Source organism: Zophobas morio, unplaced genomic scaffold (genome assembly GCF_036711695.1).
Source record: "Zophobas morio isolate AGI-343-1 ecotype UQ-CSIRO unplaced genomic scaffold, CSIRO_AGI_Zmor_V1 ptg000016l, whole genome shotgun sequence".
NCBI lineage: Eukaryota > Metazoa > Arthropoda > Insecta > Coleoptera > Tenebrionidae > Zophobas > Zophobas morio.
Window position 1 is genome coordinate 7244873 of NW_026972121.1, and position 62947 is coordinate 7307819.

Consider the following 62947-nt stretch of genomic DNA (forward strand, 5'->3'; position numbering starts at 1 on the left):
GAAATGGGCCGATTTGAACACCGCTACCAGCCAGGCCTGTAGCCGCCAGACCACGGACCCCGCCGCATTATCATTCAAAACGGGGATCAATGGTAATAATAAAAACCGTTTGCGTAGCTGAACATATTTTTATCTGGCGCTCTCAGTCTATAGAGAATAAACTTTCTGTAGGAACAATAAAACTGCGCTGCTATTTATTCTACAGGTCTGAGTTTCGAAAATTTTAGAATGTTTGCCAAGGCGATTTAAAAAAGGCGGCATGTGACAAAATTCTCAATAAATTAATTCTTGAAGATTTAAAAATTAGCGTATTTTTGTGAGACAGACATCGAGGCATCCGACACTTATTATGCACTAAACTACTAAAGTATTCGGAACTCAATCACCAGTCTGACATATGGCATATGGCAGAGTTTGGCGAAAAAAAATCAAAACGATATAAAAGAAGATACCTGTTCTTGCCACTTTTTGACAATTAATTGCCGGAAAACAAAAGATCCAAATGACATGAAATTTTGCATGGTTGCCTCTAATGAACGCATCTTTCTTATTCAGTGATCAAATTACCAAAATCTTTATCAGAAATACCAGATACCGAGAATATATTGAACGCCTCTCATACGATTGATGAGAAAGTACCAAGGCTTACGTCTGCATATAATAGTATCGGATTCACCCTCCGACAGAATTTTTTCTTACAAAGTGAGAACTGTCGCGAATTCATTAAATCCTAGATGTGGTATTATAAACAATAGGCTTAAAGAACAACAACATGTAAAACGTGGGTAATAAGAGTCATTCGCCCGTAAAAAAAGGTTCCTAAATATTTTAAAGCGGAAGAAGTGTTGTATAGGAATCACTTTAAAAGTTATATTAAGTGGTTACCAGCTGTTATGGTTGGCCAAAGGAGCCCAGTTGTATATATAATTAGTAGTTAGAACAGCACATGTAAATCAGTTACGTTATCCTAGTAAACACAGCACAATATACTAAAATAAATACATTAAAATACCGACAAAAATTAATACAGCTTTTAAGAGGCCATGAGGCGGAGACAATCTAGAGATAGTTTTACCACGTAAGTTACCTAGAAAATCTAAACGTACAAGAAAGGCGCCTGATAGGTTTAAGTTTACCCATTTAGGTTAAGTGTTATATTAGTTAGGTGATGTTAGTCTGTAGGTTAGTGTTAGCGTGATGAGTGTGTGTGTTTATAATAAAAAACGGGACAGTATTCGGCTGACCGGGATATCGACGCGCCACGTAGCGGAAAGAATGTGAACCCTCCAGAGGGAGATAGCTCTGACTCGTGCGCGTTGTTTATTTTGTGTTTAATGCTTTTTAGTTGTGTTTAATAGTGTTTAGTTGTGTTTAGTGTTGTTTTTTATTGTGCGATTCATTGTTGTTTAGAGTGTTTTAAGACAATTTCCCCTTCGTTTCGTGTTGCTTGTGTTCTTTTGTACTTATTATTAGTTTTAGTTGTAAATATGTTGATTTCGATCAGTAACATATACAATTACATACAAGACAATTCGTGTGTTGATCGAAAAACGCGGCCCCTTGAACAAGGAGAAGCACTGTATGTGGCTGGCTTAATCGGCAATTGCACTTTTGAGGGACAAAACATCGAATCACGGTGCATAGCCTCAAAAATTAGTGCAGCACCTCACGAAATTCAAATTCAATTTGCAGATTATTCAGGTAATGTGACATTCTGAAAATATGTTAATATAGACCTAATAATGGATTGTTTTATCAGATTACAGACAGTGGAACTGTGTCTGTAACTGCAAAGTAGGAGCAGGAGGGAAATGTAAGCACATAGTTGCCACCCTACTGTATGTTTACAAGTAAGCTGCACTGTTTCTTGTTGAAATCATAAACATTTCATTATAATTTTAAAGCTCAGTTGCACCGATGTTCCCCAGGCATGGGGCAAACGGAAGCGGGAAGAACTAGTAGAAGTTGTTCCTGTGGAACAATTTTGCCATGTTAAGTCATCGGAGCATTTCAAATCTGATATGGCAGGAATTATTCCAGAAGATTTCGTACAAAAGTGCTTTGAAGGTAGACATCAAATTATATAAATTGATTTCATATTATCATTTATTTTTTTTTAATAGTTCTCCCGAATTCTGGAGCTGCCATGTTGTTCAAGGGGACTATTAATCCTGAAGATAGGTCTAGGTTGTATCAAATAATTGTTATAAATGGCATCATCAAGCCTTAGCAATTGTTAATGATATAAACACATCTTTATTTAAAAGTTTTTGCTGCTGCTGTTTTTTTTTTTTTTTCTTTTGCAGGGATGATCTCTTCAGTGCAATTTGCGACAATTCTTATCGGAGCGAATTGACTGAGGTAATATACCAGGTTAATATAGATACTCCCTTACGGAGGTGTTGTGTAGTCACCTACAACAAATTGTATCCATGCGACGGATTTATTTGAAATTTGTAAAGACACATTTAAAAGCAAAGCCACATGGATGCAAGAACGACAGTATAGAATAACCGGTTTGTTTTCATAATTTTTGTGAGCTTATTTAACATGATGTTACAGGTTCAAGATGTTACACCTTATTTACATACAGTCAGGATGACTGGCATACCAAAGCAGTGAAATATTTTTAACCCAAATCATTTAAGGGAACCTATGCCACAAGATATGGCAACAACCAAGAAGATTTTGCCCGGCAAGCATATATGACCAATCTCCCAAGTGCCGAAACTGTAGTCCAGTGTGGGCTGATTGTGTGCCAAAAGAATCCATGGTTGGCCTGTTCTCCTGATGGCATTGTGTTTCGGGATAAACGACCAAGCCAATTTGTAACTGAAAATTTTTATGAAAACTTGTTTTTATAGGTGCAAAAAAAACCATCACTGAATGTCTTCCATCATTGGAGTACATGGAATTTTCAGAGGGGGTAGGTTGGAAATTGAAGAGACGGCATGGGTATATGGACCAAATACAATTGTCCTTGGCAATTTTAAATTTACTCGGTTGCGATTTCATCATTTATTCAAGTTTTGATAGATCTTTTTATCTGCTAAATATAGATCGGGACGAAATATTTTGCAATGATCTCTTGAAAAAATTGAAAAGCGTTTTTTTCCAAAATATGTTGCATGTATTGAGTGAACCACTTTAAAAAAAATAATAAAAAACTTATCAAAAATCAAAATGTTATTTTTCTAATATAGAATACATAATTACAAGAAAAACTTAGAATTTATCAACAGATAAAATTGGACTTGACAAATTTGTTAAAGCTATTATCACAATAACAATACTGTTAATATTTCTTAATAATTTAAATGGCAATATATTTCGACAAATTTTAATTTTTTTTATTCGCTGGATAGCTCGTTCTACGTGCACTCTCGCTCTGGCTATTTCTGCAGTCCTTAATGCTTCCGCCTTTGTTAGTTGTTTTTTCTTTTTTAAAAACGGTGGACGTATCAGTTGTATTCCTTTGTTAGCACATTCTTTATCGATTAAAAACCCTTTATCTACCATAATCCCATCACCTGGAGAAAATTTTGAAATCATATTTTCCTTGTTGAATATGGCTTTGTCTGACGCCCTACCACCGTAAGGTTTACTTAAATATGTTATAGTTCCTGAAGGAGCTACACCAATTAAAAATTTTACTGTATGACTACCTTTGTAAAATGAGTATGTTCTGATTCTGCATTTTAGACATTTACATTTTTCTATTTCTAATTCAGTACAATCGAGTACAATTCTAGTATTAGAATAATTTTGAAAACAAATCGGCATGCTCCTTTTTATTTCTTGTTGGCTAGGAAATCTAATTACACTTTTTAAACAAAAAGCCAAATTAGTTATTATGCGCTGAAAATATGTTTGAGCTGTTGTATGGCTAACATTAAAGAATACGCTTAAAGAAGTAAATGGTACATCTAATTTCAATCTCATTAATGATAGAAGTATCAATTTTTTTATATTTAGTTTTGATTTGATTTTCATGTGTTGCGCTAAAGTTGACGTTAATAAATTAAGAAAAGTCAAGATTCGAAGTTTGTAATCAGTATTTATTATGTCTGATACATCAAATTGATTGAATTCCTCGTACGTATTTACTTGTACACCTTTATTTGCATATTCTTTAACATTAGTAGGAGCATTACTGTGACCCCAAGATGTTAAAACTTCCGCAACGTCCATTTCATCTTGATCATGTGTTCTAGGAAAATAAGCTGAAAATGATTTAAATATCATGAACAGATACATACATAGAAATAATATTCATTGTTTCGACAGACCCCTCATGATCTCGAAATTCGTTTTGTTGCTGTTGCATACTTTTAATTTCTTTATTCCTACAGAGGGGATGTGCTGACTAGTAATTACCTGTTCGCCAGCATTATTATTTTATACTCACTTTTTACGATTTGCAGATCTTTGTTGCCTCTGAAAAATCAAATTTTCATTGATTTCTCTGTCATGCATTCTTTTTGGAAGATTTGCCGAAGGCACTGCATTTGGTTTTAGTCTCTGTAGTTTACATTGATAACCTAAGAATATATTTTAAATAATTAAATAACCAGACCAAATATAGAGGTTATGTTATTCTTACGTCTATTTAAAAAATAGTCTTCATCACGAAAATGTTTGCTACAGACTACCATATGTTGGCTAACTTCTTTTCCTATTTTTAAGGCATTAATCCACTTTTGTCGCAATAACTTGTTTAACGTTGGGAATTTGTGGAACGAAATATTGCTAGAGTAATACGTCGTGCACATGGGCACGCAGCAGTATTTATTACTTTTGTATCGGCGTTTAGGGCCCATTTTACACAGAAATAAATAATATACACCAATAAAACAACTCAATTTTAAGCCACAAACACTATTTTTCACAACGTACACATATGACACTCAAACGTTTATCTCCTTCTCGGTCTCCACTGTTGTTGTTGTGTCGCGCGCCACCTATATTTCGTTTGCAAGCCGAATTGTGTACGTATGAAGTGGCCTTAACCAGTTTGACTGGAGTGTGGATGAGGTGGCGCATGCGTACGAGGAGATCGAGAGGGGAAGGAGCAGCCATATTGTGATGTGTAGATAAATATGTGTAGAAATAGGTGTAATAAAAGTGAAATAGGAAAGTATGCATATTAGAACGCACACCCAGACATAACACTGGTTTCCTTCTCTGGCGGTTCGGCTGAGGATCTGTATTCCTTCCTAAAGGGTGTCGGGGAACTAGCGGCCGCTCGCGGAGTGAGCGAGCGTGATCTTTTCGCAACGCCGTGGACCTGTTCTCGGGTGCAGCTTTGGTGTGGTATCGCTCGATCCGGGAGCGAGTCAGCGATTGGGCAACGTTAGAGGCCGGCTGACTATCATAATGTATTGTGGGGGCAACTCAGGAAGCGCTTTCAACGGAAAGACGAATCATCCGTGCTATATTTGACGTCTATGTAGGCAATAAATGGCTCCCTGTCTACTCTCACGGAATTTGTGCTGGCAACCAAAGAGCCTAAAGAAAAAAAGAGTGACTGCAATAAGCGCTGTGTTAGAACTCCCAAGCTAGGTTGAATAATCAGAGCCGCCTGTATACTATAAATGTCATGAAGAAAAGAAACGATGAAGATATAGTAGATACTGTGAAGACAACGATCTGTGAAGCGGTGGGGACATGCAACGTGAGCCCGTCCTTTGCGCAAGTAGGCTGTCAAAGTAGAAGTGCAAAAAGACCCCATAGTAAAAAACAAAAAAAGAATAAGGTGTTAGTCTTTCCAAACGGTAACAACACTAATTTAAAATCATCAGACGACACGAAAAAAGAGTTAACTAATACGGTGGACCCTAAAAACTGGAATATTAAACCTGATAGTTATCAAACTAAAAAATAGCGGAATACTAAAATGAATCAAGTCAAAAGAAGTAGAAAAATTACTAGATGAGAAAGTTCTAAATAACCCTAAAATAAAGGTAAGGAAGCCGAAACCAATTTAGCCCAAAGTAGTTATTTATAATAATGTAGATGAGCAAATTGCGAGCGAGGAAATACTGAACCTAATCGAAGAAGGATTTGAGGAACAAGATCTTCCAACCTATTGGTGCAATTTTATCAGAAAGATAGGCCCTAGAAGGGCAAAGTGGACCAACTGGAAACTAGAGCTTCACCTTAAGGTTTGGAAAAGACTGGTGAGTGAAGGCAGAGTTTATTTAGGGTGGGAATCTTTTAAAGTAGAAGAGCATGTAAAAATTTTGAGGTGTTTTAAGTGCCAACGTTTTGGGCACGTGTCAAGTAAATGAAAAGTTCCACTGAGGCTTGTGCTTACTGCACATCATCGGAGCATAATTAGATGGACTGCCCCCATAAGTTAGACCCTACCAAACATTTATGTGAAAATTGTATCCATGCAAAATTTAGAGTCAGAAACCACGCAGCGAGTGACATAAACTGCCCGATATATAAGAAGAAACTGGCAGAATATCTTGATAGTACTGACTATGGAGACGAAAATTAAGATTTTACAATTAAATACGCATGGCGATAAGACGGCTACGGCCGAAGCGATTGGCATGGTTACAGACCAAAACTTTGACATAGCATTAATAACTGAACTCTACTGATATAAAACGAGAAATAACTCGTTTACTATCCCATCTATCGGAAACCGATCGGTAATTCCAGACACAAGAATTTTCAAGCTGCTTTCTCGTGAAAAATTCAAATATTGAACTCTCGGCGATTTCAATTCAAAGACATGCTTTCCAAACACTGATATTATTGTTATCCGTATACAGTCCCCCCAATAGGGAGGCCCTGATAAAAACGATAAGGAATCTACAGGAAATCCTGGATAAAGTGGGAGTCAAAACAAGGCGAACTCCTGGTGCGATATCTCCCTGTTGCTTTTTTGGTCAGTGAAGTACCCACTAAGCATAACAATTCTTCATATTGTTCAACAGTCAACCTTATATAATTGAAAAACATATATTGTTTTATATATTTATGGTGGGTTCATAGCTCTCCGGTCGTACGTTTCCGTTCATCCCTTGGCCAATCAGAAATCGAGATTCATTGAGCCGAGGGCGGTAAGGTAACATTCTATCCAGTACCGGAAATGTTGAGGGAAGATCAACTTTCCCGTCATTTTTACGTATAATTTCTCCGTCGACAGGTTTGAAAAAGTCAGGTTATTTGGAAAATCAAATTTTGAGGTTAAGTTTTAAAACATAAACATGGTATAATACGTAACTGTGTAGCCAAATAAAGTGGCCTGAATGTACAGTAAATGGTATTATTATACTTGCATGCCCAAAATCACGTGTTTTTTGGGTACTTTAACTGTCGAGCTTTCTACTGCACATTCAAAGAAAATATATTAAATTATTAAACGGAATTACTTAATACATACGGTGAGGAACTGGCAGTTGAGTCTGAAGAAGTGGTCATGGAGGTTGATGGGCATTTTAGGGACCTCCAAGAAATTCAACTGCGCTGGCGTAGTTTGTGGGATCGCTTTGTAAAGGAATTCCAATCCTCAATGGCCAAGCGTTCTGGGGATGAGGGTGGAACACCACCCCCTAAGTGGCGGTATTACACATTGTTGTTATTTTTGAGGGATGTTATAAAACCCATAAAAACAATAACAAATGTTCCCTCGAATCAACCTGAGCCCAGTCCTTCAACCAGCACAAGTTTCCGTGCTTCTACCAGCCCAAGTACCAGTGCTTCAATCAGCACGACAACTAGTACTAGTTCCACAACAAACACAAAAAGGAAGCGTCTTGAAAGACAGACTCAAGCTAGTTCGGCGGCCTTAATAGTTGAGGCACTGAACGAAACCAGCCATATACCAGATGCATGTGATGCCTTGTGCACACGTTTCACAGCAGAGTTGTAAGGGTTGCCATCAAGGGCAAGATTATAATTGGAGATCCAGATTCTCCAATTGTTATATGAAAAAGAGGAGGAATGTGGATTGCACGATTAGAATTTTTATTTTCCATTTTTTATTATAAATACATACAATACACAACAAGCATAACTATCATTAATTTCTCTTCCATTGCCATGGTACAGCTCCTTCAGAAACAAAATACTCCTTAAAAAACGTCTTTATATTTTATAACATACAAGCCTCCATGTTGTACTGGTAATTTCTCCCATTCTTTCGCTATTAGAGCATGTTCTGTAACTCCTGGCACAATTTGGTTTAAGTATTTTAAATACGAGCTGTCAAAGTAAACGTCAAGTGCGCATGTAGTTATCAACAACATTTCGTAGTGAATAAGTAACATAAATTCCCAGAAACTTACTATTTGTCATTTCAAAATGAGAACTCCGAAGAATCAAGAATTAGCCAAAAGAATGTGCCACTGCTTCGAAAATTGTGCTGTACAGTAAGCATTCATTTTATTTATTGTAGAGTAAGCGTTAAGTTACGAAATACTAATATAGCATAAGTCAGCAACTAACATAGGATAGGAAGTGATAATTTATGAGGGGTCTCCAATGTACATCGGTAGTGAATAAATGGGTTAAGAAGGGTTGAGTGTGTATTCTTCAAATGGTCCCATCAAATTAAAACAACATCTATTACATGGCGACCCACAATTTATTACAGTGCAAAAAAAATTAAAAAAGCCGTCGTCAGGCACTTTGCACAAGAAGGAGTTGCTAAAAGAACTATCTATAATATTTTATTCCGCTATGAAGTACGTAATATAGCAGTTTATAAAACTGGGGGGCGACCAGGGGGTCTACTCTCGACTTGGGTGACATTTGTCACTGATGAGAAAACTCATCATTTCCAAAGTCACTCATTTTCTTAATTGTACTCTCAACAACCAGTGAGATGACAAAATGCACTGACGCTTTTTCTCACCGAAACGATATGGCAACTGCGCAACAACTGTCAAATTAGTTTGACAAGTTCTCATTTATGAAGTTTAAATACCCAAGTATAAAATCAAAAATGAAAGTGAGTGAAGACCTAAAAAGCTGTTTAATAGAGTTTATGCAGCGTAATGCAAAATTGCTTTCGGGAAAATTTTCCTCTCTGGATTCACAAAAGTGGACGCACGGAATTTATGGATGAAATTGGCAGAGGAATTAAACATCTTGCCGGGTCCAGGACGTAACTGGAAATCTTCGCGAAAGCTATGAATAACAATTAAACAAAATATTGAAATATTTTATTTCTATTTTAGACGTCTCAGGATCTGCGCATGCGGACGAAACAAAAAGCTGCAAGAAATTTAAAAGAAACAAAAAAAAACTGGGGGCGGTACCGCAGATATCCAACCATTAAATTGTATGGAAAAAGAAAAACACTGAGTTTTTGCTGAAAAGATTACTATCAGTGTTATCACTTTCCAGCTTCGGCAACCAGTTTCACAATGTACCTGTTCGGGTTGTCATCTATACATTTGGCTATTTAACTAGCCATCATGAACTTGTCATTTTTGGTAACTTCAATATGCTGGACATAAAGTGGCCCTTATGTTTATCTGTAACTCCGAACCGGTCTGCCCAATAATTAGTGGATATGTTAAATGATTTCCATCTATCGCAATTGATACTAAAACCCACCACATTCAAAATCAACCAGCGTCCCTCACTTCTTGATCTTGCTTTGTCTTATAACCCGACTTGCTCACGAACCTGGAGCATATCAATCCGATTGGTAAGTCGGATCACGAAACAATTATGGCAAGTTTGCAGCTCAGCCTTCCGAGTAGTAGTAAAACTACCACAATTGTGCATATTAACACCGATTACAATAATCTAGAAATAGATATTCAAGTCGCGTTTGGTTGAGCTTCATTCCTTGCATTCCACCACGAAAGAATTTATGAGATCCAAGAAAAAGCCCTGGATCAATCATCGGCTAATCCAGATGATTCATAAAAAGAAAGTACCGTGGAAAAACTTCAGGCGAAGCCGACTACACAGCTCACAGGATTTACTTGAAGATGCTCGCATTCAAGATCAAAGACGCGAAAAGCGCATTCGAAATCGTTACAAAGCGTTACTAATTGTATGTCCTATGTTTTATTTTATGTTTACCACCTTGGAAACCAATGAAACCTTTCGGCACATCTGGACTCGCTCTGTTGGTAAGATATTTTTTAACAATTTTTATCCACAAAGGCTCAATGATGACAAATCGTGTTGACGTAGCATTCTTGGTATGTGGCGTGGTGGGAGAATAATGGTGTGGCGGATAGTTGTCGGAAATGCACATCTGTGCGCGCATGACGTCACGCTAGGAGCATAACAGGAAGCAACCGTCTACGGCAGTAGCGAAGAATTTGCTAATGTATGCATTTCATGTGCGATTGTGAAGTATTTCAGAATTTGCTTTGAAAGTTTTAATGAAAATATTTTATTTATTGAAGTTGTTATTTTTATATAGTGTTTGTTAAATTCACAATGCCCGCTTGTGCCGTCTATGGTTGTAAAAATTACTCTAGGAAAACTAAAGGGACTAATATTAAATATTACGGATTTCCCAAAAACGAAGTTTTCGCCAAAATATGGTTGAATGCTTGTAAAAGGGAAGATGAGTTAAATCTGACACATGGTAAGAATATTCCTACACTAAGATAAATAAAAATAACAACAGCAAATAAATTTTAGCTTGTATATGTTCTATTCACTTTGATGAGGACTGCTTTGTAATACCTTTGCAACAGCAGCTTTTAAATTACACTCCTATAAATTGTAGAAATTTAAAGACAAATGCTGTTCCGAACCAAAATTTGCCCAATTGCTCTAAAGCTGTCAAAAGATCGCTGGAGGTTGATAAAAGGGCTGAGAGACTTGCCAAAAGACATCGTCGGGATGAAATAAATAATCTTTTAAATCAAACAGCACTAGGGAAAGGACAAGATGAAGTTTGTGACATAAACAATCATCCTACTGGGCAATCAATAAAGTAAATATCCTTTAATTTTTTGTGTAGCTAATATTTGATCCACTTTTTTTATGAATAGCTCTCAAGACGAAGTTGAAGGTCTGAAGAGAATCATTGAAAATCTAAAAAAGGAGAACAAAAATTGGGAAAAAAAATATATTGAAGTATTAGAGGAAAAAACGTCACTGGAAGAAAAAATTAATAAACTGGAGAAAGCTCAACCCAAAAAAATTCAAAGAAAAATTGAAACGTTGCTGAGCAAGTGTTTTACACCTGGACAAATAAAATTACTTGCTAGTCCAAATGCGAAAAAAATTCATTGGTGTTCTGATGATATTGCATCGGCAATCTCTCTAAGAAGTATAAGTCCTAAAGGTTACCGCTTTTTACGAGCCAATAATTATCCTTTACCAGGATTTACAACTTTAAGGGATTGGGCTAAATGTTTGAACTTGGACCAAGGGATTTTAGCTGATATTATTCGACTAATAAAAAGCAAGTCAGTAGGAATGACAGAACTACCAAGACTGACAGTCCTAACATTTGATGAAATCTACATATCTAATAAAATTTGTATTGATAGAACTATGCAACAGAAACTTGGTTCACACAGATCCTGTCAAACAGTTATGGCTAGGGGTTTGGTTGGTCAATGGAAGCAACCAATTTATTACCAGTTTGACCAAAACATGACAAAAAATATTTTGTTTGAAATAATAGCTGCACTTTATTCTGCGGGATTTATTGTCGTTGCAATTACTAGTGACATGGGTACAGGTAATATGGGTCTTTGGTCTCAACTCAATATTGGTTATGATAAACGGTGTTCATTCAATCATCCAAGTGACGATTCTTTGCAAATATTTGTGTTTGCGGATGCACCCCATTTACTAAAACTTCTTAGAAATCATCTAGTAGATCAGGGATTCTTCTTTCCTAATGGAAAAGTAGTTAACAAGACATGCTTTGAAGAACTCATTTCAGTTTCCCAATCGGAACTTACTATAGCATATAAGATAAGCCCATACCATCTAGATTTGAAAGGAACGGAAAGGCAGAAAGTTCGGCCCGCTGCTCAATTGTTATCTAATCAGGTATCCAAAGCTATTCAGTGGTGTGGCCAGAACAATATTCTTAAGAACACCAGTTGGGAGGAAACCTCTACATTTACAAAATTAGTAAACGATTGGTTCGATTTATTTAATTCAAGATTAAAGTTTGGAGTGCATCCTGGAACTAATGCTTTTGGCACGGATTTGGAAAATCAAACTTTATTACTGGACAACGTTACAAGTTCTATTAAATCGATGAGAGTTGGAAAACATAAAAATTTTATTCCGTTTCAAAAAGGAATTTTATTGAATAACGCTGCATTAGTGCAACTATACAAATATTTACACTCCAAATATATGATCGAGTATATATTAACATATCGTTTGAATCAAGATATACTTGAAAACTTCTTTTCCTATATTAGAGGAATGGGAGGATCAAATGATCATCCAACTCCATTAGACATAAAATATAGGTTAAGATGGTATATTTTAGGCAAGCACTCGGCTTCAGTTTTCACTGAAAACAGAAATGTCGAAGAAAATACTCGTGAAAGCTGCCTGATTAAACCAATGAGTGCGGATAATGACGTTTGCTTTTCTCAGTCTGTGTTAAGAACTTTTTTGAAAAACATACCAGATGTTAATGAAACGTGTGAAGAAGAAAATACAATTTTACGTGCATTTGACAACTCTCAAATAGATGTGACTTCTGTTGATCAGAGAAATGACTCTAATTCAAAAATTTTGTCTTCTAATAACATTATTAGCTATGAAGGCTTAAAATATGTAGCAGGTTATATTGCACATAGGTTTAGGGATAAATATCAGAATTTGGGAGTTCAAACTCAACATTTATTCTTTGATCACACTGCACCGGATTGGCTGCAATTTATTTCAAAAGGGCATTTAATGTATCCAAGTTCTGATCTTCTTAAAGCAGCAACAACGATGGAAACTGAATTTCATATTTTCCATGGAGATTCCCTGAATAACGAAACTTTAATATTTAACAAATTAGCCAACAAAACAATTGAAAAAATACCAGATATAAATATTCCATATGAAGTCATTCTCTGTCTAGCTCGAACTAGAACTTACATACGACTGAAAGAGTTAAACAGAAAAGTCCATTTTATAAATAATCAGCGAAAATTAAACCGAAAAATGTCTAAATTTACAAACGCAAAAAAATAATGTAAAATGACTTTATGTTTAACATTTTAATAAGAACATTTTTACATAATAGTTGCCAGAATTTTTAATTTGTACCTTACTTTGTTTTAATGTATATATTTTTATGGGTATCTTATAATGTAACCATATATTAATATAAAATAGAAAAACAATAAATTTTACATTTAGTAGTTACAGTCATTCTACTTCACACAGTTTTATTCGCTTTTATGTAAGTTGTCAAATTTACATATCCATCTAATTGCGACTGCTCAGTTTGCAATGGATTAACACGGTCGTTTCAAGCAGGTCTTTTGTATCTTGTGATCAGCAAATGACAAAAAACAGTACATATTGTAGTCTATTAAAGTTATAAAATAAAGGATTTGCAGTAAAATATTGATATACGTTCTTTTTCATATTTTAAACAGGTACGCACCGTGGTTGCTTATGATTGTTTCTGCAGGGTTGCTCCGAATCTGACGTCACACGGCCGAGAAAGACAGAGCTAGTCATGCGCACCACCACAACATTATACTCACACCACGGTATGTGGTATATTTGTTGATAAAAAATCAAAAAATTCATCAATCATAATTTCTTCTTTCGAAAATACACACGATTTTTTCAGTTTGTATGCTGCATTTTGACGCTTTAAGAAAGAAATCAATTTGAAATATTTTGTAATATCAATGTTTTCCATTAATGAAATTATAGAGCGTAACATCGAATAAAACTGACCATACCTGACTTCTGTGTTTTTGATTGATTCTGAAACTAGACTAACAACACATTTTCTGAGATCCCAGCGACCTGCTTTTTTGAACACCAGTCTTTGTACTCTTCATCTAAACACTTTTGGCTTTTCCGGCAATAACTTTTCTTCCAGATTTTGCACCTCGTCCCTTAGTTCTGAAGGCGTTTAATCTCGATCACGTTTTTTCTGCATTATTAAGAAAATTTGTGAAATACTACTGTCATTAAATTGTTTAAATGTGAAACAACAGTAGCGTTACTTTACCAGCGAATGATATAAATTTTTGTGAACTTAACATTTTGCGTCAAAAATTGAAGGTTCATAATAAATTAATGTGCCGTCAGCTCGCGGAAAGTTGCTTAATTAGCTTTAGGATTATGTCAATTAATATATGTATTAGGGTAGGAAACACCAGTTAAGGACTCAGATGTTCTTTTTAAGTAGAATAAATCATTGTTTTCTTTACTGGCTGGTAGCGCGTTCTATTTAAGCCAGACAAGTTTCTAGTTCTGTATCAAGAGTTTGAGTCAAGCGAGCCGCCGTTGGGTCCACATCGAAGAAACCAGAGTCAAACAACAGCAGCGTTCCAGTTGCGAGTTTCCGCTAGCGTCGTTGTGATACTCTTGGTTTTCAGCGCAGTATCACAATCAATCTAGATCACCAGTCGGTCACGCCGTCTCCTAGAGCAAATGGGCAATGAGAAAAACAGCTGTCGAGCCACATCCGTAAGGTAGGGTTCAGCAGGTTTCACGACCACCATGGCGAGACAAGCAAGCAGAACCGTTGAATTATTTCAGGAGTCAATGAAAGAATTAGAGGAGCCTTTAGTGCGCTCGGTGAGGTCGATGCTTTCGACCATCGTCCTGCCGGTGCAGCAGAACGCCACGGAGGTGAAACCTCGTAAAAAAGCAAAGAAGGGAAAAAACCCAAACGACTGGTGGAAAGGCGCCTAAAAGGGCACCGAGTCACCTGTCGCCGAAGCCATCGAGATCCCAGTGACCTCATCGGCAGAGGAGAGAAAAACTCCAGAAATGGAGATTGTAATCGTCGAGGGCTAACGACGTCCTATCACGCCTGCCGTCCGGCTCTGAGGACGACAGAGACGGCTTCATCAAGGTCGCGAGACGCAAGTCTTGCAAACGGCCGAAGCCCGCGACGTCTGATTCGGAGTCGATGACAGACGACGACGTCAGCGGAAAGGAAGCGCGGCCGAACGCGAAAACGGAAGAAAAACTGTGAACCCCTCCACTAAAACGGAGTAGCAGTTTTCGGGACAAGAATACACAGAATAACGCGGACGTACCCCAAGGTTCGCTGCTTTCGCCACTCCTGTTCGCGATCTTCATAATCTCACGCTTCATAATCAACCCATGCCCAAACTCAAATCTATTAGATACCCCGGTGTTACCGTTTCCCAACCTTGCTCTTTACTCGCTGACCTTGAACTCACCCTTAAAAAGTTTCGCAACCGAGCCAATCTCCTACACCTAATCCGCGGCCGCATCCGTAGCTGCAACACAAAAGCTCTACTACACACCTACAAATCCTTCATCCGCCCTGTTATAGAATACCGAGCCCCTCTCTATGCTTCCCTCTCCCGACGAGCTCTTAACAGAATCTAAGCATGCGAACGAAAAATCCTGAATATTTAAATTAGACTATAAATACCCCTCCACGCATGTCCACCCTATCGCTAAAACTCCCTCTATCAGTTCGAGACTAACACAACTTCAACAAAAATATATCCACCGCACGCTAAACTCCACTAACACAATAGCGATTCAAACCCTTCATACTTCTCACAAATACCCAAGCTGTCGATAACCGTCCACTTAACCGCATCCCCAAAAACCCAAAACTAAGTATAAACACCTCCCAACAGCCAACTATACCGGAATCTACGCGAAGCCCGTTTGATAAATCCCCCCCCCCCCCCCCACATCCATATCTATAGTTTAATTTTAATTCTAATTTTAAGTCAAATACGTTTGTAATATTAATATAATTATTAGTTTTTAAAAATGTATTGTAAATATCTTAAGAACTCTATAACTTGTGCTGAAATGGCCCTAAGCCTCAGCTGCACCCTGAAAGGTAACATTGTAAATAGCCTAATTACACCCTGTAAACCTAAAATCATCGACCCGACAGGATGTCTGTCAGCACCCGATCCAAGTCGCGCCGCCACACAGTGACCATTGAGTCGAAATCGCCGCCCAAACCCCAGAACACTCCTCCCCTGCTCCCACAGTAACCACCGAAGCCACCATGACCTCGACATCCTCCTCCTCCTCGTCAGCCTCCATTCCAGCGGTGAAACTCAAAAATATCCCGCAAAATTCGCCCAGAAAAAAACCATTTACCTCATCACCCAGCTCAACATCCGAGGGATTCACACCCTCGTTGTAAACCCCAACAAGAGCGACCTTCTCCTCATCCCCATCAAAAATTGAAGGCAGCCACCGACAGCAACATTGAACTAATCCCTCTAAACCACCCCAAAATGCCCCGACACCCCTCCGAGAAAAAAACACTTGTCTTCACTATTGTGATCAAATCTGTCCATCTAGGCAATAATGAGCACGACATTAGGACCAAACTAGACCGCCCCAACCTTCCCTTTAACCTAATTTGCCGTATCAAGTCCAAAAAAAAACCAATTTACGTCCCTTGTTAAACCAAAGAATCACTCCTTTCCAGAGCCGACCAGCCGACCTGCCACCCAAGAGGCCATCGAGGTAATCATCCTCGCGGACGAAGTCGAGGCAGATTCCCAACGATGTAGATAGACGAGTTCCACCCAGGACACGAAGAAACCATACGAGCCATCAAGCAACAAATTTTTAGGGCGACCAGACACAGATTCTTATGTCCTTGTAAAATTTAACAAAAATGTATTTTATATTGGAAAGGTCTTAGAAGTGTTCAAGGATGAAAAGGAATTTGAAATTAGCTTTTTACGAAGAGGTGAAAAAAACATAAATTTTTTTGTGTTTCCCAATCGTCCGGACATATCTTCCATAACGGATGATGACATAAAATATGTTTTACCAACACCAAGAAGTGTCGGTGCTACCAAAAGACAGAATCGATTTCTGGATTTTAGCATCAGTTTTGATAATCTAGATGTTCGTTGAAATAAAATTATTTTTTACTTTTATTTTTTAAGAATTGTTAAATTTATCAAAATAAACAAATATATTACTGTTCAGTTTGTTGTGTAATTTCAATAAACTATTGTCTCAGAGAGGCCCAGGTAATGGGTCACTTTGATACAAAATGAGGATTTTTTTTAAAAATCAGAGATTTTTATTTTAATAACTCAGGCTCAAAGTTGTTTCATAAATGAAGACGATATGAGTCGCCATAAGCACTGCAGGTAACAGACACTTACAGTATTGATTAAAATTTTGTTTACGACAACAAGATTGAAAATCGTCTCAAAGTGGCCCATCCTCTCCTACTAAGTGCAAAAAAAATCCGAACACCTTGAAAACGTCGATATTTTTAAATGAAATTTTATACACGAATTGGTTATTGTATAAGTAAGAAATGATGAACATATGAAGACAATTTGAAGAACTTGTACGTCTTTTTAATTGTTGTTACCCTGATTTGAGGTCTAGCAAGCTGGGGCTGTTCAGTCAAATTTTGACGTTTTTCGCTATTCGCTTTCGACAATTCAAATTCCTTAAACAGCCATTAACATGCCCCCAGTGCGAAAACGTCTTCAGTATTCACAATTAAGTAATTTTGATAGGGGTCGAATAGTAGGCATGCGTGAAGCAGGATTGTCCTTTAGAGAAATTGCACTTCGTGTTAACAGAACTGTGTCTACAGTGACGGAATGTTGGCAGGCGTGGAGTCAAGACGGTAGAGGACACAGAGCTGAAGGATCCGGGCGACCAAGAGCTACCACTGAGCGCCAAGACCGTCGTCTGCGTTTGTTAGTGTTAATGAGTTGATGTTGATGAGAATGAAATTTTAAGAGTGTTAATTTTATATTCAATTATCTTTAAAAAAAAAGGAACAGTTGCCATGTAATAAGAAAATTAGATAAATAAAAATGATTAAAAAAGTCAATTTCCAATTTTCTCAAGCAAAGAAGTAAAAGTAAAACCCGAAATCACAACAGTTAGCTCTAAAAGACCGAAAGTCTACAACACATGGCCTCCTAGATCTCCTGACCTCTCGCCCATTGAGCATGTATGGGATATGATGGGCCGACGTTTAAACTCATCTTCAACGACCACCAAAAACTTTAAACGACCTGAAGCGTGAAGTACAAGTTGCTTGGGATGGATTAAATCAGGATGACATTGATCGACTCATTAGGTCCATGCCAAAGCATGTAAACGAATGCCTCAATAACAGGGCGCTCCAACCATTACTAGCTTAGGTGTTGACCATTTACTAGTAGTAAGTAGTAAACTGTAAACCCAAAAGATTTTCGAAAAATTATTATTCTATCCAGGTGTGCGTATTTTTTTTTGCACTTAGTATATTTTCACTTCATTCAAAATAAATCTTTACTTGTAATTGTTAGTTCGTTGAGGGTGGAAGTGCACTAAAATATGTATAACAAATTTCTAATTACACTAGTTATTCTCCTAACTACTTTGAAAATAAGCAGAAGCGAAAATGCAGTTGTCACACAAACTAAAGTGCAGGTTTTAAATTACACTTGTCCACTTGCTGAAGCCAAATTTCTATTGTATGAAGTCTATAAAAGCAGAGTGGTTTTACATGAATACCCAGCGTTTTATTTTGAAGGAGAAAAGTTTGCTCTATGGGGATGCTGTGAGCCAGAACCCCGCATACTACTGGGATAATATGTTAAAAGGAAATGTACATTTTACATGGCAAGGTGGTTATGAAGTTGCCAAGTGGGAACACCTGGTGCAACTTTATGAACTCGATGTAGATATAAAAGAGTACAATGGCCAAAGTGACCGAAACAAGAATGACTACCGGATACTGAATCGTTTGACATATACCCAGAGAAAATAAAAAAAATGAAGGTGGCAAATGCTGCAAGTACTTTCACAAAAAGTCTTGGCAACAGTGCGTATGTTTTCAACACATGGTAAGCATGAATACAGCAACTTCTCAGTAAATAAAATTTAATACGAATTTTTCTTTTGTATATTAATAGGTAATGGTTCGCTTCCAATGGAGGCTGTAGGAATTGCCAATTTTTTACTGTTTGTGGACCGCTTTTTTGATAGCGTCAGTGGTTTAGTAATTCAACCGAAGAGGGGGAAAATGTGGAGATGTGCTGTTCAACGAAACCCGCCTCATGAAAAATGTCATCGGGGGGATACACAACTTCGTTATTAGTGGCCAATATGTATGGTAGTGAGAACATTAAGCCATTACTAATTGGAAAGAGTGCAAAACCTCGTTGTTTTCGAGGGATCGACTGGCTTCCTGTGGATTATAAATCAAATTCAAAAGCCTGGATGACCAGTGCAATGTTTGAGGAATGGTTTATAACATTGGATAGAAAATTTATTAGAGCAGCAAAAAGAAAGGTGCTAATATTTATTGACAATTTTCCATCACATCCTCCAGATTTGAAAACCGATTTAACATCAATTGAACTTAAATTTTTCCCTCCAAATATAAGATCAAAACTACAACTACTTGACTAGGGAATTATAAAAAATTTAAAATCATTATCGACGAACAATTTTAATGGAAATTATAAACGTCATGGAAAGAGATAAACAAATACCAAAATTGAACTTGCTAGATTGTGTTACTGAAATATCCAAGTCTTGGCAACTAGATGTGAAGAAACAAACAAAAAAAAATCAAAGATGTGAGCTTAGAAATCATAGGAAAAGGGCAGCCGCATTTTACCGAATTAGTAAATGAAACCCTGCCGTTATCTCGTACTTTCTGTTTCGATCTTCAACAGGTTCAGCCTTTATCACGAACATTATGCACAACAAATCAGTCAACTTGAGAATTACAGAATTCATATGGGCATATTATTATTATTGACCAGTTCTGAAAGTGTGCAGAAGAAATGCAAATGGCAATAAGTCCTCTTTTAATTCTTGATTCAAAATTTCACAGAAAAAATGTCGATTCGGCGGCTATACGCAGACCTTCATACAGACAATTACGCATTCTACCATTTTTCCCAGTATTGAGTAAATTGCAGATTGAGTTATGCTCCAAATGAGCCATCAGGATTTCCTTTGATAATTTTTTTTTAATCATGGAGTACATATAAACAGAGCCCAGGCAAACAATAATTGTAATGCTCATCAGAATATAATACAGCAGCTATTGTTACTACTGCTCCCATAAAGGAGTATTCCAACAAGCCGGGAAAATTAGTAAATTATTTTCCACATTTTTTCTTCTTTTTGCACACATTGTCCATCACGATGATGAAATAGATGACCAACTGGAAACGAAAGGTAGAGTCAATACAATTGCCAATCTTTGCCATGACAAGAATAAGCATATACAGCTTAAATGAAATCATCCTAAAAAATATAGAAACTATATGATAATAAGCTGTAAAATCTTCAATCACTTTTTAGTTAGTGTAGTATTACAAACTATATTTTTTAGGTTCAAAGCCAGTTGAAAATTTGTGATAAGACTGATAAGAAGATATGTGACTTTATGCGGAGGAAATAACCTGCATATAGAACGTAAATTAGTTAAGAGATAGCTTTGGAAAACTTCTGATAGAATGCAACAGAAAAGTCGGTTCTTGAGGTTTTATTCATAGTTTCAACAGCTTAATAAATTTGCATAGAGAATGAATTGCAGCAAAATAATATACACATATTAAGAACTCGTTTCCACAAGTCAGCGACCGTCCGACTCTCTCAAGATCGAACAAGCTCCTTACAAATTATGTCAGGATCACTTAGAAGTATTTTTGCAACAATTAGGCAACGACGTAGTCACAACAATAATTCATCCCCTACCAATTCAAAACTGTCTGTAAAAAATGGTGATTGTCGGTTTTTTGGTAGCAGTGGTGCAAGAGTATCTGATAACGATGTGTCAGTGCAAAACATTTGGTAATCTCTCGCCCTATAAAGAACATCATTCGAAAAATAATTATTTAATTAATAACAATCATGAAAACAATCTTGTACTTTTAAGGACTGTGGAAAGTAATCTAAATATAGTTACATTTCAGTTTAATTTTCCATCCAATATTATACAAAATTAGTGTTTTTGCGAACCTCATTGTAGATACAGGTGCAGAAATTTCACTAATAAAACGTAGTAAAATTCGATCTAGTTGTCAAATACAGAGTTATAACATCAAAGAACTTAGAGGTATCAGCAACAACTCAGTTTTTACTACGGGAACATGCATTTTCTCTATAGAAAAAAACAATAATCTGAAAATCATGAGTTTCATATCATTCCTGATACTTTTTCAATTAAAAATGACGAAATTTTGGGCAACGGTTTTATTAAAATAAATAAAACATTGATTAACTTTATCTCAAACATCTTATCAATTGATGGGAATGCATCCTTCTCACACTAATTTAGTCATTGTACCAAAAAATTCGGAAGTTTTCACAATAGTAAAAAATAATCTTCAATTTGGTGATGGCATGTACAAAAATATTAACTCGCAAGACAATAATAATAGTGTAGTGATTAGTTCATGCATTACTACATCAAAAAATTACAGATGTTTAGTGTCTATTTTAAATATGTCCGACAAGGATGTAATCATGGAACAACCAACAATTTATCTCACGTTAATCAGTCCATAAAATATTTTTTGTCTAAATATTAACAGTAATTTGCAACACACGTCAAACCCAGTTAACAGCACTGACATACATAGCATCGTTCTTTCAAAATTGAGAATGTCAACGTAGAACAGCTAGTCAGAGAAAAAAGTTTTTAAAATCACAGCGGAAGTGGCATTACATGAAATGATTAGAGCAGGCAAAGAGGAACATGGATTAGCCATTGAAGCTGGTGAAATTGGCAGTGATGGAATTCCATTAATAACCGTATTTGTTAGTGGGGCTTGGAGTAAAAGATAGTACAAGTCAAATTATAACGCATTATCGGGTATTGGTTGCATTACTCCGGGGCTACAACAAGAAAAATTGTATACAAACATTGGAGTGAGAAACAAGTTCTGTTCAGTTTGTAACAAATTTAAAATAAAGTAATAACACTTCATAAATGTTTTAAAAATTCAGAGGGTATATCGACAGCCATAGAAGCTAAACATAATTTTAGGCCTATTCAAAAATATTGTGAAGACATACAATCTGAAATACGTTAAAATTATTGGAGACGGTGATAGCAGTGTTTATAAGAAAGTAAGAGATACGACCCCAACTGTTTTATTCACAAGATAGAATGCCGTAACCACGTATTACAAAATTTTTGTGATAATAAGAGAGGTTTCAAAATTGCCTAGTACAGATATACATATTATATGTAACTTCTTGAACAAAATATTTTGAAATTTATATTAGAGGATCATTCTAAATGTGGAAATTATTTTTGTAAACAAAGTGGACGAGGAAGTTCGTCAGTTTTGTCTAATGTATTTTCAAATTCTACGTTGTATGAAAAATTTTATGCCGCTTTGAACAGTCACAAATTTGTCATTTAGTTTCTTTCTTGATGTGGACAACAATGCCGCAGAGGCTTATAATGCCATAATTAATAAATTTATTAGTGGTAACAGAATCACCTTTTCACTAAAAGATTAATATCGGGGAAAATGTTATGCAGCTGCAATTATAGTGGCAATACAAACAGAACATATGTTTTAGAATTGATGAAAAAATGTATGAGATGCATAAAAAAGAAACGTACTTTAAAAGGAAAACAGCGCACACAAAATGCATTTCTGATTATGGACATGTATCTAACGAAGCAACTGAAATACCTGATATGTCACAAACGCAGTTAGAAACAGCGCAAAAATAAGCGCTTTACTATTATTTCATACTGTGTGAAATTCCAATACCTTAAACCACCTATATACCAAAAATCCCAATAAACAACGAACAGCTGATCTGAAACCAAAAATGGCAAAGCAAAATCACACGACTAAACAGAAGCAAAGTCAACAAATAGAGACACCCCAAATTAAGAAAGCAGACACGGATGATTCTCAGAACGAAAGTAGAATGAAATGCGAAAACACAAACAAAATCATCACAGAAGGTACCTCAAGTTGTTGGAACGAACACCCAGTTCCCCTCGATAAAGGTAGCCCCAAAGAAAGCCTTCTTATATTTTTCGAGATTAGCCCCTGGAACCACAGCTGCAGAAGTCTGTGGACTACTTAAACCAAAATTCTCCGAGACAACATGTCAAGAACTTGATAGTAAACATCCTGAATTGGATGCATATGTAGATTTTGTATACTTTCAGGTATTGAACTCAGGTTACCAATCGAGAAAAGAAAAAAAAGAAGGAAAAATACTTTTAGGTACATGTATCTGTATTAGTATTATATTAGGGCACAAGTTTGTTAGTAAAGTTTAGTTTATTGTTAATTTAATATCTGTTTGAAATTTTTTTATGTAAATAAAGTTCCCTTTCCATTTATACATCAGCTATATTTTACCCCTACTTCCTGTTAAGGGATGTCAGTATCACTTGCAATAATACATGGTCTGAAAATGTAAGTACTCTACTTCAATTTAGTTTCATTTTATAGAAAAACAAATTAAAATGCAAGTGCGATTAAAATTCAGTTATCAATTAAACTATTGCAAATCTATCGTTTACGCTACTTTACAATAGTACATAAATTTTATATAATAACTCAAATTACATTCGACTATATATTTTATATGGCATCACTATATGACAAAATGTTGTCAAGATAACTTTATATTTTCCCGCCACAGCCAAAAAGAGCCCATTTCAAAATGGAGTCAGACGTTCAAGTTAAAAAAAAAATTGAATTAGAATAACAGAGACAGAAGAATGTTACCTCTGCAATCACCAGCGAGATAGAGAAAGAGAGTTTACTTATTGTATAAATAGATATACTGTGGTAATATAGTAGGGCAATTTAATTCGAAAATTACAAAAATTTATAAGAGGTAAAAAAATAAATTATGCGAAAGGAAGATCCTATCAATCACGACGCTATTTTGCTGCAATTAGTCATAATACGAAAAGACATCACCATCTTATTCATAAAAATCTCGTAGATAAAAGTCCGACAAAAATCAAAAGTACATTTAAATTAAAAAGATTAACAAAACCCAACCGGCAGTTAGAGTATAAAAAAAATTACTTCTATACCACAAATAAAAAAAAATTATGAAAGATCCTGACTGGCGTATTCTGCCAACAACCCGACATGGATATAGATTTATTCGAGAAAGAAAAAGAAGTGTTTCTGTTCTGTCGATCCCTCCACAATGTAATTGCTGTGGTGATGGAAGCAGATGAAGAGAATGGCAATTACACACTTGGAACAAAGGATGGAATATTACAACAATTATATGTGCGATCTCAATTTGAGCCCTGTTTAAATTTGGATTTTCTGCATATTATTGATATTCCAACTGTACCAATTTCCCTTAGAAAAGCAGCTATAATAGGCATCTTGCACGTTTTTGAGTAAAGCCCGAAAATAATTCAGCAAAACTCATAAAACAAGGGTATTGTTGTAAAAAGTGCATGTGATTATTCATAGTATAGCAATAAATTATTAAAAATTAATATTGAAATCACGCGCACGTTTGGGCGTGTGACGTCATAAGACATACATCGTTGCCAAGTCGATGATGTTTCCCTATTAATATAGGGACTTTTTGTGGTCGGCTGTACTGTCAAGTACTACTTAACCTAACAATGATTATTTATCCGTATGAACGCCTTCCTAGCGAGATTACAAAATCGGTACCTGAAGACTGGGGCATCGCCTGCAGCGACACAAGATGGATGAAAAAAGAAATCTTTTATGAATACATAGGAAACATTTTTTATCCATATTAAAACAAAACAATATTCAGTTTCCTGTGATTTTATACGTAGACGGCCACACAACGCATCTTGACAGAAAGTTAAGTGAGTTGTGTACCACATTAGAAATAATATTAATTTCCCTATACCCCAATGCGACACGACTACTTCAACCTGCTGACGTTTCGGCATTTAAGCCTTTAAAAGATGGATGGAAAAGAGGACTATTAAATTGGAGAAGAGATCATCCAACAGAAGAATTAACAAAAATTCATTTTGCTTCTTTATTAAAAAGTGTCATCGATGCTTCTGTTCGACCAGGGATTGTAATCAACGGCTTTAGAAGTTGTGGCCTTTATCCGTTTAATCCGAATGCCGTTGATTATACCAAGTGCCTTGGGAAAAAAAGACGACTAATGTAGATCATCAAACCGAAGATGTTGAAATTCCAGTTTTATTAGATTACCAAAAGTTTAAACACACCGTTGGACAGGAAAGAATTGCAATTTTTGAGAAAGCAAATTCTAATCTGACAGGTCACTACAACGATGACTTTATTGTCATTTATCAACTGTGGAAAGAATATCAAATGACGAATCAAAGGACTCAAGTGAACGAGGAAGAAAATACAACCTTACCTAAACCATCAGAAGTAGAATCAGAATTGGTTAGTGAAAAGGAAGCAGACAACGCAATTTTGTTTGACTTACTAAATTTACCAATTGATTTCAATCTAACTGCAAATGAAGAAGCTCTTAACGTGGATTTAAAGGTCTATGCAAATAAACCCGAAGAACAAGTTACCTCAAATGAATTCAGTTCAACTAGCGTACGCCCAAGCATTTTATCTACTGCTGATGAAAACTGGAACTACCTTCAATCTGTACAACTTCGTTTCTGCGACCGACACTAAAAACAAAGAAGAAATAAATTGTACCAGCAAAGTGCAAGATACAGTTCAGCATAATAAAATGGAGAGTATTCTAAAGGTCAGTTTACATTATGGGATTTTTCTTAGGATTTCCTTAAGAAAGTTCTTATGATAATTCCTAAGCAAAAATTCAGTTGTTTACACTATGTGATTTTTCTTAAGAAAACACTCCCAAGCGAAATCCTAAGCAATTTCTTAACCATTCATAGGCCGTCCCAAGGAATACGACGATACACATTTCTTGAGAATTGCTTGGGAATTTTGACCAGAAACTTTTAAATTTGGCGCTATAATATAGTAATTTTCACCGGTTTGCGATATATATTTGAGGTTACCTACACCGGTTCGTCAACATTGTCAGCTGATTCGTTATTTGTTCGCTGTGTTCATTCGTTTATCTACATCACGTTGTTTGTTTGCTCGGTTTGTTCTTAAATTTATTTTAAAAGAAGTTATTATATTGGCATAATGGAAAATCAGGTAAAACCATTGTAAAATATGTAGGTATATATAATTTATAATACATATGTACATTTTAGGTGGAATGGTCGCGTGCTATGACTGAAAAATTAATAGCGATGTATGAACAGAATCCTTGCCTGTACAATACAAAGCATAAATTTTACAGCAATAAACATGCTAGACACGACGCCCTGTGTAAAATTTGGGAGGAACTAAAGGATTTGTGTCCACAACTGACAGTGGAGGAAGTAAAAAAAAAAATTATAAAGGTGCGCTCACAGTTCACCCATGAACAAGCGAAAATCAATAAAAAAAAATGGGGAAGTCTGGCGACAGCGCTGATAAAATGGAAGACTTCGACAATTGTAAGGCGTAGTGGTATGAACCCCTGCTGTTCCTAGGAAAATTTATTAAGGGACGCAAAGGAAAGAGCACTTTAGACAGTGATAAAGGGAAGAGCATTTTGGACAGTGATAAGGTAACTTCTCTTCAATAACATAATGATATATAAAGTAAAATTTCTGTGTTGTAGTACTCCCAGGCTAGCAGCACCAGCACGAAGTCTGATGAAATCTTTGAAAGTGAACCTCTGTCACCAGTCCAAAGTCCACCACTAAAAAAAAAGAAAATTGAGGTGCCTCCGATTGATGAGGCAATAGAGAAAACGCTTCAAGCTATTAATAGCTTCGATAGCAAGCCTCACGAGGATCAGCATTCAGCATATGGCAAGTTTGTTGCTAATTCTCTTCGGGAAATTGAGGACGAAGAACTATTAAATGAAGCAACCCATGAGATAAATGAAATTTTATATCAAATTAAGAAACAGTTTATTGCACGGCGAAGGGCTGGTATTATTATGGAAACACAGTTCCCGTAAAAAAGTAGTTTGTATTTTATAAATATAATTACAATAAAACTGACAAAAATTAAATTTTTTAATTGCTTCCCATTGCCATGGTACAAAGCCAATCTCATTGAAATATCTAGCAAATTATTTTCTATTGTAGTAGAAAATCTATTGATTGGAGTAATCATAATATTATAACGACACTTAAAAGTTAAATTTTTTTATTGCTTCCCATTGCCATGAAACGAATCCTGTTTCATTAAAATAAGTGGTAAATTTCTTGCGTATTTCAATTGCTTCATTTGCAGGTTTTTTTGACACTTTTTCAAGGTCAGTCATAAATATATTGTTTCTCCATTCACCCTCATTTATTGTCACTGTATTTGTGTCTTCTACATCTATTCCTGTCATACATCTTTTACCTTCTTTTGCTTTTATGTAGTTGTGCAAAGCACAGCATGCCAAGACAACACCCTGAACTTTTTCCACACTTAAATTAATATCTTTTTGCAGAACTTGAAACCTATTGGCTAAAATACCAAAAGCATTTTCAACTACTCTTCGAGCACGACTTAATCTATAGTTAAATATTTTTTCATTTGCATTTGATCTCTGTCCTGAAGGCTTCATTATTCTCTTTGAAAGCCTAAATGCATCATCAGACACAATAACATAATATGGTACTTTAATGTCACTGTTAGGCAAATAGTCATCATCTGGAAAATTTAATGTATTATTTTCTATAGCAGGACACAAAGTGCTGTTGTTATAGACTCCTCCGTCACTGATGCGTCCATTGCATCCAACATCGACGTAAATAAAATTGTATTCAGCATCAACAAGAGCCAACAAGACTATGCTGTGAAAGCCCTTGTAGTTAAAGTAAAATGAGCCGTCTTTCTTTGTAGCACTTCATAGATCGCATTTAATGTCTCTGGAATAAATAGTGACAGAGAGGGCACAGAAATTCTAAATGCATAATGTAAACTTTTAAAACTCTCCCCAGTAGCAAGGTATCTGAGAGTAACTAATAACCGAGTCCGAGGTGCTATACATTCTCTGAAACTAGTATTAGTTTTATGTATCTTTGGCCCAACTTTTAATAACAGGTTCTCAAAAGTAATTGTTGACATCCGAGTAAAATTTTTAAAACTTGCTTTGTCTTCTATAGCTAGTTCGTTAAACACCAAATTGGATAATCCACGTCCAATATTGCGTCTTTCTAGCCACTTTCGAGTCCATAACCTTCGTTGGCGTTTTTTGGTGGTATTATTCCTTTTGTACAACAATAACGTAAGCAAATGCAACAAATAATATTGCACGCGTTGTAATGATCGACTTGTCTCCATTGTAGCACCTACAAGATTATAGTAATAAATAAAACTAATGATTGTGTTGTTGTAAACGAGATATACTTACATACATGTACTTTATGTGTTCTCAGGTACAGTTGTCACGTTGTCACCTCTTTATAGGTTAGAAAATTTTAGATTTAAGGTTAAATGTCAAAACCAACCCTAACAAAAATCACAAGTAATTTCACAACAATGTAAACCCCAAAACTCGAATATTGCTCATAGTGTTCATTCCTAAGCAATCACAAGAAAATCATAATGAATTTGCTGAAGCAAGCTCCTAAGAAAAATCCCATAATGTAAACTGACCTTAACACAGTCATTCGAAGAAAACTTATTCTGGCCGAAAACTCCAGAAAGGAAAAACAAAAGAAATGTGGAACGAATGCCTTACGTTTTAACTTCAACTGGTTGGAAAAACTTAAAAGATAAGAAGGAACAAGAAAAGGGATCTAAAATAGAAGAAAAAAACAACAGGAAACGTGCTAGAGAACTTAAAAAAGCGCTTAAAGATGATGTTCAAAACAAGAAGAAAAACAAACTAGAAACAAAAGTAAAAAAACAAGTGCAAAAACTAAACAACCGCGAAAAAACCAGAACATTGAAACAAATATTTCTGACAGACAAGAGAAAATCATCGTAGAAACAAAAACAATCAACGAAGAGAAGAAGTTTGAAAAACCTAAAGTTAATATCATATCATGGGTTTCAATTCCTCAGCAAATTAATCTTGTCGAAATATCTCCAGTTGAGCGATGCAAAAAGCACCTGTTTTTAGTCAAAAACCTCAATTTTGCTGATAAAATTAGCGTTTATAGAGATGGTGTCAAATGTAGAACTTGTACGAGAACGTTTCATGTAAACTGCTTAAAGAAAAAAGATCCAGGTCTAGATTTAATGTTGGACTATTTGTGTAACACTTGTTTAATAAAAAGCAATAAATTATTTGTATTATTATTTTTCCAAATTACGTAATTAGTGATTTTATGTGTGCCTACAGTGTCATTATTTCTGATATGTTTTCAAAAATACGGTGCCAATAACTGTAAAAAAGTGTGCCAATAACTGTAGTAATCTGGCCAATAACCGTACATATTCAAAGATTTATGTTCACAAATAAAAATAGTGTTAATTGCTCAAAGTATGACAAAACGGCTATATGCGTTTGAACGAAGCAAGTTTCAGCTACTTGTTAATACCTATAAGTTCTAAGAAATTTGTTCGTATAAAAAAATATGGCTAATAATTCACCCACAAATCCTTAAAGGGCCAATAACTGTACCGCTTACCCTAATTTACATATTGAATGTGAAACGAGTTTTTCAGTTGGAGGCTGATATTGGCGGTGGAAAATTCAAGGAAGTCGCAAACGAATGAAGACAGATGCTGTACCAACGTTAAACAAAAGAAGTAAATTGAGTAGAGTAATCAAGAAAACCTTCCTGATGAGCCCCTCTCTCAACTTAGAAATATATACAAATAGCAACGTATTGATTATACCCAAAAAAATATTACAGTGATATGAGCATCAATGTAAAACCAGCCACAGAACACAAAGCGACTCAGTGTCATTCAGGAAATAAAAACAATCGTGGTACCAGTACACTTCTTAAAGAATTTTGCACTTGAAGCTGTTCGCCTGCATTTAAAGAAAAAGTCAGAGATAAAATTACAGTACAAACTTCGATAAACAGTGATTCAGAAACAATGTCTCTAGTATCAACAGCACTGAATAGCTCCACTTCTGAAGATTAAGTGCCACCATCATCTGTGATCCCATCAGACACCGATGACCATGAAGTGCATATGCAGGCACTGACCAGTTTTATACTTAGGTTTGGGCAAAGACTGCTCTTTTATGATAAATATTATGCAGCAATTGATTAATTGCCCTGTAAATCATATTTATATAGTATTAAAAAGAATAAGGACAAACAGGACTTTTGCAGGGTTGATTGATGATTTTGGAATGTCAGAAAGCCACCTCAGTAGAATTTTTTCTCGTAGTTTGCCGCTTGTGTACACACTTATGAAGACGCTAATAAGTACCCATGAACTGGAGAAGGTAAAATTGCTTTTACCTATTCCATTTCGCTCTCGGTATTCCAAAGTGCACTTTATTGTAGACTGTCTGGAAATTGAAAGTGCAATATTATTAAGTATCTGATTGCTTTAACACCCAATGGTGTTGTAAATTTTATCTCAGAGGATTATGGTGGTAGAAGCACGGATGCTTTTCTTGTGGAGCAGTCTGCTTTTTTGGAAAAATTAATACCAAACACAGCAGTAATGGCACACTGGGGCTTCAAAAATATTGAGTATTTGCTCATTCAAAGACGTTGTGTTCTTGTTCGACCTCCATCTGTGGCAACAGGAGCGAAAAGCACCAAAGAGGAAGTCACAGAAACGAAAAGAATTCCTAGCCTGCGAATTCACGTAGAACGGGTCATCAGAAGATTACGAGTACAAAATGCTTATCCCCCATTCTTGCATAAATTCAAATTTAATATCATATTTAGATATCATTGTAACGATTGTTTGTGGTTTGATTAATTTACAGTCTGCACTAATTGAAGGTGCATTTGTGATGGATAATTAAAAAATAAAACAATTAAAAATATTATTGTTACGTTATATAATAGAAATACACGTAAGCATAAAAAGAAAAAAGAAAAAATCAAAAATTGAGGAAGTTTTAACCGAAATTCGGGAAGCAACAATAAAAAATGAGAAACTAATGGAAGAAGACAGAGCACAGTTTAAAAAATTTTTAGATACACAACAACAAATGCTGACAATGTTTTCAGAAAGCATAACTTCAGCAATTAGAGAATTAACAAAACGCCGAAGAAATAGTAGCAGTGATGAAGACTGATATATTTGCTAAAACTTTTTTCTTACATTCAGATAGTATTATTATAATTGTGATAATTTTAGTTGTTTTTTTTTGTGTGCAATTGACTGTTATTTGCTTTATTTTTTTTACAATCTGTAGTTGCTAAGTAGAAGTAATTGTTATCAGATGTAATCGTTTTATAGTTTTGTGAAGAGTAAATTTGTGTTTGGTCAGTATTTTATTACAGTTTTATTTGTGTACCTGTTATAAGTGTAATACTCTGAATGTTGTTTTTTTTTTCATTAGTATAATTAAGTTAGTTTTCAATCTATAGTTTTTATGAAGTATAGGTAATCGTTACCATATAATATATACTTTTTACCGTTTGTACTTAAATAGCCATTAGTAATCACTGTAATCAGGAATAATTAACTGTTTGTAGCATTGCAGTATTATGTAAAATTTTATTTGAATAAAAGTTGTCTAATGCCCGTTTGCACCAGTTCTGGTTAAATGTGGCCGTTTGCTAACCACCGTTAAAGTTAACCATAGGGCTAAACAAGACTTGCTTTGCACCGCGCGTTACAAGACCCAATGTTAACTAACCAAAGGTTAATACACGCGTTGTTTGGCAACGTCGCAAATTTGAGGGTATTTGATGATAGCCGTTGGTAGCATTGGTGTGCGCACATGGTTTTGTGTACCAAACAGAGACTTTAATTAAAGTCGCTGGTACCAAAGAGGTTAGAGACAGCTGAATCTGCTGTTTACTCTTCGTTCAGTGAGTACATTTTAGCGCATCAAACGAAAGCGACTCTTGATTACTTATTACCTTGTTACTAGTGATGTAAGTATTGTTGCTTTAATTGCAGTCAGTTTTTTAAGTTATGGAAGGCAGAGGAAAAAAAAGGATGCGTGCACCAAACTTTTCCATTGACGAAAAGTTGCGAATTTTATACGTTATAGAAAAGTATAAGGATGTGGTTGAGAACAAAAAAACCGACGCTCTAACGTGGCAAGAAAAAAATGCAGCGTGGACTAAAATTACTGCTGAGGTAAACTCAAATGGTAGTGTACCTCGCACAGTGGAAAATATTAAAGGTTTCTTTGAAAACCAAAAAAGAAGTACTAATAAAAAAGCTGCAGTTGAAAAAAGGCAGTTGAGGCGAACCGGGGGAGGCAGCACAACTGCTATTGTAGATGATCCCACATTTGGGATCACTATGGAAATTTTAAATAAAAAAAATATTTATGGATTACAAAACCTTTATGATGGAGATGGCGACGATTTAGATCCTGGCAATTCAAAAGTAAGAATAAAGTTATTTATGTGGTGGTGTACAATAAATATATAAAAATATACATATTGTAGGTTGATGAACAAACATTCCAAGGCGCAGCAAGTACTTGCGAAGAATACGAAGATACTTTACAGGGGCCCTCTATTAATTCAAAGGTAACGTTATAAAGCAAATATTGCAAAAATGTAAATGTTTACATTTTATACTTTTAGGTTGAAAACTCGACAGATTGGGGCAATTCATGCCCAGCCCAGTTGCAGGCTCCAATGAATCCCAAACTGGCGGCACTCATTGACAGGCAAACACAAAAACAAATTGAAGTCCCTGCAACTCCGTCAACGTCAACTTCATTTACTAATAAAAAAGTAAGTTGTAGTTTTTCTTTTATTAAAATTTAACAATTATGCACATTACAGCAAGAAAATACATCACACTCAAGGAGAAGACCATCTTTGCACTCTTCAACAAATGTGGCCAGAAAATATGAAGAAGTGGCAGAAAAGAAAAAAACATTATATGATATTCAAATTTCCATTTTTCGAAAATTTCAAGAGCAGCAGGAGGAAATGGCTCGTAACTATCAGCATGATTTAGAAGAGAGAAGAAAACATGACGAAAAGATTCGTTCTCTACAAATTCAAAAAGAAGTGTTGGACATTGAAATAAAAAAGGCCCAATTAATAGCTCTACGGAAAGGGATAGAAAATGAATAACATTATTAGTGTTATTAATATTGTATTTTATAAGTATTAATGCTAACTATAAATTAATTCATAAATTTCCAAAATAATTTTGAATCAGAAAATCCCTCGTTCCATCCACATGCCTTCGGTTCCTAATATCCCCAGGTGCAACTATTTGCCCATCCTGGATTAGCCTTTCTAGCTGCTCTTCATTAACCAATTCAGGAAGAGGTGGAGGCACATTATCATTGTGGCGGAGTACCAAATTATGTAAGACACTTGCAGCTACAATGATAATTAAACATGTGTCAACTTTTAGCCTACACCCATAAGCTAGTATAGGGAATCTTCTCTTTAAAACGCCAAAACATCTTTCGATAACATTCCTAGTCCTAATGTGGCTTTCATTATATAACTGCTCTGGAGGTGTTCTCGGATTTAATAGGGGTGTCACTAAATACTTCCCATTTGCATAGCCACTGTGACCTAAAAATGTTATAAATAAATTTGAAGGTAAAAAAGTAATAGGTCTTATATTTTACCAAGAAGTAGACAATTAGGATATACATTGTCCTCAAAATCATCTTTAATACGGCTATGGTTAAAAATATTAGAATCATGGGCAGACCCTGGCCATCGAGCAACAACATTCATTATTTTCAAATTGGCATCACAAATCACTTGAGTGTTGATAGAAAAGTACTGTTTTCTATTGCGATATATTTCTCCATCAACTCCACCTAAAATTTACAAATAACTGAAAATTTCAATAAAATATATGAAAAACATTACCGGGAGATTGAATTTTTACGTGGGTACAATCAATGGCCCCTACAACTTTTGGAAATCCGCTAATAGAAAAAAAGTTCCGTTGATTTTCACTCATTTCGTCATTTGTACTAGGAAATTTTATATGTTGTCGATACAATCTTGCAATTGCTTCGGAAACTCTTTTCACAATTCGTGACACTGTCGACAAATGCATCCCCATAAAATCAGCTATGTTCTGAAGGTGTCCTCCTGTCGAAAACACTCGCAAACACGTCAAAATCTGATTCATGGGCGAAACAGCATTATTCCTAAAAGCAAATTCGATTGTTGTTTTGGTAACAAATATTTTTACATAGGTAATATTCTTACATATCAGATGGGAATTCCAATTCACGTTCAATCGATATTAATAGATCGAGAACACACGCTCTGGACAGTCGAAATCGACGACGAAAAGCTGCATCGTCCAGAGTATCAAAGTGGTTATGACGCGTATAAAGTTGTCGAGGCAAACCATTGAAGATGAAGTCGAGTACTTCAACATCCTCCACATCCTCCTCATCCTCATTAATTCTTATTTCAATTTCCATCATTTTTCTTTTTTTCTACACAACGATATGGCTCACACACCAAAGACGCCACTTGCCACACTTGTAAGATATATTTAATGAGAGCTGCACAGCTGATCACGCGCCGCCATCTTTACAAATAGTGTCTGTTAACTTAACCACCGCTTAACCACCACCCAATCTGCCGATTAAATTTGGTCGTCGTTAGTTCGAGTTAACTTACGGTTAGTACGCGGTGCAACGAAATTAACAAAATAACGGCCGGTTAAATTTTAACCAGAACTGGTGCAAACGGCCATAAATGTTACAGTTATAAGTAATATGTTCTTAACAGAGATCTACACTTTTCATAGACGGGAACAAGAGTGGTGTGTCTGTCGTAACGGGAAATTCTCCGCTAAATACACTCGTAAAAAGTCGCGCATATCGTGTCCATCGACATCCTCATATCTAGTATGGCAATGTCTCTCAGGTTGAGGAAATATTCTCTGGCCTTCTTGCACATTTTGAAGCCATTACTTCCAAAACTGTCCATGAAAAGTTTCTACGTCCACTGTCTAGTCGATATTAAAATGTTTAGTTGCAACTACACTTGCTACAATGGTAACTATACTGAAGTTTGTGGTGCCATCTATCAGAGGTGATGTAGAACCTGCTTTTCTAGTGGTACATATTACTCACCCGGCGAATTATTGCCAAAGTTGATAATGGTGATCACATAGTACGATTTGGCGCGAAGTCGACACGAGTAGAGTACGTAACTTCGTGTCGAAAATACCGTAAACAGCATACTCAGGTAAATATCATGATATTTTGTGAGCTCCTCAACGTCTACGCTTTTCAAGGTATAAGTTGAGCGATCATTTATTATACTTAAAAAAATATTAACCTCAAAAAAATAGCGTCAACACTTGGCTCTTCAAATTTTTGCTGAGGGGCAAGTGCGAACAAAATTAACTGAAAAATTTGGGGAAGTGTAAACCTATAAATAAAATTTACTTGTCGAAAATGGTCCCAACATACGTGCGAAAAACTCAGCGAAGTACTCAATACACTAAAGACGACTTGGCTAATGCCTTACTTGAGGTACAGAATAATAACATGAGTTTACATAGGGCACATCGTTTTTATAATATCCCCAAAGCTACATTATATACACATGTCCACAGTTAAGAGGTAACTATTATGAAAATCTGCAAAGTGAGATTGAATATGAAGCACATTTTGATATGCCAAAAATTTTGAGTGTAGACAAATATGTGTTGCTAAAATTCAGAGCGAAAAGGACTACTAAATTTTATGCTGAAAAACTGATTGGTCAGGAAGAAGAAGAATGGAAAGTTTCTTTCTTAAGGAAAACCAGGAATAACAAATGTATTTGGCCTAAGATTGAAGATATATCCGTTATTGAAGACCAAGACATAGAATTGTTATTGCCAGAACCAAAAATTGATCACTGGGGTCAATTATCCTTTGATATCACGTTTGATGTATAATGTAGAATAAAGTTTTTGTAAGATTTTCGGATAAAGTTTATAACTTTTTACTCATTAAAGATATTTTTCAAACAATTGGTTTACTAAATGTTAAAAATACCTCAGAATTTACACTTAACCTTCAAATCCACACTTTAGGCACGTATGAGTATTTCACATACGGATTTACACTTGCCTTACATGCGGGCCAAGAGTAAATGTTGACACGAAAATTTTTTTTTTTTTGTGATATAACGACAAACAATAGGACAATTCTAGATAAATATATCAAGAATAAGTTACATACCGAGTAGTATTTTAATATTACTAATACTTTTCATATTATGAATTTTTTAATTCATCTCTTCAAAAAAGCGTTCACACTTACCTGAGTCTACCTTAATTGATTTTATGAAAAATAAATAATGTGTTTTCAGGCAAGTCAGATAACATCTGGAACACCGTTATGTTATAGCTATATTTGATTTTTGGTAATTAATTTAAAATAAATTCTCTTAGGGAAAATTATATTGGTAAAAACTCGAACGAGCTGACCTTGTCGAAATGAGAAACTACATCGACTACTTTGATAAAAATAATCTAGACGGCAGCATTAGACCAAGGAAAGCACGTTTTGTAAGCTTCTTCAGAAATAAAGAGGATAAAATAAAGGAATGGGGGTTAACCATTGATACGTTTCTAACAACTTTGCCAGGGTTGTTTGACAAACTAAATCGATCAGCTCACCCAGTTTTTAAATCGGCAGAGGAGTTTATATTTTAATAAAGGAATTTTGGAGCGCAATGAAATAAAATTGCTGGGCCTAATATGGGACATACCACCCGAAAATTGTTGCTATGGCAGTGTTTATAAATAAGTGACAATTATTTTAGAAAAGTAAATTAACTCGTAAGTACTTTCAGATATTTTTTGAATCTTTTATAAATTATACATTAACGTACACCAGAAATGAGTCAACCAGCGAGTCCGTGCCGTGCCGTCCAGGCGTCCAGCCGCAAGAACGATGAGGACGGAATTACAGTGACAATCACAAAAACGGTACCTAATAAAAATAAATCGTATCTATTTCAATTCTGACTCATCAATCATTGCAGGAATTCACGGGACTGAAACTTATACAGCAAAATAGTGTTAGTAACAACACCCTAAGGAAAGATAACCATCAGATAGAACTATTCTGCTTGACGTATTTTCGTAACAATAAAATATGTATCACTTATTTTACAATTTAATTATGAAAATGGACGCAAAAATAATAGTTTGACTAAAATGTACATTTGTTCGACATAATTAATCATACCTTATTCTTCAGAAAAATGATTGAACAAAGAAAGAATGCGGAACGGAAAAAACACGGCGGCGAAAAGGCAGGACCAGTGACTATGGAGCAACGTGATGTTGAAGGCTCTAGAGGGAGGGGGAGCAATCGTGGAAGAGGATACAGAGGACGGAGAAGGTGGAGAGGAAAAGGAAATAGCTGGAGTGAAGGATGTAGAGACATATATGGGAACAGCGAAGGTTACAGAGGGAGAAATAGAGCCAGAAGTGGCTATAGGGGCAGAGTAGAAACGAAATGAGAGTGTACGGTAACAAAGTTAACGTTAGCGTGCACAATCATTATTGAAGTCTTTTAATTTGTTTGTGTTTTTTTATATTTTACTTTTGTTTTTTTGTGTTTTGTTTGTTTTGCTATTTTGAATTAATAAATATGTTTAAATTAAATAGATTTTTTATAGTCATAATTAAAGAACAAACAATTATTTTACCTATTGTTTATTAAAAGAATAAGATGGGTTTTCTCCAGTAAGTGTTAAACGATATCTCTTTTTAACCTCGTTGGAAGTTAAATTACTTTTGGTTTTAAATTAATAAGGCTTATTTTTGTCTTTATCTTTTTATTTTGGATTAATGCAATGCAGACTAGCAATAAAATAGCTTATTAATTAAAAAAATGTACGCAAAATTGTTACATCACAGAACAATAATGGAACCTTAGATTTTCTAAAACAGTAATAATTGTTATGCCATCATTGAGAACTTTAAAGAATTCTAATAAACGCAAGGACTGACGATTACAGAAGTAATTAATGTGGAAATACTGTGTCAAAGATTGCAAAAAATAAATTACTTTGTCATGATTACCATACTTAAAAATATATTAAAATACTCAGTTAATTACTGCTAACTGATACTGATAATGTAAACTACGAGAAACTAAGACGTAAATAATATGGTAGGTATAAAATATAGGATTCTCCTACCCTACCCATATTATATTTTAATTTTAAAACTACAATTCCAAGTAAAAAATATCCATCAGGATAAAACATGAAAAGATCGCTACTGGTTACACTGCATGTATTTTTTATGTTTGGGTTCCAGTTTTATCTCGAATTGAAATCTCCGACTTTTATTTTTTAAATAAAAAAATCCAATGTATCATCCAGTGTACACATATTTCTACTTCGTAGTTAACAGATATTTATAAAAATAATAAACATCATCAAACACAGCTGAATATTATCGAGATTTCTTTGTGAGAAAAGCTCGGATGTTAGATCTGATTACATTTGAAGATAAATCGGCATGTGTGGAAAATGCCAAACATTATTTTAAAAATTCCACAATTAAGCAAGACTTACTTTATATTAAATCCAACTTCAAAATTTTTGTGAATAGCATTACACAACTTGAAACATGTGGTCTTCCATTAACCAAATCCATGGAAATTTTGGAAAATATTAAAAATCAATTAAGAAAGTCAAAAGGAATTGTAGCCACACAGGCTCACAAAAAACTTGTTAAAAGCTTAGAAAAAAATCCTGGATATAATACTCTGAAAGATGTCGGTCATTTATTCATTGGAGGTCAGATTTTTTTAAGCCAAAATACGTTATAGCTTTGGCTCAAAAAGAAAAATACGTTTTTCTGTTTTTATTTTTTATTAAAAAAACGAAAGCCTTTAATGCAACATAAAAACTATTTCCATGAAGATTTTCGTATTATGAACAAGTAGATATGTCGCACAAGTCTTCAAGTGCTATAGTAACGATGATATTGGAAGTGGCCTTTTGCCATATTTCGGCAGATTTTAATGACTGTAAGGAGGACCCTTAAAGGATACAACTCGTGGCGTCGACATTAAAGAAGCTATTGATGGTGCACTGAAAGTTCGGAATGTCCCGATAAATAAATTAGTAAGTGTGGCTACTGATGGAGCACCCGCAATGACCGGTAAAAATGTCGGATTAATTGCTCTTCTAACAAAAGATGAAGTAATACCCCCTTTTATTCCGGTCCATTGTATTGTCCATAGAGAACATCTTGTTGCAAAATATTTCAATTTTAAACATATTTTTAAAACTGTACTAAAAATTGTAAATTTTATTCGAACTAATGCAAAAAATCACCGCCAATTTGTAAATTTTATTAACGAAATTGATGTGGAAGAACAACCAAGTGACTTATCTTTGTACTGTATTGTTCGATGGTTATCAACATACAGTGTTTTAAATAAATTTGTGGCATTGTTGGAACCGATTTCTGAATTTTTGAAAACTAAAAACCAATCATATACACAATTACAAGATGACGAATGGGTTAAAGATTTGATATTTTTCACCGACACAATAGAACATTTACAAAGCTTGAACATTTCATTTCATTTCATTACAAGGAAAAAACAAAAACATTTCTGAATTCGTTCAAAATATTTTTGCTTTTCAAAAAAAATTACAATTTTTCCAAAAAGATGTAACAAGTAAAACTTTCAACCATTTCCCCCGCTTCAAAGAAGCTGTTTCTAAATCAGCTATTCGCCTCGAAGTAACACTGAATTATGGAATGAAACTAAGTAATCTGTTTCATGATTTTAACCATCGCTTTTCTGCTGAATCCTTTTGAAGTTGACGTTATTAACAAGGGTTTTCCACTTTCGAAAAACATATTAAAGGAAACAGCTGCTGGAGAGCTGGAGTTAATAGATCTGCAAGAAGATGAAGGCGTTAAAATATTTCATAAAACCACGAAATTGCAATGAAATACGGCCATTTAAGCTTGCCGAATATTATCGATTTTTGGATCTACTTATGATATTGAAGCGTTATACTCGACTATGAAATTTACTAAGTCAAAATATCGGTCAAGATTAACGAATCAGCATCTAAAAGAGTTAATCAGAAGTGCAATCACCAATTACCAACCAAACTTAAAGAATTAGTTGCTAATGTACAAATTCACAAAACCTCAACTAGCTATGATGAATAAATAAATGTGCATGAATAAAAACATTAATTATGTATAATTGTTTATCCTCCTTCCCCCTTTTCCATATAAATTGTGGCTCTCACAAATTTCATCCAAAAAATAATGGCTCTTTTTGTAAGAAGTCTGGCCATCGGTGTTATATGTATTTGTGTTTCAGAAGGAATTTTTATTTTCATTCAATATTTTTGCTTTGAAATGGAATATGATTTTCGTTATACATATGTATTAGTTATAGGGCATAGCAAGATATTAAGACTGTTATTTGCAGAATTTATAGTTTATTTTTTGTTAAAAAAAGAATTTTATTTTAATTTTGCTGAGTAGCTATAAGCAAAGAAACTTATCTTGGAATTTACGTGTTTTTTTTTTTTGTTTATTTGTAGATAATATTTTTATGTTATTAGTTACAATTTAGAACTTATGTTTAGTTTTCGTTACGAAGAAATTTGATTTTCATTTTATTGTTGCTCAGTGGTTTGGGGCGACATAATTTTTGCCAAGAGATAACTCTACACCCTACACCGCCTCGATGGTTCTTGCTGGACAGTAAATTACATTATTATGTGCTTTTTATTCTTTAGCGTAGTAATATTTTTTACTGGCAAAGTAGAGTTAATTCAATATGAGTAAATACGACTTTGGTTAGATTCATGGATTTTTAAATGCATGCTGGACGGAAGTTTTGCGTTTTTTTCCACCTTTTGAAGCAGTTGCATTGTATTTTAAATCCGATTTTTTTTTCTAATTAGCCTCCCATAAACAAAATGTCACGAACCGCCACTGAAACTGTTTCAGAAATGTCAAAAAAATATGGGTGTTGCATTAAAAAAAAAGTAGGCCGCCGTCTGTCAAACCAAGGACGATAAAAAAAAGGAAAAATGTAATGAATTCCCCATGTTTTTCCAAAGCAAATTTCAGAAAAAAAAACTTTTCAAATAACAAAGTTATTCGACCGTTCCGGGACTTTATACCAAGCCTGCATATTTATTGCTGTAAATATTTGTATTAGTTTTATTAATTAACAAAGCGAAATATACACTAACGATATTGCCTACAATGAATTACTAGTAATCATATGCTTTAAATTCTGGATTCTGAGTAGAGTACAAAAATATTATAGTTTCCCGTAAACCTATTATTTACTGAACATAAATTATGTACGGCGAAAAGTGGCCTTGCGAGTATTTAGATGATTACGGTGTCAATAACTTATCTCGTTCTGGTGAAATTTTAAGATTTGTCAAAATTATCATCTTAAACTTAAAAACTTACCAAACTGGAGGACAAAAACAACAAAGAACACGTGATCAGAATTTTCCAAGGTAAACTGGACCAGCTGTATTAAAACCCCGACTTTAAACGGTTTTAGTTACACACATAATGAGAACCAAACAAGAAGAGTCCCGAAAACACTTAAAAATTAAGTCAATCCACGTTTTCCATTTCTAACACCCGTTTTCAACACAGTCCACGACGCCATCACAGCCAACAATCCCGACATTAACGGACATCAGAACGCCACAACAAATTCTATTTAGTCATGATGCGCATGCGCTTGCACAATGTTGCCAAATGTTTTTATTAGGATTTCGTCATCACCTTTCGGTGTACGTCGTTAAAATTCGGTAAATTTAATTTTGTTTTCAAGGTTGAAGACCTTTTAAATAATATTAAATAAAAAATTAGTCTAAACAGTTTAGACAGTACTTCCCTCGCTTTCAGAACCGTGTCTTTATGTCTATCTATACTGCGTACGGTGAGAGATTGAGTGACAGAGAAGTCACTAAATCTACGCGAAGAAAAGTGTACCATCCGCGCGAAAATTTGAAATTTCAAAATCATTGTAATCTTAAGTGCTACAAAACATAAGTTTTCTATTACTCGAGAATTTTTGTGGTGTCCGTTAATAACAAAGAACGATGACTATTATCATTATACCAATGTCTTCTCCTGAAAATTGTTTCAACATTCATCTGTAGGGTACGTGTCCACTGGAGAGCAACTCTCACGAGAGTTCTGGTTTTGATTTTATACCATCTTTGGTCTTTAAGTTGTCATTTCAAATTTCAGAGGTCTATTATTGCAATTAATTGAGTTATTACCAAAAAAATTTACGTAAAACAGACTTATCGGAGATCATTGTCGCACTACGAAAGACGCTCGTATTGTGAGAGTCGCTTTACGTGCTGATTTTGAAATTATTTCTCGCAAGCGCCCTCTCAAGTGGACACGTACCTTTAAAGATGCACTGGAGATGAGAGTCAAAAAAGTGGCCTAACCTTAGTAATGGAACTTTCAGTAGTTTTACATTTGTAACAGAGACAATGACAGCCAGCTGTGAGTAACAGCGTAGGAATTTCAGTGTATTTTATAGTGTTAGGTTACTGCCAACTTACATGTCAACTGTCAAGAAATCCCAATCTCTCACCGGAACCACAATATCATAGATTCTTCTCATTCGAGTTCTGTGACGGGATATTTCAATAAATTCGCTTTCACTCTGGCAGTTACGGCTCGTTCGTAATTTGATCAATAATAACTTGACTGATTCATTAATTTTTTTGAGTCAGCCTGTATAAGCAGATCTAAAAAATATGAATAAATTACAAGTATAGTCTGATCATATTTTGCACATTTTCGAAAGGATTTATTCGACAAAATTTTGAGATGACGTAATCAATTTTTTGGGGTTGATAAACAGATACATTTTGATTAAAATGTTTGCATGCTTACAATAACTTCAAAACGTGTACAAGGTTTAAAAATATTCAGTTTTGCAAATCTTGATTTAATGAATAAAATCAATTGAGTCAGTCATTAATTTTTTTGTGGCTCCCCGTATATGCAAATTTAAAAAATGAGTCACAGTTCATTTTCTTTTTAAACAGATGCGTATGTACTTTTTGTCTGCCACCACCGCTTATTCCGGCCAAGCAACATCTGTACGTGCTTAATGGCCGAATTCTTTGCGGGAGTTTTATTTCAGATTCCTGTAGAACCTTTTTTCTACATTCATGTATGTATCATACTTTAGTTCATCCAATGCGTTGGTGTTGGTTGATGTATCATATTATGTAAAAATAATAATAGAATATTATGAATGCATTGTTAAGCCACAGTATACCATATAGTAAGTACAGCTTTTGAAACGCCCATAAGAAATGCACATAATGGACAAGAACAACAGTAACCAACCGTTGGGTAAGGACATGCCCTTAAATTTTGGTTTGAAAGTGCAGTGGCAAACATTTTTACTAAATAAAATTTCCCAACATCCTACGTAAATTTTATAAAGTAACTTCGATACTTATGGTGCATTAACATGCTTGGGATGACTAGATTTGTGGAAAACAAACAAATCTCACTCAATTTAATGAAGTATTTTGAATTATCCAACGTAACAAATGTGGCTGTTACGCCCCTGGATTCTTCCCCTGTAATTTCGGATGAACATCATCCGCCATGATAAAACATCAGAAGATTTTAGACTTCAATACTTACTTAATAAAGATCCAGGTGTCAATAATAAACAATTCAAATGAATTATGGTCGTATATTCGGAAAGCAGTGCCGAAACTAGCTATAGGCCAAGTAGGCCCTTGCCTAGGGGCGCCAACGACAAGGGGCGCCAAATTCGTCCAAAAATTATGTTGTATAGTTTTGGAAATTTCATTGTACCCTATAAAATTTTATTGGCAATAACGAGACGGACAGTAGTACAATAGCAAGAGATATTTACAACTTAAGTTCTCGGGTGCCGGTAATCCCCAGATGATGGAAACCAGAATAATCGAGGTCCTAGCAGGGACCATCGTTACTTTTGAACGGAAATGACCATTATCTTATGAGTATAACTACCTGCCAAATGTTCTCAGACAAATTCCAGTGAACTGGTGTGAGCCATAAATATTTCTTACCATTGTACTACTGTCCGTCTACTTAGCGTCAATAAAATTATATAGGGTAGAATGAAATTTCCAAAACTATACTAAGAATTATGTCATATTAATTTTTATTTTTTTTTTTTTTGAATCGAAGCTCAGAAACATGTAACCGGTGCGACAGGTTTTTGAATGTTAATTTTATTTTGAACTTACATAATATTTATAGATTTTAGATTTATACATATTATATATCTACATGTATAATCTCGATTTTTTTTTTCTTTTTTTATATTTTATCATAGTATCTGTTTTGCATACTTAAAAAATATAAATAAAACTGTTCTGTAAAATTGGGGGGGGGGGGGGGGGGGGGGGGGTGTTTCGCCTATACCTAAATATTCTTTGGTTTCGGCACTGTCGGAAAGAGAAGAATACTACAAGACTTCCAGCTAATATGAAATTTAAAGGGTCTGAATTAAATGATTCTCAACTAATAGTGAATATTTTTGCTCAATATTTTTGTGGGAACTTTGCGGATGGTGAACAAAGGTATCAAAATATCGGTGTAAATCAAAATAATTGTAACATTGATATTTCATTAATATCCGAGAATGAAATATTTGTGGTTATTAAGAAATTAAAAAATTATTACTTTCCGGGGCTGATCAAATTCCAACATTTTTGATTAAAGACTGCGAACGTATCCAGTAAGCCTTAGCTTAACAATTCATAACTATCTTTAGCTTAATTTATAAGGATTATCATAAAAAATAAAGAAAATTCGCACAATCAGATTTCATAATTTGTCTAAAAAAGCTGAATCTATCTGAGTGTAGTCTATAAGGGCGATGGAAGTATTTTTATCCTCTTTTAGAATTTGTAGGTAATAAAAAATTGGGTTTACTTTCAAATACAAAAATACTAAATGAAATATATACTCTTTTTTTTCATTTTACACTAGAAGCTTATCAGCATTTTTTGCCCATTGTATTTCTTCACATTTTTTTTAACATAAGGTATAAATTTTAGGTAATGGACAGTATTTATGTATATGCTAGATAAAGGTGCGTTTACTTTATCTACAGATAAGGGAATACTTTTTTTAATTATATGGTACTAAAATGACCCAATATTTTCGATCTTATAAATACGGTAGGTAACACAGTACAACTATAGCATTTTTGTTACTCACCTGTGTACATAACATTTTTTGAGATATGAGTAGTTTTTACCTTGTGTTTTTAACATGTAAGTAACATTAATTTTTGTGTATTTTAGGCGAAACAGAGTTCTATCTAGGCATGTTTGCAGCGTCTTTCTTATTTAAAGTACTTTTTATGATTTTAGTATAAACTTTAAGGTCCCCAGTTTTTCTAGTTTCACTCTCTAAGAACAAATCATAAGTAATAATAGTAATTTTAATGAGGACCATAAATGCAAAAAAAAACACATACTTAAAAGGAATGCAGATAAAGTTTAAAAATCTGACTATAAAATCAAGAATTAGAAATGTTAAGAATTGAACAAAATTCGAGTTTAATTTGTCAACCACCTGCTCAGAAAATAATAGTTCCTTTAGAGATAGTGGCGAAAAGTGGTAAGTTCGATATTTTTCTACAGTCTCTTGTAAACAATAAATTTAATGTTTCCACTTTACTTGAATAAACGCCGTCGGACGCTGTGTTTTTCTAAATTTAGGGGAAAAAAAGCTAATAAAATATTGCTGAATAAATCATATCTTAAATGTGCAAAATATGATGAGTCTATCCGGCCCGCGAAAATTTGCTTCTTTCCAATATATGTGACATTGCTTCAAAACTGAGATAGTTCCTGCACGGAGTATGATATTGTTACGATGATCGGTAATTAAAACGGCGTCTGCCATCGAGACTTCCTGCAAAACGCTTCTAGGCTTTTCTTTATTCGAACGCCGCCGTCACCGATGATGAATGAGTCGCCTGTCATCTCCGCACATACTAGAAAAGCTATCGGCGTTACACCGGGGCGGCGTTTGAGTATGCATTGTAAAAACATATTACCACCAAGATTTAATAAAATGAAGTACTTTGTTGTATACGCCCTACGATTTACTAGCTTGAGGTCATTTCGTCATAAGTCGTAGATTATTTAAAATCTAAACAAGGAAGAGCCATAAGAATAACTACAGTTTTAAATTTTCGTGAGTCATCATTAACAATATAGTAATAATAATACACAAACACAAGAAATGTAAGCATTTTATTTACTGTGAATTTATAAGTTTCAATTCTGGAGATTTATATTGCATTTTAAACTTAAGCGTTTGGGATGTTTAGTGTAAATATATTGTTATTATTAATATTATTATTAGAGAAAAAAACTAATTATTTCTCACTCTTAGGTATTTTTTTGTTAAACAAAATGACGGTGGCCGAACCAGTAGTAAAAACCCCTCTGACAGGTAAGAATAATAGTAAGAACAACTTTGCATTTGATATCTGATTGAAAACGAATATGTAAGTTATTAGTTTTTATTGTTTTTCAGAAAACCCAATAGATTGGAATTATTGGAACCAATGTAAGTTAACAATTAATACAGGACCATTGTACATTCATATCATAATTTACAAAATGGCTTGTAAAGTTCACAACCTATTCATAATTTTTGTCTTATTTTAATTTGATGCTGGTCTCAAATTTTGTATAATCCTAATCAGTGTAGTGTTTATCCACTGTTATATCGGGCGATCAACATTACTTATGATCAAGTAATCTTTGGAAAGGATTTAACATGTCAGTAGGTATTTAAACCACACTAATAAATGTCCAAAAGTGACATATACCGGGTGTCCCAGCGTTGCTGTTGCCCTCAAATATTTCAATTATTTTAAAACATAAAAATTTTAACATAGGCATGTTCAAGATATGCAATGCAATCTATTAAATGAGTTTATTGGCATCGTATTAGTTTCAGTTTAATCGAAAATGACTTTTTTTTCTGAATCTAAAAGAATATAATTTGTAGTGTTATAAACGAGAAAATTTTTTCTCTTTTCAGTGATATATGACTCGGTATAACAGTATTTATCGAGAAGCTTTAAAACGCTTGTGAATTTAAAAAAAAAATGCAACGTTTCCTCTTGTTTTCGTGTTCTGGCTTGTTCCTTCTGGATTAAAATAAATAAACATTGTTGTGTCAAAAAATGGAAAACGAAAGATTCATTAATGCCAAAAAGTTAGATATGATACTTATTTACGGAGAGTGTAGGCGAGATAGAAGACAATCCAAAACATTGTGCTAAGAAAGATTTTGTACATACCAAATTCAATTTTTTATATTCTAAAATAATTGAGATATTTGAGTGGAACGGGTACGCCGGGACACCCGGTATAAAAGCAAAAATGTGGGACACTTTTAAATAAGATATTTTTAATGAAAAAAATGTGTCGCCATTATCTTCCAATAATAAAGGCCCCACTATTTTTCGTTGAGTAGTTATTTTTTGAGGATTAATCTAGCCACACAAACAAAATCAGGTTTCGTTGCCGGAAAGTCGACTTCATATAATTCTTGTACACACTTTACCTGCTCGATAAAGAAATATAGTTGTATTTTTAGCTAACTGGCCTGAAACTTATTGCAAAAATGGGAAAAGACAAGCGCCTATATGGATCACGGACAAGAAGACTACGCCTGTAAGCTACAACGATCTACAGTTTGATGATAAATTTTATGCTAGTTATCCAGCAAAAATTGTGAATGACGATTATACAGGTGTATTATACCTATGTTAAAAATGACAAACTATTAACGTGTTTGATTTGAAGTTGGAATTCTATTGGACGATATGTCGGTGAAGCCACAGATATCTCAAGGGGGATTAAAAGACAACTACACATTTCTTCAGTTTCAGTTTCGTTGGCCTTCTGAACATGTTGTAAATTTTAGAAGGTTAGTTTAAATTTCAGTTGTACTGAGAAACGAACGAAACAAATTTTCTTAAAGATATCCTCTGGAACTTGCTATGATCTTTTATAATTCAAAATACGGAAGCGTCGGAGATGCCATTCCTCATGAAGATGGGTTTATTATTCTTGTTTCATTTTACGGGGTTTGTACATAGTTCCAAACCTAACAATTGGTAATAATTGGATTATTTAAATTTTTTTAGTTATCATTGCATAAGCATAATCCCATTTTTAATAATTTGATTAGAAGTATCCCCCAAATTGAAAATAAAACACAGCACCCCGTTTCTTTGGAAAGGAAAATAACTCTTTCTCATTATCTACCTAGACATACAAAAAGGTTCTACCGCTATCATGGATCTGTCACAAAACCATACTGCGACGAAATTGTAAGTTTCCTGGTGTTTCCACGGCCTTCATTCATTTCAATTTACCAGGTAATAGGTAACGGTATGAATAAGAATCAGTAGTAAATTTAGTTTTTCGTAGTATTTTTCACTGATAAACATTAGGGACCAACAAAATCGTCGAGTTTATTTTAACAACAGAGAGCTACAACCCCGATACGGCAGAGAAGTTTACAAGAAAACCTAAAAGTTTGCACAAATTAGAAAAGTTTTATTTTGCAACCTCATCTGCAACAAGGCAAATGGTAGCACAGTATTAAGTTGATTGTTTTTGCACGGTCACACAGTTAAAATAAAGTTTTTGCATTCACAAAGAATGAGTTTTTCAGTCCCTTCCCCGTTTTGTTCATGGCTTAGGAAACACAATGTTATTATTTTCTGCTACCCGAAATTCTTGTCTAAGTTTTCTATTCGCCAACACCGAGATTAAAATTATTTATTGAGGAACTAACGGTTAAGATAATGTTCGGCATATGTTTTCTGCACCAGAAATACGACACATTACTAAGCAAATTATACCCAATTTGTTTTCACCTTTTGGACTTTTTCAACATGCTGCAACTGGTAAATTGTCTAACATTTCACTAACAACTGGTAAATTAATGACCACAAAATAATAATATTCAATAATAATTAATACTATAAAAAGCAAACGTTTGAAACTGTAATATACGGGGTGCAGAAAAATTTCTTGGTTGTTAGAAACGGTTTTCTTCCCATTTTTCAAGCATAATTTGAATAAAAGAATTTGCCGATGATATTTTTTATTTTTTTTATACTTTCTGTTTATCCAGTAATATATCCTTTACTTTGTTGAACAAAAAACTACTTGAGAAATATTAATAACAAAGATGCAGTACGAAGTAGTAATATTAATTTATTATTTGCCTTACAGGCTTAATAATATTCCCAGTAGGGGTACAAATTAACTTACTCTACCTCAGAAAAATCAGTAACAATAAAATAAATACAATAAAATAAAAATTCGCGTGTTATATAATAAATATTCTATTCTTTCTGCTTGTCCACCCCTTGCCATAGTTCCCTTATCTTCCATACTTCTTTCATCCAGTCCAGTCCTCTTCCATCCTCATTTAGCACTTCTTCCCTACTTTCCTCCGATTCTCTCAATCCTTCACATCCTTCCAGCATATGCTCTATTGTTTCTCCCTCTCTCCAACATATCCTACACCTTCTGTCAGTTTCATCCATCCAGAAATTATTCTCTTTCTCTTCATTGCCACACCTAAATCTCGCCATCATTCTTTTCTCCTTTATACTCTCTCTCTCTGTGTGTACTTTGGTACTTCATCCTTTACTATTTTTCTATAGTCTGCATTATATCTAGACTCCGATATTCTCGATCTACGTTCTTGCTTATCTATATCCTTATCTCTTACACTCAGTTCTTCTTTCATACTCCTTCCCATTTCTCTCATTCTCTCTATTTCTTCACATGCATATCCCTTTCCTTCATAATACTTGTGGGAAAGCAGAGAAAAATGTTGTGCCTCGGTGGGATTCGAACCCACGTCTCCAAGCAATCCGGGCTGGTATGCTAACCGCTACACCACAAGACAACTTATCTTTACTCTGCTTTACCCGCGTGTTATTGTGCCGCCACATACTTGTCCCTTTCGTTCCAAACACGTTTTCCCCCTTCCTTTCTTATTTCTTTCCAACATTATTGCAATATCTAGCAGTCACCTCTCTCACTGAACTTCTCTTCAAATCCAACCGACCGTTTACCCGCTTCCACTCCCATTTTCTCCCTTTTTATTTCTTCTCTCACTATATACCCCGGCGTATGCTTTTTCAAACCCAATGTCCATTTTAAGTATTTTTCTTGCACTCTCTCTATTTCTTCACATTCCCTCCATCCCCAAATCTCAGCTCCGTACATAAATACACTTTTGATCAAACTATCAAACATCATCGTTCGTCTCTTATAATCATGTCCAAAGTTTCTCTCTCCTATTCCCCATACTATTCCTACCACTTTGTTCGCTTTTTGGACGATTTCTTGAATATGCGCTCTATCTGAGTTATTGCTCTTTAATGTATATCCTAAGTACTGGAATTCTTTCACCTGTTCAATCTTCTTCCCTCTCCATGCCCACTCTTCCTTCTCCTTTCTTACTTTCTTCCCAAACACCACCATTTTTGTTTTTTCCACATTCACTTCCAATTACTTTTTTTTACATACTTCTCCAAACTTTTAATCATTGCTTTCATTTCTCCTCTTTTCTTTGCCACAATCATCAAATCATCTGCGTACGCCAACGACCACACTTTCTCTTTGCCAACTACCACCCCTCCTGTCTGTGCTTTTTTGAACATTTCATCTATATCTCCTAGATAAGCTGCAAACAATGCGGGGCTGAGTGGGCATCCTTGTCTCACTCCTCTATTTGTATAAAAACTCCCACACTCTATTCCATTCAGTCTCACCGTATTTACTGTTTCTTCATATATTTCTTCCATTTTCGTTACCAAGTATGCATCTACTCCCTTTCTCCTCAAATACTCCCACATTTTCTCTCTATTCACGCTATCAAACGCTGCTTTGAAATCTATGAACAATACGTACATTCGTCCACCCTCTTTCCTTATTTCTCTTTCCAGTAAATGCCGCAGGATGTACACATTGTCCATAGTACCTCTTCCTTTCCTAAACCGTGCCTGACCATCTGGTAACATACCCCTTGCTTCCATCTCCTTTCGTAACCTCTCATCGAGTGTCATTGCATATATCTTGTAAGCCGTATTGAGCAAGGTAATCCCTCGGTAGTTCTTCACATCACTTTTTTGTCCCTTTTTAAATAATGGGATTATTATGCCTTCTCTGCACTGCCGAGGAAACCCTTTTCCCTTCCAAACTCCATTTACCACTTCCCATATCTTTTCTTTCACTCCTTCTGTCCCGAACATCCACGCTTCGTTCTGGATTCCATCCCCTCCTGGTGCCTTTCCTCTTTTCAGTCTTCCAATCTGTCTTTCTATTTCATCTTTTGTTAATTGCGAACCTCTCCACAATTTCTTCCGTCGTTGTGATTCCTTTAGTTATTTTGCAGCATTTTTCCTCACAACCTCCCAATAATTCCATGAAGTGTGTTTTCCATTCATGTATTTTGATTTTCCCGCTGATTTCAGTCTTCCTTCTCGGTTCCTTGTTTATATATCTCCATACTTGCTCTTCTGTTTTCAGGGACTTTATTGTCTTCTCTTCTTCTTCTCGTTTTTCTCTTTTTCTTTCTTCCCATTTTCTCCTATAATTCTCTCTTGCTTTTAGGTACTCTTCTTTCCTTCCCTTGTTATTCTTCCATTTTCTTAATTTTTCCCTTATTTTTCTCTTCAACTCACTACATTCTCCGTTCCATCCATTATCCCTCCCTTGCCATATGTATATCTTTCTTTTTTCCGTAACTTCTACAATTAGGTTGCTCAGTTCCACCATCATAGCTTCTATATCTTCTTTTACTTCGAATTTCTTTTTTTCTAGTCTACTTCTGTATCTCTGAATTCCCTCTTCATCCCATATTCTTTTTTCTAATTCTTTTCTTTCGTGTCTTCTCTCTTGTTTTGCGTACTCTTGCTCTTTTCATTTGATTTTTATTTCTAGAGGCATGTGTTCTGATTCTACCCTTTCCCCCACTTTGAAACTCTCTATTTCTTCCTACGCCGCTTCGTTGACAATCCCATAATCTATAATTGATTCTCCCCTCGCCCCTACGTACGTTCATTCTCCTTCTTCATCTCCTTCCTTGTTTCCATTCAAAATTTCCCATCCCATTTCTTCTATTATCTGCCACAATATTTTCCTTTCTTTGTTATTTGCTTTATCTTTTGATCCTCTTTTCTCTCCCTTTTCTTTATCTATTATTCTTGTCATCTCCTTTTTATTTCCGAGACTGGTGCCATATTTACATTATCTATGTTATAAGTAAAGTCAAGAAATAAATTCAGTTTATCGAAAGAAATTTTGTAACATTTATCAAAATTAATACCCATATCATTAGAACAACACCACTGAAAAATATTACCCAAATCCCTTTGTAACAACAAGCAGTCATCTAAATTCTTAATTACTTTGTATACCTTTAAATCATCCGCGAAAAGAAGTATTTCTGAAAATTTAACAGCATAAAATATCATTTATAAACAATAAGAATAAAAGTGGACCACAATGCGAGCCTTGTGGCAAACCTGAACAAACTACAACCGGATCAGAGTCAGAATTTCCTATTTTAACGAACTGTTTCCTATTGTTAATAAAACTTTCAATCCATTTAAGGAATCTGGACCCAAAATTCATTATCTTTAATATATATAACAAAATATTGTGATTCACTCTATCAAACGCCTTGGATAAATCTTCATAGATGGAGTCAACCTGACATCCTTTTTCAAAAGCATTGACAATGTAATCTTGATATAATATTAAATTGGTTGTAGTGGATCTTCCTTGACAAAATCCGTGTTGCCGAGTATGAATAATATGCTTGCACGATAATTTTAGCTGGTTAGATATAAGTTTGTCTAAAAGCTTGGGAATAACCGACTGAATACATAGGTACCCCTCTATAGTTTGTGATGAGTTCTCTGTTTCCAGATTTAAAAATAGAAACCAAAAAACTTTCTTTCCAGATGCTCGGAACCATCCCAGAAGAAAGGGATAAATTGTACAAAAGATGTATTGGTATAGAAATACTAAATATACAAGAAACCAGAAATCTTGTTGAAATTCCATCAGGTCCTACATTATTGGTAGGCTTTAAACTAAGAATAGCATCGAATATTTCACTTAACGAAAACATTCTTAAGTTAAAATCTGTTAAGCAGTTAACTTGTATATTAGAATAATCAACACTGATTTGCGAATTCCTATAAACTGTTTTAAAATAGTCAGCGAATAAATTCGATGCACTCATTGAATCAACTGATGTTTCACTGTTATATTTCATAGTATTTGGAAGACCGTTCATGTTATTTTTCTCTTTCCAGAATTTCCAAAAAGAGTTACAGTTAGATTTGATTTCAGTTTCCATTTTTGATAAATATAAATTGTTACATTCTGTTGTTTTTAATTTACATAACCTCCTGAGTCTAGAAAATTCGTCATATATATTTAGATCACCACTTATCTTATAAAGTTTATGCAGTCTTTTTTTAGAATAAATAAGGTTTCTCAGTTCATTAGAAAACCATTTGGGAAAACACGATGTCTTAAAGTATTTGACAGGAATCCACTTGCGCATAGATTCATTTATAATCCGTCCGAAAACAGTTCTTGCCAATTAATTTGTAAAAGAAAAGAGTTTGTGGCATCATAGTCACCGTTAGAGAAATCGTAATACGCTTCATTTACTTTCATGTTCGAATAAGGTGCATTGCATAATAATACTTGAAAATCAAATATAGGGTGATGGATGGAATCACTGATTAAAGTTTCACTTGCATATTGTATCTGTGTTTCTAAATTATTCGAGAAAACGAGGTCCAAAAATGCATTTCTGCTATTGGATATTTTGTTAATCTGGTACATATTTAAATAAGAAAAGCAGTTAGCAATGGCCAGAACTTTAGGACAGCTGTTTGACGGTTCCGCAATTAATGTATCTTCAACAATATTCCACCGTGCATCTGGAAGGTTGAAATCGCCACAGATAGAGGCAGAGGAATCTTTGTATTTTTGATATTTATCAATGATTAAATCACAAAATTGTTCATACAACTGTTCAGATCACGGAGGAATGTACACGGCCCCAAAAATAATGTTCTTTGACCCGTTTAAAGAGGTTGCAACAAATACTGTATCAAACACACTACTTACAGATATCACTTGAAAAGATTTAATCCTTTTATGAACTAGTATCATAACTCCACCGCCTCTAAACTTATTTAAAAGATGACAATTTCTGTCTGTTCTGAAGATTGAATAATTATCTAGGCATAATTCTGAATCTTTGAAATCATCATTTAACCACGTTTCAATTAAAATAATTATGTCGTAATTACAAGATCAAATATTTAAATATAACTCTAATAATTTAGTTCGTAAACCGCCAACATTTTGAAAGTAGACATTAATTATATTGTTTGAATTTGTTAGTTTTTTCTAGATGAGACGATTTTACTATTTTAGGTATACCCTTAATATATTTTATTATATATTTTATTATATAATTAGATATATTTGATACATACACTGCCTTTCAAAAAAATTGCAACAAAGAGTAGACTGTGAAAATATGTTCACCAGGTACTCTTCGGCACCCACTGCCCCTACGACGTGCTCTCAACCCCTCATTTACCACGCCCTTCATATTCGTAAAATTGTCGCAGCATTTCGACCAATTCTTCTTGCAATTTCACGGTACGACAAACCAGTCTCTCGCATACCCACAATTCTGCCTCTGTCAAAGGCGCCATTTAATAGTAAAAAACAAAATTAAAAAAGTAAATTAGAAATTTTTATAAACCAATTTAATGCGTCTTTGTTTTATATTGGCAAAGTGGTCAATTACTTGATTATAGAACTTTTGATCTTCCGTTAAGTTTGTAAGCACTTCTTTTTCTATTGCTAAAACGAATAATTTGGATAATCGATTTTGACTAATGGAGTTTCTAGTAAAATTTGTAATTCGCTTTAAAGCTGAAAAACTGCGTTCAACATATGCTGATGTGGATGGTATATGATTAAAATTAAAGAAGAAATAATTTCGGAGGCTTCCACATTTTCGTAAGTAGCAAGTAGCATCATCAGGAGCAAGGTTGAGAAATTAGGAAGATGGCAAAAGAGCACGGTAACTCAATATGTCAATCGTACCAGAGGACCAGAGGCAAAACTTTTTCTGAAGTTTTTTTGAATTTATTGTCTACATCATATCCAAAAATTAAACAATACCAACAAAATAGTTTGTTTTTTGACTTGCTCCCGGTCAGCTATTCATAATTTTCATACCATGCTGTATTAATTATTAATTATTAATAGTTAAAGTTTCGCCAGTGGTACGGTACGTGCAGGAGGAGTCGGACAAGACAATTGTCGACAAAGTCCTGGCAATGGTTTCTCCAGAGTTTACTCAGGCATATGCAGATAACAACCTATTGATGTGGGATAGAGATTCGACGGTGCCCGATGGTACTGCATCTCAGTCGCCCACCATGCCTGAATCTCCAGAAGTAGATCGACGACTTCCACCTGCAAATTCACCGCCAGTTAGCATGCCTACAACACCCACTACGTATGCTCATACCAATACCACGCGGCAGGGGTCCTCTAATTCCATCCTGGCTTTATTCCGGGAGATTGCATCCAAACAGCCGCGGAATTCATCTTTATCGGGATGGATTTCTCGCCTTTTAAAATCACCAATGGAGGATTGGAGTGAGGTGGCCGAGGAGATGATATCTATCATTTTTCCACTTGAAGAGCGAGCTACGAAGAGACGATCTACAAAAAACATATCAACAGACTCGAATAAACATCTTAATCGTAGTCAGAGAAAGACGGGTGAATATAAAAAATTTCAAGATCTTTACCTTAAAAATAAACGCCTTCTGTCAACAAAATCGTGTCCGGTGAGCCTATAGATGTTCCGGCAGAGTGGCCTTCAATGCAATCCGTTATGTCTGTTCACGGGGAGGTCTTTAAGTCAGCGTCACCACCATTTGACGATATTTCGGGACCGTATTATCTAGATGTGTGGTATGTACGCAAGTATTGTACTAGAGGTGCTGCGCATGCGATAGGCTTGAATTGCAATGTTCGGCTTCTCAACGCTCTCTCATCCTCCAACCATCCAGCTGTAACACATGTAATTGCAACCTTATATATAATAATAACCAAGGTGCGTATCATTACCAAACATACCATGGCGACGAGGATAAACTGAAGATAAGGTCAAAGTAGATGTGAAGAAAAAAAGTCGTGTAGAAGTGAAGAAAAAGTCGTAAGTACTATCTCCAGAAAAACACGTGGTTAACCAATAAAAGCCATGACGGGAGAGACGAAGAATATTGGGTCAATGGAAAGGTATGACGCATCTATGGATTTTACTATTTATAATGAACTCTTCGAGCAATATTGTGATGCAAACGCTATCGAACCAACAAAAAAAGTGGCAGTGCTGATTAGTTATCTCTCAATGGAAACGTACAAAACGATACGGGACAGGTGCTTTCCGGACATGCCAAAAGACAAAAGCTACGAGGATTTGGTACAGTTGCTCAAGGAACAGTATAGTATCCCGATAAATGTGTTCAGGGAAAGGATAACATTCTACAAGGCAACGCAAAACACCGATGAAACATGTTTAGATTGGTACACGAGGTTAAAAAGATTATCAATAAATTGCGCTTTCAAGTCACTGCAGGAAGTATTAGTGGACAGATTTATATCTGGTATGAGACAAGGAGCGGTGTTAGATCGTCTAGTGGAAGAAGACGCGACCAAGAAGATTGAAGACCTTGTGAAAATAGCGATTACAAAGGAGACGGCGATGGCAAATTCATATAAAGGAAATGAGAATGGAGGAAATATTCATGTCATAAAAGAACAACGGAGAGGACAGAGCAGTGAAAGCCAACCAGAGAAACAGGGACCATCCAGGGCTTGGACAGTCGACAAAAACCACAGACAAAACAAAACAAGCATGAAGACCCAAGAGCGACAATGCGGAAGATGTGGAAAAAACCATGGAGGATTATGCAAGTACATGAAATACAGGTGCAACAATTGTGGCAAGATAGGACATTTAAAATCCATGTGTAGAACAAGAGGCAAAGCGGTAAATTATATGAACTTGTGTGAAGAAAACGAACAGGTCAGTAATCAGTATCAAGGGGGTGATGCGATCAACACGATAGATTGTATTAATAGTGTAGGTATAAAGCCGATAAAAATAGTTGTTAAAGTCAATGATCAGTTAGTCACAATGGAATTAGATAGTGGATCGCCAGTGTCAGCTATTAACAGAGTTTTCTATGATCAATATTTGTCTAATGTTACCATGAAAAGCTGTAGTACAAATTTTAGAGGTTATACAGGCGAATTAATAACTACAATAGGAATAGTAAATGTAAAAGTAAACTATAACAAAATGTCGCATTATTTAGATTTCTATGTAATTAGTAATGGTACTGTGAACATATTAGGCAGGGATTTTATAGACAAATTTAATCTAATAGAAAATTTTGTAGGAGTGAACAAGTTAGGAGAGGCAGATGTCGCTGAGGTACTAAGGCAGGAATTTCCTGAAGTGTGTACGGATGAAATTGGAAAATTCAGGTATGCTACGGTGTCTCTGCAATTAAAAACACATGTTATTCCGGTTCATCAACGACCAAAGTCGATACCTCTCGCTTTAAAAGATAAAATCGAAGCTGAATTACAGAGATTGGAACAAAAGGATATCATCTCACCTATTGTTACGAGTGAGTGGTCTTCCTATATTGTACCTGTGGTAAAGCAAAATGGTAATGTCAGAATTTGCGGTAGTTATATTGGGCTAAATAAATGTTTAGAGGATGTGTATTACCCTTTACCAAAAATTGAACAGATTTTTGCATCGTTGCACGATAACGTAAAATTTTCTAAAATCGATTTAAAGGACGCTTATCGACAATTTGAATTAGATGAGAAGTCAAAGCATTTAGTCACAATATCCACACATAAGGGATTATACAAAATGAATCGTATGCCATTTGGAATTAAATGTGCTAGTTTTTATTGTCAAAAACATATAGAACAAATTTTTCAAGGTGTAGATAATGTTTTTGTATTTCAAGATGATATATTGGTAGGTCATAGAGCAAATGAAAATCACATGCTAATATTACGGAAAGTTTTTCAAATACTATCTGATGCAGGTTTAACGGTAAATCTTGATAAGTGTAAATTTAGTCAAGATAGAATTTCTTATTTAGGTTTTGATCTAACAGCTGCAGGATTAACTAAAAATAAAGACAAAGTTAAAGCTATTTCAAATGCACCACAACCAAAGAATATCACACAACTTAGATCATTCATAGGCATGGTAGGATATTATTCTAAGTTTGTACCTAATATCACAGATATATTGTCACCAATGTACAAGTTACTTCAAAGTAACGTCAGATTTCAATGGTCAGAAGCTTGCGAGAATGCATTTTCAAAAATTAAAGAAGTTATTTTATCAGACAATGTGTTAATGTACTTCAACCCCGAATTACCAATAATAGTAACCTGTGATGCCTCTGAAACAGGTATAGCAGCTATATTATCCCACAATGTTAACGGTGTTGAACGTACAGTCGCGTGTGTATCGAGAACTTATAGCAATGCGGAACGGCACTATTCGACGGTACATAAAGAGGCGCTAGCTTGCTATTTTGGGATTAACAAATTCGAGCAATATTTATACGGCAAGAAATTTACTCTAAAAACAGATCAAAGGTCGCTAATTAGTATATTTGGCAAGAAAACAGACATTAATCCTATGTACGCAAACAGGATCAAAAGATATGCGCTTTATTTTTCCAATTTTAATTTCGAGATCGAACATATCAGCGGAAAGTCGAATTCCGTAGCTGATTGTCTCTCAAGATTGCCTTTAAATTTAAAAGTAGATTCCAGTGAGGACAATGATATGGAGAATATTTTATTTGCTAGTTTAGACTCACCAGTGGATAATAAAACGATAGTCGAGGCAACAAATAATGATAGACTTTTATCTCAAGTAAAATATTTTATTTTGAACGATTGGCCAAAGAAAGTAGAGGGGGAGTTAAGACCATACTTCTGTAGAAAATTGGAATTAGACATAATTAATGAGTGCGTATATTATGGTCATCGAGTAGTAATACCAACGTCATTACAACAAACAGTCTTGAAAGAATTACACAGTTCACATGAAGGCATAGTACGAACAAAAGCGTTAGCTCGTTCTTATCTTTGGTTTCCTAAAATCGATAAGGAAATAGAAAACATGTGTAAATCTTGCAATCACTGTTTAATAACTAGATCAAGTCCGCCAAAATCAGTGGCACCATGGCCGAAATGTTCGGAACCTTTTACCACTATTCATATCGATCACTTTAACCTACGGGATCACAATTTCTTAGTAATAATCGACTATTACTCTAAATGGATCGACGCGTATTTAGTTAAAAATTTGTCATCGGAGACAACGATAGAGAAATTAAGAGAATGTTTCGCGCGATTTGGTTTACCTGTTACAATCGTATCTGATAATGGCACGTCGTTAGTATCCGACGAAATTGAACATTTTTTTCATAATAATGGTGTAAGGATCCAATTCGAATTTTTAAATTTCAAACGAATTTCGCGCGCACAAGAAACGGTTGGCAAGAAGAAGAGGTTGGCAACCAACCACCCCAAAGAAACAGAGATGCGCAAAGCGACGGTGGTTTTGTCTCGTGTAAAATCGGCACTTCCTTTTGATCGCTTGGAGAGAACAGACCAATTCTTTTCGAGCGCTTCGAGCAACAGGTTGTATTTTTGATTGTGAATTATTCTGTGCCTTTTGCTGTTGTTTTTGCGTTTCCAGTGTTGGTCCGTTCCATTGGAAAATCTAGCAGCCCCCGTTGAGCCATTGGGTGTTCCTGATTTCTCACCGTTCTTACGACGAGGTTTTTGTGTTCCTTTTGGCGGTAAGCCGTGTCGAAATCTTCGCATCTTTGGAGAGGTATGTTTTGAACACCTGTTTCGCGGCGAGTTTCAAGCCCCGACGATGCTTCTGACCTCGTGACACTTCGACGCGTGCGTTTTTTTCCACTAATCTCGTTTTTTTTTTACCTTTCATTTAAAATCCGTTGCAGTAGGGCTTTACAGGAAGTGATTTCTAGTTCGGGCCATGCTTTATTTAGCTATATTTGTGAAATCTGTATTTTGGATGGCGGCAAACGAGTTGTTATTTTCACAGTTCTTTGTTCAGGCAGCAGCCATTTTGAAGCGTCCATTTTGTTTCTTTTAACCGAGCACATGTTTTAACTGAATTTATTGAACAAATTAACAAACATTGTGGGTCATGGGGGGACGTGTCTTTATTCTTTGGATTTAGCACATCGTTTATACAACGCCACAGGATTCATCGTATTTTTGCATCGCATATTTTCGACGCCTATTATTTGGAATGACGAATTCGTCCAACGCCATTTTGCAACTGCAGATAGTCTGCCATGTTTGTTTATGTGTTTTGTTTGGGGAAATGTATGTGTAATAATGGCCCACAATGTAGCTGAATAATTTCACGTTTTGAGTTTTAACCAATAACTGGACTGGACACGAATTATTATTAATCTCATGTGAATTTGTTAACTTTGTAATGTCTCACCTCATGCAATTTTTCTTTATCTCACAATTTCAGTTTCAGTAATTTTCCTTGTTGTATAATTTGAATTGAACGTAAATTTCCATGCTCTACAGTTTTGACCTAACATGATATTTTATTTGCACAAGTTTATTTCACACCAGATCTTTGTTTTATAAATCTTTGCTAAGTTTTGATCATGTAAATGTTTTGTTGATGAATGTTTCTCTCATATAAATTATCGGATGTCCAAATTTGATCTCAATTAAGAATTATTTGTTGTTGAATTTTCGTAAGAGTGTGTGGCGAATTTAAATGTGGTTTATTGCTCTTGGTTGAAACTTTAACACTTGTTCGGTTGTAATTTAATATTAGAGTCATAGAGATTGAACATTTAAATGAAATTGAAGGTAAATAACACATAACTCGTAGTGTACGTGGGGCGCGCGACTCCTTCTCAAACTGACGGGATTAATCGCGTCACCTGCACAAGTCCGCGGGTGTTGTATAGCTTCAGTGGGGCGGTCGCGGGTTTTTAACGCTGCCGGTTTCGTGATAGCCGGGACCCCACTACGGATCTGCGATCGTAACCGCCTCGTTTCGCAGGGCACGTTCGTAATGGAGATGTGCGTGTGAGCAGGCTTTGGTGTAGATAGAATCACCGTCGTGGGGGAGAACAGTGACGATCAGGAGTCCCAACCTCTACTTGCGCTACAACGCCCCCTCTGGGTATTTTCTGTGCTCGTAAATGAAATTGATATATTTTGTTCTATATTTTGTTCGATCGCCACACTCTCATAATGATTCGGGTTCTGCCATCCAATTTACATATGTGTAGGTCTTGTGTTTGTTCGGTTTTCATATGTGTATGTCTGTCAATTCGCGAGTGTCCTTCTTTCACATATCTTAAGGTGTTTGACATGTAATATGTCGGTGAATAAAACCCCAGGGGGTTTTGGGGAATGAAGACCGATGATGCCTTGGCCCTGCGGACTCGCCAGAGGGGCAAATCGAGCGTCTGTCGTTCTTCGTTTCTTTTTCCTCCTTAGGAAGGCTCCTAATTTTGATTATTATTTCTTGCGCTCTCGACAGTGTATGCACTTGTATGAAAGAACTTCTTCCCGCCATTTTTCAAAAACAAAAAAAAAACACACAACGTAGGTTCTCATTTGTTAGACGATCACAGCCAAGGCCAAACTTTGAATTTTTGAATTTTTCGCGGGCCTTTCAAACTGTTTCAAGGTCAATTTTTGAGGCGGGAAGTTTGGGTTATCACAATGGTATTAAACATGTTAAAACACCACCTTACAACCCGCAAAGCAACGGTCCAGCGGAATGTAGTGTTAAGATAGTCAAGAATAAACTGAAATCAGCATTAAGTGATTCTAATAATCGTAGTGTTAATATTCAAACGTTATTATGTACATTTTTGTTAATTCATAATAATATCCCTAATAGTACTTCAGGTGAAATACCAGCTCAATTAATGTTTGGCAGAAAATTGCGACTACGTTTAGATTTGCTAAAAACACGATCTGCAATAGTAGAGACGACTTCCTGTAAGAAAACATTTAGAAATTTTGAGATAGGTGACTCAGTCATTATTCGTGATTATAGGAATCTCAACCACAAATCATGGATAAGGGCTGAGATTGCAAAAAAACTTGGTAGAGTGGTATACCTATGTAGATTGCAATCGGGACAATTGTGGAAGAGACACTTGAATCAAATTAGGTCGGCAGTTGCAGAAACCGAAATGTCCGCAGAACAGATAGAAAAAAAGAATAACAAATTTGCATTGCAGAGATACACGGGTTTGCCTGTGGGTTCCTATTTCAGATCAGATACTCATCCCGAAGACATTCATCCCATACCTGGCACATCAGAGACAACTGCGCTTCCAAACGATATTTCAGATCATGACACTTCATTACCTCAAATGACTCAACAACCATCCATAGTACACCGACCAAAAAGAGATGTTAAGATACCTCCAAGATATAGACAATGATTTTTTTTTTCTCTTCTTATCT

At 35.1% G+C, this 62947-nt stretch overlaps 3 protein-coding genes across 3 annotated transcripts; 2 read left to right on the forward strand and 1 right to left on the reverse strand.

Annotated features, from left to right (window-relative positions):
- Window positions 1-31886: 31886 nt before the first annotated feature.
- LOC135129700 (fibrinogen silencer-binding protein-like) lies at window positions 31887-33330 on the forward strand. Its single transcript, XM_064056948.1, has 4 exons — window positions 31887-32585; window positions 32648-32731; window positions 32789-32941; window positions 32993-33330. Exons 1-4 carry the CDS (start codon window positions 32163-32165, stop codon window positions 33287-33289), a joined length of 957 nt encoding a protein of 318 aa, XP_063913018.1. The 5' UTR covers window positions 31887-32162; the 3' UTR covers window positions 33290-33330.
- A 5-nt stretch (window positions 33331-33335) lies between these two features.
- Window positions 33336-34896, reverse strand: LOC135129699 (putative nuclease HARBI1). Its single transcript, XM_064056947.1, has 4 exons — window positions 34400-34896; window positions 34052-34338; window positions 33802-33999; window positions 33336-33745 (listed from the first exon to the last, which is right to left on the reverse strand). Exons 1-4 carry the CDS (start codon window positions 34621-34623, stop codon window positions 33348-33350), a joined length of 1107 nt encoding a protein of 368 aa, XP_063913017.1. The 5' UTR covers window positions 34624-34896; the 3' UTR covers window positions 33336-33347.
- An 11749-nt stretch (window positions 34897-46645) lies between these two features.
- On the forward strand, window positions 46646-48860 carry LOC135129420 (carbonic anhydrase 2-like). Its single transcript, XM_064056570.1, has 7 exons — window positions 46646-46685; window positions 47844-47999; window positions 48053-48176; window positions 48231-48336; window positions 48397-48582; window positions 48631-48643; window positions 48706-48860. Exons 1-7 carry the CDS (start codon window positions 46646-46648, stop codon window positions 48858-48860), a joined length of 780 nt encoding a protein of 259 aa, XP_063912640.1.
- Window positions 48861-62947: the final 14087 nt, after the last annotated feature.

Coding starts and splice junctions, on each gene's coding strand:
- LOC135129700 (XM_064056948.1), top strand. CDS start 32,163: ATGGAAGGCAGAGGAAAAAAAAGGATGCGTGCACCAAACTTTTCCATT. Junction 32,732..32,788: donor GGCCCTCTATTAATTCAAAG/GTAACGTTATAA, acceptor TTATACTTTTAG/GTTGAAAACTCGACAGATTG. Junction 32,942..32,992: donor CTTCATTTACTAATAAAAAA/GTAAGTTGTAGT, acceptor TGCACATTACAG/CAAGAAAATACATCACACTC.
- LOC135129699 (XM_064056947.1), bottom strand. CDS start 34,623: ATGATGGAAATTGAAATAAGAATTAATGAGGATGAGGAGGATGTGGAG. Junction 34,339..34,399: donor TTGGAATTCCCATCTGATAT/GTAAGAATATTA, acceptor ATTTGCTTTTAG/GAATAATGCTGTTTCGCCCA. Junction 33,746..33,801: donor TCCTAATTGTCTACTTCTTG/GTAAAATATAAG, acceptor TAACATTTTTAG/GTCACAGTGGCTATGCAAAT.
- LOC135129420 (XM_064056570.1), top strand. CDS start 46,646: ATGACGGTGGCCGAACCAGTAGTAAAAACCCCTCTGACAG. Junction 48,177..48,230: donor CATGTTGTAAATTTTAGAAG/GTTAGTTTAAAT, acceptor ATTTTCTTAAAG/ATATCCTCTGGAACTTGCTA. Junction 48,337..48,396: donor TTCTTGTTTCATTTTACGGG/GTTTGTACATAG, acceptor AAATTTTTTTAG/TTATCATTGCATAAGCATAA.